The 72089-nt window shown below is 43.4% G+C and overlaps 1 protein-coding gene across 1 annotated transcript; it reads left to right on the top strand.

Moving 5' to 3' along the window:
- Positions 1-15767: 15767 nt before the first annotated feature.
- Positions 15768-63162, top strand: LOC113935019 (methylthioadenosine phosphorylase). Its single transcript, XM_027616732.1, has 8 exons — positions 15768-16025; positions 30970-31056; positions 32765-32823; positions 36033-36200; positions 50114-50216; positions 54468-54707; positions 59142-59264; positions 61650-63162. Exons 1-8 carry the CDS (start codon positions 15993-15995, stop codon positions 61686-61688), a joined length of 852 nt encoding a protein of 283 aa, XP_027472533.1. The 5' UTR covers positions 15768-15992; the 3' UTR covers positions 61689-63162.
- Positions 63163-72089: the final 8927 nt, after the last annotated feature.

Genomic DNA, 72089 nt, shown 5'->3' with positions numbered 1-72089 from the left:
TCTCATTAAATTATATAATTGCCCTTGGACTGATTTATCTTTATTCTACTTTCTTTAGAAGAAAAAAGCAAATGCTTGGCAGTCATTTAAAGGAGTTATCATAAAATCATACTTCAGAATTTGAACTAAAGTAGTAGCAGTTCAAGGCTTCCAAGGAACTCACTAATCTATGAAGTTATATGTGTGTGTGTGTAAACATAATATATGCAATATATTCTAATCTGTTAGGTTATATAAATACATATGTAACACGTAGCTATATATAATATTTTAATCATATTGTTCCATATGTAATGTATATGTAATGCAGAAGTATATAGTTTCAAACAATGCATTAAATCTTGGAGTGTTCTTTTCGTGGAAAACTCTCAAGTAATGTGGCTTTTTATTATAATTAATTTAATTTGAAAAAGTTCATAAAACTGTAAAGAAAAAATAAAATCACTTATAAGGGGGACATTCCTGTAATCCTTATTGGCGCTATCCAGGAAAAAAGAAGCCCTATTAAATTTTTGGTATATTTCTTTTTTTTCTTGAGAAGATATAAGTAGATATGAAGATATATATACATATATATATATATATATATATATATATATGGAGAGAGAGAGAGGGAGAGAGGAAGAAGGAGAGGTGGGGCAGGGGAGAATTAGCAAAATTGAAGTCACACAGCATTAGCAGCTTTGCTCTCCGCTTCTTGCACTCAACAATACACCGTGTATAGTAAACAACTTTCAAAGGTTTTTATTGATATCATTTTAGCGACTTTAGTATAACATTCTATACCATGTATTTACCAAGTCCTCTAATATTGGACATTTTCTAAGATTATAAACCAGACGGTAATGATGTTCTGCTGCCAGCCACTTCATCCCACCCAGCAGCAGGCTTCAACCTAACTGAGTAGTAATGCCCCTTTTGATCAGATTCGGAACCCAGGCCAACCAGGTGGTCCGTAATCAGACAATAGGGTGGTGGGTCTTTGGCCAGGGCCCCACCCCGGTTGAACCAGCCAGGGTCAGCGGAGATGGTGTGTTCACAAGGTAGACAATGGAGCTGGGCAGCAACTGTGGTGGTATTCAAAGGCGGGTAAGATGGTTTTAGGTGGTACTGACACACATGAGTAGTCATTGGTTTTGGTTTTGTTTTGGAGTATTTTTTTAAGATTTATTTATTTATTTGAGGGAGAGCATGAGTGGGGGGAGGGGCGGTGGGAGAGGGAGAGGCAGGCTCCCCACTGAGCAGGGAGCCCGATGCGGGGCTCGATCCCAGGACCCTGAGATCATGACTTGAACCAAAATCAAGTTGGCTGCACAACCGAGTGAGCCAGCCAAGCGCCCCTGTTTGTTTTTAATGAGCAATATAGTACTATCAACATCAATCCTCTTTGCATGAATACTTAAGTCAGTTTTAGTGATGATTTATGCCTTTCATTCCTTCATTGAACAAATACTTCTTGAGCATCTCCCAGATCCTAGGCTCTGTTTCTAAGCACTGGGGATGCCACTTTGAACAAGACAGGTATGATTTTTTCCCCTCGGGAGGCTTATATTCTAGCCAGAGAAACAAATAATAAAAAAGTAAACATAAATATTTGAGTTCAGGTAGTGATGAGTCATACAGAGGAAATAAAGGAAAGTAAGGGAAGGGAAGACAAGGAGGCCTGGATATTTCTTCTCACATTTCCTTCTATGAAATGAGGAAATGAGCGGTATGAAGGTAGAGGGGAGCAGCATTCTCTGCAAAATGAACACGCGTACAGAGACCTGGAAGAGCAAGTTTAGTGCATTCCAGAGAGCAAAGCCAGCCTGCTTGACTTCAGCAGACCAGGCAAGGGGAGCCATAACGAGGTCAGGAAGGTGAGTCAGGAGCTAGGTCGCAGAGGGCCTGGTGAGACCTGGTAAGGATTTACCATGCTCAGAGTGTAATAGCAAGCACAGGAGAGGTGTAAGTGGGCTTACTGAACTATATTTATATTTTGAAAACGTAATCTGCAGCTTCGTGGAGAACCAATTGGAAAAAAGCAGGAGCAAAAATAGGAAGACAAGTTAGGAACTTAATTAATGCCACAGCCAGATGTCATAGTCACTTGGAGCAAAATTATAGGAGGTGGATGTGGTGAGAATTGTCAGATTCAAGGTATGTTTTGCAGGTACTGCTGACAAGACTTGGCTGAAGAGAAGTTAAGTTTAAGAAAATAAAGGATGACACCTAGACATTGTTTTTAAAGATTTATTTCTTTATTTCAGAGAGAGAGAGTGTGTGGAGAGGGACAGAGGAGAGAGAGAGAATCTCAAGCAGACTTCCCACTGAGCATGGAGCCTGCCATGGGGCTCGAGCTCACCACCCTGAGATCATGACCCGAGCAGAAACCAGGAGTCGGAAGCTCCACTGACTGAACCACCCAGGTGTCCCAGGGTGACACCTAGACATTTGACTGTGCACCTCAGGCAATGGTGATGCCATTTACTGAAAAAGAGAATCCGTGTCAAGGGCAGATTGGAGAAGAAAAAATTGAATAATTTTGGTTTTAACAGGTTTTGCTTTTCAAGCATACAAGTGGAACTATCCAGTAGGTAGTGAGATATTCAAGCCTGAAGCTTAGAGGGAAGGAGGGAAAGGGATTCTCACGAGCCCAACGATGCTACTTCAAGCCAGGTGCCTGGATGAGCTCAGCCAGGGAGTGAGGACAGCCTGTGAGGAGGGCAAGAGCTGGGGCTGGTGGCTGGACCCGTCCGAAGTTGACGGCTCTGGAGGCTGGGAAGCAGAAAAAAAGGTGGGACAGGAGGATGGCAAAACAGAAGACAGAACAGGAGGGGGCGGTGCAAGGAGGTGGTGGACTTGGTAAAGGGGAAAGGAAGCAGTGCTCCTCCACTTGCTATTATTTCCTTAGCAATAAGCTGAGGGCCACGGCTGGGAGGGAGTGCCAGAGGTTTGAAAAGAGAGAAGGTATGCAGCATTCGTCTGACCACGTGGGCAGGAAACGGAACAGAGAATTCTAGCAGAGTCATCCTACAGTTCCGAGAACCCACTTGAGCTTTGTGGCAATGCATGCAGAGCAAATGTCTTTTTCGCCCGTCCCATCCATTTGGCTGCTTGGATGCAGACGTGGGGAAGACAGAGTTGCATATGGCTAGGGTTTGCATTTTGTCAGGGAAGTAAGTGGAGGTGGTCTCCAGGCAAAAGAGTTGAGGGTGCATCCAAGGACGTTGTGGTGACAGTCTGTGGCATCTAAGCTGGGTAAGGAAGTAAGTCAAGAGGGGAGAGTTGGAGCGGGGAGAGGTCATGGGGTGGATCCCTGAATTACTGGAATGGTGTTACTTTTGGGTGAGGAAGAGATGCTGTGGATATCACAAAGTGGGGTGATGGAAAACCAGATTTTGGAGGCTGCTGATAATAACAAGATTTAGGATGTAACTGTGGGAGCAGGTGAGTGTGGGAGGGAGGTGAGTGGAGGGGAGGTGTTGGAGTGAGGTTAAGGAACGGGAATTGATCGCCTACGTAAGGGGTTCTGAATCCTGCCTGCGCATTCAGATCAACCTGTGAATTAAAAAAGAAGAAAAACCCAAAAAAGCAAAACAAAAACAACAACAACAACAAAAAACCCTAATGCCTGAATCCTATCTTGACCAATTAAATCCATATTTCTGGGGCTTGGGGAGGACCTGAGCACAGGTAATCTTTAAAAACATCCTCAGGTGATTCAAATACGCAAGTAAATTTGAAGACCAACCATCTATATGGACGCTAAAGTCACCGAAAACGATGTCTGAAGCAGTAATGGACGGAAACGCGGTGAGCCGGTTGCTAAAATGCGCCAGGCATGAAGCAGAATGACTGGGTGGGGAGGAAATGAAAACCATCTAATATCACCTCCAGAGAGCCGGAGTCTCTGAAAGAGAAGCGGTGATGAGAAACAAGAAGAATACCTATTTCCCATTCCCACCTCCAGGACCTGGAAATATGGGGCATGGAAGCAAACACAGCCACGATTTGAAAGGGCTGCAGGTGGGCAGGATGCAGGGGGATGATCCAGGTCTTAGAGCAAGAAGGCAAAGGTATCCAAAGAAGAGTGTGGAAAGAAGGGTTCGAAGGGAAGACAGATGTTGCTATTCAAGCTCTGAGCTCCAAAGGCCACATTGGAAAGGACAGAAGTTTGGGAAGGAACGGGAGAGTGGCTCAGTTAAAGGACTGTCCAGAAATGTATGGATGAGAGTCCCTGTGTTGATCTGAGAGGTTTGCACTTGTGGTGACTAAGGCCAGTGAGGGTGTGAGATATGATCATTAGTCCCATGGCCTCTTAGGGAAAGGGGGAAATTAATTCTAAGTACAGCTTCCTTCCTGGGATAAGGTGCTTAGGTAGTAGGTGATGATGAAGCAGGTGGAGGAAGCGGGTGGGTGGGCTAATGGGAGGGGAGCCTGTGCATCTCTAAAGCCCTTTCCTGTTGGACTGGGGACAGTGTCAGAGGGTAGGAGAATAGTCCTGCAAAGAGTAAAGTATGGGCTTCCCTTAAAATCTTGGACACAAACTTAAGTGCTTTGAATCTCAGGACTTGAACTATATTGCCATTATCTGTTTATGTGCCTGTCTATAAGTAGGCTTTCAGTTGCCTCAGCAAAATCTTTTTATTTATCTTTTTACCCCTAGCACCCCAGCATAGTGCCTGGTACAGAGGAGGTACTTAATAAATGTTTGATGTACTGAAATGAAACGCTTAAAAAACCAAAAGCCAAAGACAAGGTCTTTCTGTGTCTACAGTGAAGTAACCGAGTGAGACACAATATTTTGCTAGAATTTCTAGACCGTAACGTTACCAGGCTGGACCTATTGCTAAGTATACTTACATATCTAACCACAAACAGCACTTTTATTTTTTACTCATTAAAAGAATTAAATTAAAATAGTTTATGCCAGGAATTGGCGCCATAATATATGTGTTTAAGTACTACATTAAGAAATCAATATTTCTAGCTTGCACTAAGTACATTAAGCATCCCTGAATTCAGGAGCATGAACAGTGTGTGCACTTAAGATTAATTTCATGAAAAGAAAAGATAAATTAGATCAGCCAAGCCAAGGAGACAGTGAGACCTCAACATGGTCTTCAGTACTAAACTCTTTGCTCTATTCTGGACATAGATTTCTCCCTTTGTTTGGAGTTTGTTGTTTGGAATCAGGACAATCCGGCACAAAATGAAAGCAAAGAGGCTCTCTACTAAAGAATCAGCTATCTGTTCTCAGCCTCTTGTAGAATCCTGCTGTAGTTCTCCCTTATTTATAATACCTTATCTCAAAAACACAAATAACACCTGTTTAATATGGTAGCTTGCTAGTACGTTATTTTTCTAAAAATCTTTCTTATGCTGCATATCAAAATAAGCCCCAAAGTTAAGAATATATGTGTGAGGATAAAAAAGAAGAAAAATAAAGAACAAGATAATTCTGGGGCGCCTGGGGGGTTCAGTTGGTTAAGCATCTGACTTTGGCTCAGGTCATGATCTCAGGGTCCTGGGATCGAGCCCTGAGTCGGGCTCCCTGCTCAGCAGGGTGTCTGCTTCTCCCTCTTTCTCTGGCCCTCCCCACCGCTTTTATTCTCTCTCTCATTCTCTCTCTCAAGTGAATAAATAAAATCTTTTAAAAAAAATACAAGATAATTCTATCTTGATGCAACCCAGATGCAATAAAAAAGATTCAAAGGAAAATATTCAAATATACAGAAATATATATAAAATCACAAATACGTAAATCACAAAACAATAATTGAAAGGAAAAATATTTTCATCAAATGTGAAGAATGATTAATACCCATATTCAAGTATATAAGAAAAATAATCTTAATAATTAAGTATTCAGAGGATACAAGCAATGACTTCACACAGGAGATACAAATTATAAAGAAAATTAACAAAAAATAACAATCAAAATATTAGCTTAATTCTATCAAATGAGCCAAACTGGATTAATAATAATCCATACGCTAGTGAAGATGTGATACAATAGACTAGTCTCCACTACAACTTGATTCAGGGAGAGTTAATAGAGCTAGTTCTCTGCCCTCTGCTCTCTAGAACAATCAGCTCCACTCTCCATGCTGGCGTAAAGATGATATTCATGTGTTCTCATTTACTTGGCAAACACTGCATTCGATTACAGGTGAATGCTCCATGCTGGAGAAAGAACAGCAATTAAATCATAGAAAATCATGTTTCCTGTGTGGATAAATGCAGAGGAGCAGGCTAGAAAAAAGGTCTGATAACAATTGGGTATTTTTTTCATTTATCATGAATAAAATCCTAGGAAATTCTGCCTTGAACATTCTTGCCAATGTCATAGCATTCTCTCTCTCTCTCTTCTTAAGATTTTATTTATTTATTTGAGAGAGAGTGAGAGAGAGCATGAGCCGGGGGGGAAGGGGAGAGGGAGAGGGAGAGGGAGAAGCAGATTCCCCGCCAAGCAGAGCCCGATGCGGGTCTCAATCCCAGGACCCTGGGATCATGACCTGAGCCAAAGGCAGATGCTTAACCGACTGAGCCACCCAGCCGCCCATAGCATTCTCTTTTTACTTTCACTCAATAACCAAAGATAAATCTGAGTGCCATCCTGCATAAGTACAGTTTAGATTCCTTCTTAGTGGCGTAATCCACTGACTTCTCTTGCAGGATGTGGTGAATTTTCAGCAGACCCAAAATATGGATTCATCACTCCAAACTAGCCCTTTTCTCTAGCTCATTCCTATGAATCAATATTTTTTTTTTACTTTTAATGTATTAAGGTTTAAATATTTCAGGGATTTTTCCTACCAGTCCTAGGCAATGATAAAAGAGATCTGAGACAGAAGAAGAAGGAAAAAATGAAGACATAAAGATTAATTTTCAGCTAAAATAAGCCTCATACCTTTGGGTTAGAAATTGCTTTTATTCTCTGGGAGTGCTCGCAACTCTTCAGACTTGGCGGATTTTTTTCCCCTGAGATTCTCATCTCGGTGACCTGGATAGTGTACAAAATGTCCAGCAAGCTGTTCAGTAAGTGGGAGGAAATCATTGATTTATCCTCCCTGTTTTACCAACTACCAAGCAAATCCATTTAGAGGTGAGACTCCAGAAATGCCTTCTGAATGAGTGACCAGCAGTTAGACAGTGTGGCCTCTGGGACAAGATGATGTTGGCAGCCAGAGTCGAAGCTTTGCTGATGTTCTCAACTTTGCATAAGTCATTTCAACTGTCAGTCTTGCTTTCTCTTAGTGGCCAGATGAGGACGAGAACAGTGATTAAAATCTACTCCTAGACGTATTTATAAACCATTTTAAGATTCTCCTATGGGTTTTTTTTCCTACAAAGGGTGAAACACTTAATTACATTAACTATCTTTAATGCTATACTGAGGGGGAAACTTTTATGTATATGTATATTTAAAGAGGCATTGCTATACTGAGGGAGAAAATGTATATATAATATACATGACATATATTATTTGATGCCGGTTGAGACTTCCCTTAAAAAAAAGTGTCTTAAATTTATTTTTTTAAAAAGTCTGTTTAGAAAGGGCATAAAGATTCATTGAGGTGGAAGATGTTTTGTAAGTAAAGTATGATTTGGTGTAAAATTTATAACTTAATTTGAACAAAGGTATAGGAAGGATTTCATAACTCTCAGTTTTAACAACCTAAACTACATTTTCTTTAGTCAGTGTGTTTGGGTTTCCTTAAAGTGATCATGAAATGAAATGAATGAGCATCTGCTACCTGGCATGGGAATGAAAATTTACTTCCTTCAAGCTACGGGAGTTTTGCTAGGGTTTAATTTCTATGTAAAGTGGAAGGTTAGAATGTATTTGCCTCTAGCTGGTCCTGTCTGGCTGTAAGATCCTTAGTATCTCTTTTCTAGGAATTATTCCTAGGGCATTCTCACAGAAAATTTTGGGGGAAAAATACAGTCTCATTTCCTTCTTTCCAAAGACCTGCTTGTTTGAGCCTCCCCCCAAATCAGAATTCATTGCTGCTGCTTCTCGGTGGGAAGCTGCTTACTCTGGGCACCCCCCACCCCAGTACACTCATGTGCTTCTGCTCTGAATTAGTTATTTATTTGCAGACTGATTTCTTCCGCCAGGTTATAAGCTCCTTGAGGGCCAAAATTGGTGTCTTATTCATTCAAGCGTACTCTTCCTCCAAGTACTTACAATCGCAAGAGACTCCCTAAAAGCAGAGTAGAATTGTCGACAACTTCCCACAGAGCCGGCTTCCTACATTTGTTCAGCGAATATTAGATGTAACTCAGAGGTTGCAACTTGGTTTCAGAGATAAGCATAGCTCGGTAGCACAGTGTGCTTTTTCTCTCCAGCCCCTGATGCCCAGACCAGCCTGCGTCCTGGAGTGATGGTTGGTTTTCCGTCTTATGCATCTGTTTCCTCAGCACCTCAAGCAGTGCCTGGTAGATCATTATCACCTTTAACGCACATAGTTCTTACTGCATTCCTAGCGCTTTACAAGTGTTAACTTGAACTTTCACCCCAATCCGCTATTATCCTCCTCATTCTACAGATGAGGAAATTGAAGCAGAGAATGTGACAACATTCAATACCAAAATAGTGTAGGGTCAGAGGCCACACTTCCAGACCATATTTCCTCCCACAGGGAGCAGTGTTATTCTTTGGAAACAAAATGAAATCTAAGGGTCATTTCCTGGTAGTTGACCATTCTTCAGGATTTCTAATCCCTTTCGACGTGTCTTTCAGTTACTAATCAAATAGAAGAGCTCAGAGCCTGTTTTGCCAAGAAGGCCAAACTTTATTAAAATCGTGGTGTTCGAAGTATCTAAACCCACCTCACTTTCTGAATCCGTTTTCCCTCAACTCAGCCTTGGTGAAAAACAGAGTGCAGCCTGACCCAGTGATAACCCCATTAGGGAGTTTCTTTCGTGCAAACAGCAATTTAAGCAAATATGCCCTTCTGTTTTTCCTAGTGCCCTTTGTTATTGTAGTAAAATCCAAATTGGGCTCCATGTGGGAAATCAAAGAGCCGAAGACAGGGGGACTTTTCATTACATGCAGAAATGCAACAGAATGCTTTTTATTCCCATCCAAGCAATTATCGTTTCTCTGCATATCTAAGGAATGGAAGATCTAAAAAGCAGCCAAGTGCTAGAGCGGCGTCTGCTCCTTCACCGTATGGAAGTCTCCCGTCCTGTGTGCAGAGTCCAGGTAAGTGCTGTCCCTCTCCAAGCCAGCTGGTCTGCAATTGCCCTTGCAGTTCAAGTACTTCAACTACAGACGTTGTTCCTACTTTCAACCTGATTATTAAAAGCCAACTAAAGTAGTTAAATGTTTAAAAAAAGGTGAAGACCCGATAAAATGTAAAAGCCTCTGAGTACTCTGTTGGCACTTAAATAATGTAGCCAGGGACGACGCAGGAAGTCATTTTGTGTTATTAATCAGTAATCTGGAAGCATTGTGTAGTGGTTTAAGTGTCTTTCCCTTGGCTAACATCTGTGAATTGATCATTGAAAAATCTGATAAAGGAACATTCTAAAAGTACACAGTGAAATCCAAATGATTACCATCAATTACAACTCACCTTTTGTAAGACTCAAACTTGACATTTTAAAAACGTTTTCGTTATCGCCTTGCTTCAAAATGAACAATGTGCCTATGGTTAAAATTCTACCTTTCTTTCATCAAGACATTTGAGACCTAGAAGATTTCATCCTCTACTTCATACTGATTTTACTTCTATAGTTTTTAAAATAAAGAATTCCTGCCCCTCTCGGCACAGACTCAGCTTGAGATTCTTTCTCCCTCCCCCTCTGCTCCTCTCCCTGCTCTCTCTCTCTGTGTCAAATACATACATACATATATAAAATCTTAAAAAAAATTTCATGCCCTCTAAAAGCTTTATTTTTTCCTCAAAATCTTGTTCTGTAATCCTGACCGTGAAAAGTACTGCCATCTGCTGGCCATCGGTATATAACGCAGTATGAACAGTTTGGGGTCCTTGAAGAAAAGACTGTGAAAAAGCACGTGCATTGTTAGAAGCAACCCAAGTAGAGTCCACTTGTCACTTTAGAACTGACCTTTAAATTATAGCACCCCTGTGTGTATGTGTGTCTTTCTCATAGAAAGTCAATGTGACAAACGTTAGACAATACTGACTTGAAAGATTAAAAAAAAAAAAACTGTTTTGCTGCCCCCTGCTGTGAAGAGCCAGCATTTCTGAGCTTTCATTCTTGTTAAAACTAAAAGCGTAATTAATGTGTTTGTTCTTCTATTTATTTATTCACATAGTCGTTCACTCGGTTATTCGTTCAATGAATGACTATAAGCCGTACTCTGCACCTGTGCACCATGCTGTGTGCAAGACGACTGGGACACAAACCTGACCAATGAAACAAGGAAAGAAAAACGAAGAATTTCAAGGCAAATGACATGAAAATCTGTTTTAAAGTGTCCCTAGATCTAGTCCATAAATTCAATGGTATCAAACCTGTGATGCCTGTCTTAATAATAGTCTGAGGAAGAGAGGGAAAGGGAAGGGTAGGGGGTGGGAGAGGGCAGGCACAGTGCGGTGAGCATGGTGTGACCCAGTCACGGCAACACCTAGGGAACAACCAGTTGCTTCTTTTTTTACTTTAAGTCCATTAAAACCATAAAACTTTTCAATAAAAAGCTGGATGAGGGACGCCTGGGTGGCTCAGTCAGTTAAGCGTCTGTCTTCGGCTCAGGTCATGATCCCAGAGTCCTGGGATCGAGCCCCTCATAGGGCTCCTTGCTCATAGGGGAGCCTGCTTCTCCCTCTCCCACTCCCCCTGCTTGTGTTCCCTCTCTCGCCGTGTCTCTCTCTGTTAAATAAATAAATAAAATCCTTTAAAAAATACAAATAATTTTTTTTTAAAAAGCTGGATGAATTTAACAAGAGCCTGTTCCTTTTGGAGCAAGATTTGCGTCTAATGTTTTAATTTAATTCTGGCCGTTACGGTCAGATGGTCTAGAATAAAATATTGCATCTGGTATAAGATCTGTGGGGAGGCCTATGGAATTCTCAGCAACACCATGTTTCCTTTCACTCACCTGCGCTCCGTTTGGCCAAAAATAGATATTTTCAGTTTGATCAGAAGCTACGTCATCAGTGATGGCCGATACATCATAACCTACTCTTCAATTCGGCCACTTGGAACATATGGTGATACCATAGAGGTGCCGTATCTCTGTGAAATATTATCCTTTGGCTTGAAACTTGGCGCCTCCCTCCCCCTTACCTCCTCCCTCCCCACTTTACCTAGCTACTTCCGGGTTGTCTTTCAGGATCCCCGCATCACCTCCTCTGGATAGTTTGTCCTGATTCTTCCTGAGCTACCAGTCTGATTAAGAACTCCTGTCTTGCATTTTCCCTCAGCACTTTATAAGTACATTTTCTACTGCACTCTGTAAAATGATTGTTTAATCATTAATAAGCTCCTCTACAGCCTCACCCTCCTTCTGGATGGCCCTTTCCAACTCTTTGCCTTTATTGAAACCTAGTCAACCATTTCCCTCCACGACTCTCTCCAGGGCAGGCCAAATGTTCTAGTGTTCCCCATATATCATGGGACTGCTGGTTCCTCACTGCCAACTCCAGATTGGCTTGCTTCCTGATGTCTATAAAACTAGGACTATTGTGAGGTCTCTGACCAGCGTTGGGGCTCTCCCTTGCCAGCCCTTCCCAGCAACTGGATCCTGGCTCCCCGCCTTCCCCTTTCCCCAAGTTCTGCCACGGTCCCAGTAGATGTAGAATGATCTCAGACAATGCACACAAAAAGCGCCTTCTGTCCTATCTGATGACTTGATTCAGTTGTTCACTTTTTGGATCTTGCCATAACCTAGGGCTATAATTCTAAAAACTTGAGCTTCAATATCTCCCTTCAGGACCTGCCCTCCTTCCATTTCTCACACCCCTTCATTCTACCACCACTGAGCTGAGACTTCTTTGAGCCCTCCAGTGCCTTCACCATCACCCAGCTCCTTCTTGGCCTCTGCTCTGTGTAAGGCTGGACTCCCAGTGTTGATAATATAAACTCACCCCCCAATACCCTCCATTCCTTGAGACCATCAAGTCAGACAATAGGGGCCTACCAGGGGAAATTATATGCCCCTGTAGATTGGTACCATTTTAGATTTATGGTCCCTAATCTGACATGGTCCCACAACCATGCCAAAAGTATGCCATCTCTCTTCAAAGCCATTCTGTAACCCTATCTTTTACTTTGTTGAGAATATTAGGACACCAGGAGGGATCTCCTGTAGGTTCACAACACCTTCTCTTAAATTTATCTAGAGCCCCCATCCTACCTCCTTTTCCCAGACCCGTATCCCCTTCTTCTGATACAGGACCATGCTCCCCATCAGTACTTCTGATCCCATCCCTCTGGGATACTCCGGGACCCTGCCTCATTAGGCATCTCTCTCATTCCTATCTTCCATTTTTCCTTCTTCTCCTTCTGTGTGAACTTCTTCCCCTCTGCTTACAAACATATTCAAAACTCCCTCATCATGAAAGGAAAGGGGAAGAAAACCAACATTGACTTCTTATCCTCTTATGTTTCAATATCTCTCCTTTTTCATACAAACTTCATGAAGGGAGGTATCTGTTGTCTCCTTTCCTCACTTCTAGACCATTCCTTACTCTCTTCAATATGGTCAGTTTCCGCTCTTGGTGGAATAATCAATGGGAGGGTTTTGTCTTTATGTTTAATATTCTACAGTCAGATGGTTGAGAGCTTTGTATGTATAAGGAAGTGTTTATTTGGTTTTAAAGTTAATATTCAATTTATTAGGGCCACACAATCAAAAACAAGTCTTAAGTATTTCTTAAACATTTATGTTCTATTTACGAATTGTTATTCTATTTCTATATTGGGTACAATGAGAAATATCATCTTTGCTTTTTCACTGATGATTGTATTAACTATTATTGGTTAACATTTCCATGATGAACAGAATAATTTTCCTCAGTTCTCTTTTACAATTATATTCAATTAAATATTTTAAATTTTTCAAAAATTTTACGTATTTTATTTCATGTCGAAGCATTTCACATTCCTGACAGGACACATTTATAACACCTATAAGCAAAGCATTTCCAAGAACTCAAATATTTTTAAATGGAATTATTTATATACTTATAGAATTACCTATATTACTCAGAAATACAGCAAATCAATTTTTTTGTTTGGGGGGGGTTACCCACAGCTTACTGTCGTCAGACCAGAAGGGAATGCAAAGATTTCAATAAGCAGCAGCTTACAATCAGATATTTCCCAACTTTGTCTGTGCATCCCATCAGAGAAATTATTACTTTTGCACCATGAATACTTTCAAGGACCATTGAGCTCTCTCTAATTTATAACCAGCAATCACAAAGGCTCATAATGGCATTTTGTAAGTTTGTCCAAGGAAGAAAGTTGATCATGGCTAATCCTACTTGAGATTGTTTCTTGGGAAATTTGGTTATCTGACAAATGTTGTCAAAAATAGTATAGTCACGGGGCGCCTGGGTGGCTCAGTCGGTTAAGCGTCTGACTTTGGCTCAGGTCATGATCTCAGGGTCCTCATCGAGCCCTGTGTCAGGCTCTGCACTCAGTGCAGGGGTCTGCTTGAGATTTTCTCTCTCCCTCTCTCTCTGCCCCTCCCTGTGCTTGTGCTCTCTATGTATGTATGTCACTTTATAGAAAAATTAAGAAACATCAGAGAACTTTCAGGTTTTTCAAGTAGGTATGAAATAAAATTTCACCATTTTAAGAAGACACACTAAGGAATTTGTTCAAAGTTGAAAATCCTATATGATTGATGTATATACCTATATATGTATATATGTAATATATAGACTCTTGAGATACCTGTTGTCCTGTTGAGAATTCCCCATACCGATCAAAAAGAGAGACCACTATTACAAATTTTGTCTTCCATTGATTCTAGGGCTTGTTAAGAAAAAATTATCTAAAACTTGGAAATCAGCCAAAGACACATTAAGGCATTATCCAACAAGTCTCCCCTAGGGTCCTCTGCTTCTTGGGTGAGTGGAATCCCCTTGGGAGGTGGGTGAATTTGCCTTGAACTACATGTCACACACACACACACACACACACACACACACACACACACACAAACAGTGCCTAACAACCAGCGGGGGGTTGGGTGCCTGTTTTCTTACAAGAGGTTAGAAAATTGCTTAAATTTTGTCTAGAATTGCCAATTTCCTCCTATTAATGGCTTGTGAATTACATCCCTCAAAAAAACAGACCAGATTTGGGACAATTTTCCCTTCACAGACATCACATGTTCAAGAGCAAATGATTGAGCCCAGACCTGCAAGTTACCGTAGAAAAGTCCAGAAGTCCAGTTTAACCCTTTCCAAGTTTCAAATACCTCCTTCTCTGAGGGTCTTCTAACACTTCCAGGATCTAACCTGTTTATAGGGCCTAACTTTTGGCAGAGACCCAATACTGAGTAGAAACTGGACTTGCTGGTCACATCAAAGCACATAAGTTGGTCAAGGTCTCCTAATTACCAAGCAGCCATAAATCCCAGGGTATCAGGGTCCCCCCCAATAGTTACCTTCTGATCAGTGGGCTTCCTGCTCCTCCGTAGAGCAATCAGCAGACAGACTCCTGAAATACCACATTTGAGGGACTCCCAGCCTTCTGCCCTTTCAAAAGAACACCCCAGTCTTCTACTTTCTATTCGTTAGCCATTTCATTTTATAACTTAAAAGAAACAGAACAAACTTTACATTGTAAGAAAAGTTAAGACCTAGAGCAAAAAAATAAGAGGCTGAGAGTCTTTACTATTTCAGTAAACGGGTTATAGGGGCGGCCCCCCCCCCCACGGTGGTATTTTAAATGAAATTGTATTTATGTCTTGTTTCAGTGTTTTGCTGCTGTAGGGAAAGAGTACATTCTTCCTCCCATCCCCGGGGTAATGTGCAGTATTTTTGTGTCTCAGAACATGACTGCCACCGAGCATTTAGTTTTGGAGAGTTTAATCCATCAAGGGAGGTTAAACTGGATTATCCTAGCAGGGGAGGGATGGGGACTTTGAGAAGGGATTATCCAAGTGGAGAGCTGGTGCCATGCTTGGGGGGCGGGGGGTGAGAATGACCAGTGTTGAACGATGAACCCATGGGTCTGGATTGTGAATCTAGGTGTACTGGACATTGGCCGGGGTGGGAGAGGTTGAAGATGGCCTTGGCCGCTTCAAGCCCAACTGGGGGCTGGCAGTGTCTCACCCCCTTAAAAGCCTCCTCACAAATTTAAGATGAATAAATCTATAGCTTGCACATCAGAAAGGTTATCCCGTAGCAGGTTACTCTGTTTATTTCCTTTTTGTCATCCCCGAGTCTGGGGTAACCCAATCCCTGCTCCGTCCCCCAGGAATAAGGGCCTGGAGCAAAAACCCCTGGTCGCGGCGGTAGGAAGGGCAAAGCGCTGCCGCGGGGCGTTAGCATCTGGAAGGAATGTCGGCGAACAGCCAGTTCCCTCTGGAGGAAAAGTCTCCCTCCCGCGAGAACTTCTGGAACGCGGACCGACCTGATTTTACCGAGGAGGCCGAGAATGCTGCTACTAGTGGGCAGAGCACGGCGTGGCGCTCTTCCTCGTAGGGATCTTGCAAAAGTTAACGGAGCTGGTGAAAGTAAAAAGCACAGAGTGTGGGCCAATACAAGGGCTCAACCAACGGTCTCCGTTAATTAGCCCAGTCGTGAGCCCGTTACTTAGCACTGGGGTGGAGAGAGAAACCACGGAGAACCGGAAAGGTCTGCAAAAGGGGCGGGACGCGGGAACCTCGAATTGAGGAAGGGGGTGGCGGGGGCGATCCCACGCTAGCAGCCAATCCAGCTGTCCCGGGGAGGAAGAGGAGGAGCCAGGGCCGCCCCCGGGACTCCGCACCGCTTAGTCCCGCGCTGCCGTTCCAGCCGCCTCGGCTGCTGGGCCCCTCGAAGCCGCCACCGCAGCCGCCACTCCGCGCAGACATGGCCTCGGGTGCCACCCCCACGGCAGTGAAGGTGAGAGGAGCCGTCCCGGCGGCTGCAGTCCGCCCTGCTGTGTGCGCTCGCTTCCGCCCTGGGGGACCGCGCCCCAGGGCCACGCGCCCGGCTTGTGCGCCCCGCCTCGGTGGGCAGGGGCTGGGGCCCAGCCCCGGGGTCACTCGCCCAGGGGCGGGGGTTGGGGGAGAGGGAACGCTTGCAATCTCGCCTCATCGCCACCGCCACCGCCACCGCCACCGCCACCGCCACCACCGTGGGCTCAGCCGTACCCGTGCCGCGCCGGGAATGGACAAGCCCCTTTGGAGAAGAGCGGGGGGCGGAGGCTGCGCCCGCCCCCCAGCCGTCCCCGGCACCATTCCTTTCCGGGGGCCAGCGGGGATGCCGGCAGGGTGGGCGTCTGCAGCTGCTGAGACCAACTCCTCGTAGCCTGCCGGACTCAGGCTTCCGCTCCGACTCGGCTCGCTGAGCCCACGTGAACTGGGTGCTTGCGTTTTTGCAGGCTTCCGGCTTTTTTCTTATTCTTCCCAACGTAGGGCTTTTCTGGCCTGAAGTTTTCCCTGCAGCGCAATGCTTGGGGGAATTCTGAGACTTTTTGACCTCACCGACAGGGAGCGCAGGGCCGCTCCCGGTTTGGAGGCCTCTGGGTTTAAACTGCTTTTGTTTGCAACCTTGGAAGTTAGAGATCCGTTTCCTTGTGCCCTCAGACCTCACAGTTCTCCGTACAAGGGATCATTGTTCGGTGGGAGCTTTGGCCGGAAGAGGGCACGAGTTCTGAAGGGTGCCCCGAGCTCCCCTGGGGCTTTTAAATCCTTATATCCTGGTTGGTGTCTTGGGAGAGAGAGTGGGTAGAATTACAGTGCAATGGAAAAATGGATGCTAGAACTCAAGATCTCTTCTAGGTTGTTCATGATTGGCTAAGAACTCGGTTAATTTGTTTGACTTTAGAAATTCTTGGTCGTTGGGATAGGAAGGTCTGGAATCTTTCTTCGAGTATCTCCTGATTCCCGCCTTTGTGTTCGGTTCTGGGAGAAGGCAGATCTCTGCGGTGTGTATTCAGCCAGAATGAGTAGTTTATCAGGCTCTTGTTGCTCTTAATGAGACACTTAGAAGGAGAAGGGGTAGGGTGGAGAGAGTCGCGTTCATATTTGGGGACATGAAATTCGTTTTTCCGTTTTGAAAAGAATCTTGGATTTAACAAATACTTGTAGAACGCCTCTCCCTTATCAGTAACAGAGAACAAGGCAGAACGCTTTCGTGAAGCTTATGTGCAGAGTAGGTGAGCCTTAGGTGTCCATCTCTAAGGCGGGATTTTCCTGCAGGGTTTGCTGGGATGGTTACAATTACCTGTCTGGCACACTTGAAACTTATTAAATGTTAGTGCTTACAGGGGAGGGGGAGCTGAAATTAATTTTGCATGTCTTTTCTCCAGCAGTTATTGTCATGGGTCTTATTAGGCTGTGGCTTTCAGTGGGTAAGCAGGAAGTGATCACCTCTCCCTTGCAGGAATACCCTTCAAGTGACATTAAAAGCAGAGAGGGATGATTTTTTTTTTTAATTTAAATTCAGTTTAACACATACTGTGTTATTAGTTTCAGGGGTAGAATTCCGTGAGTCACCATTTGCATACAACACCCAGTGCTGCTCATATCACGCACCCTCCTTAATGCCCGTCACCCACTTACCCCGTCCCCCAACCGCTTCCCCTCCAGTGACCCTCCGTTTGTTCCCTAGAGTTATGAGTCTCTCACAGAGAGGGATGATGTTGAACACATCCCCACAGGCTCGTTTGTCCCACTCCAGCCACGCAGCTTCCCAGGCAGATCAACGCAGTGCATTTAACTGCAGAATGGGCGCTGATTAGGGCCCTGATGTAAATATTGAATGACGTATATTTTTGGGCTTGGCGAGTTGCTGCATGTAAAATTAAGAGGGACAAATAGTGCTAGGCCTGCCTGCTGATTGCTTAGAAAGCAGCTTAGAAAGGTGACAGCTTTGCTCTGAGCATCCACGATGGCAACACCAAATCCCCCAGCCTGCTGACACAACATCCTGTACAGGAGACAGCAGGTGCTAGTGTGCAGAGCAAACCAGGCTCATAAAACCATACCCTTTCCCCGGATCATAGACTGAAGCGCTGGAACGTTCTGAAGACCATATAGCCACACAAACCCCCTTTTGTGGACCTAAAGCCGAGGCCCGGAGAGGTCGACTAAGGTGTCCAGAACTACACAGCTGGACCTAGATAGTGATAGAATTGGGCATAGAGCCTGGCCTTCCACCAGCCAGATGCTGTGAGGCAGTTCTGAAATCTGACATGTGGTCTTTGGGCCCCGTTTTTATTTTATTTTATTTTATTTATTTATTTATTTATTTTGGGGGGGTTTATATTGTACTTTATTTTTTTTTAAATTTTTTTTATTGTTATGTTAACCATTAGTTTTTGGTGCAGTGTTCCATGATTCATTGTTTGTTCATAACACCCAGTGCTCCATGCAGAACGTGCCCTCTTTAATACCCATCACCAGGCTAACCCATCCCCCTACCCCCCTCCCCTCTAGAACCCTCAGTTTGTTTTTCAGAGTCCATCATCTCTCATGGTTCGTCTCCCTCTCTGACATACTCCCCTTTTCTTCCTCTCCTGTTATCTTCTTCTTTTTCTTTTTTCTTAAAATGTGTTGTGTTATTTGTTTCAGAAGTACAGAACTGTGATTCAGCAGTCTTGCACAATTCACAGCGCTCACCGTAGCACATACCCTCCCCACTGTCTATCACCCAGCCACCCCATCCCTCCCACCCCCAACCACTCCAGTAACACTCAGTTTGTTTCCTGAGATTAAGAATTCCTCATATCAGTGAGGTCATATGATATATGTCTTTCTCTGATTGACTTATTTCACTCAGCATAACACCCTCCAGTTCCATCCACGTCGTTGCAAATGGCAAGATCTCATTCCTTTTGATGGCTGCATAATATTCCATTGTGTATATATACCACATCTTCTTTATCCATTCATCTGTCGATGGGCATCTTGGCTCTTTCCACAGTTTGGCTATGGTGGACATTGCTGCTATAAACATTGGGGTACACGTACCCCTTCGGGTCCCTACATTTGTATCTTTGTGGTAAATACCCAGTAGTGCAATTGCTGGATCGAACGGTAGCTCTAATTTCAACTGTTTGAGGAACCTCCATACTGTTTTCCAGAGGGGTTGCACCAGCTTGCATTCCCACCAACAGTGTAGGAGGGTTCCCCTTTCTCCACATCCCCGCCAACATCTGTCGTTCCCTGACTTGTTAATTTTAGCCATTCTGACGGGTGTGAGGTGGTATCTCATTGAGGTTTTGATTTGGATTTCCCTGATGCCGAGCGATGTTGAGCACTTTTTCATGTGTCTGTTGGCCATTTGGATGTCTTCTTCGGAGAAATGTCTGTTCATGTCTTCTGCCCATTTCTTGATTGGATTATTTGTTCTTTGGGTGTTGAGTTTGATAAGTTCTTTATAGATTTTGGATACTAGCCCTTTATCTGATATGTCATTTGCAAATATTTTCTCCCATTCTGTCGGTTGTCTTTTGGTTTTGTGGACTGTTTCTTTTGCTGTGCAAAAGCTTTTTATCTTGATGAAATCCCAATAGTTCATTTTTGCCCTGGCTTCCCGTGCCTTTGGCGATGTTTCTAGGAAGAAGTTGCTGCGGCTAAGGTCGAAAAGGTTGCTACCTGTGTTCTCCTTTAGGATTTGGATGGACTCCTGTCTCACGTTTAGGTCTTTCAACCATTTGGAGTCTATTTTTGTGTGTGGTGTAAGGAAATGGTCCAGTTTCATTCTTCTGCATGTGGCTGTCCAATTTTCCCAACACCATTTGTTGAAGAGACTGTCTCTTTTCCATTGGACATTCTTTCCTGCTTTGTCAAAGAGGAGTTGACCATAGAGTTGAGGGTCCATTTCTGGGCTCTCGATTCTGTTCCATTGATCGATGTGTCTGTTTTTGTGCCAGTACCATACTGTCTTGATGATGACAGCTTTGTAATAGAGCTGGAAGTCCGGAATTGTGATGCCGCCAGCTTTGCTTTTCTTTTTCAGTATTCCTCTGGCTATTCTGGGTCTCTTCTGGTTCCATACAAATTTTAGGATTATTTGTTCCATTTCTTTGAAAAAAGTGGATGGTATTTTGATGGGGATTGCATGGAATGTGTAGATTGCTCTAGGTAGCACTGACATCTTCACAATGTTGATTCTCCCAATCCATGAGCATGGAACGTTTTTCCATTTCTTTGTGTCTTCTTCAATTTCTTTCATGAGTATTTTATAGTTTTCTGAGTACAGATCCTTTGCCTCTTTGGTTAGATTTATTCCTAGGTATCTAATGGTTTTGGGTGCAATTGTAAATGGGATCGACTCCTTGATTTGTCTCTCTTCTGTCTTGTTGTTGGTGTATAGGAATGCCACTGATTTCTGTGCATTGATTTTATATCCTGCTACTTTACTGAATTCCTGTATGAGTTCTAGCAGTTTTGGGGTGGAGTCTTTTGGGTTTTCCACATACAGTATCATATCATCTGCAAAGAGTGAGAGTTTGACTTCCTCTTTGCCGATTTGGATGCCTTTGATTTCTTTTTGTTGTCTAATTGCTGTGGCTAGGACTTCTAATACTATGTTGAATAGCAGTGGTGAGAGTGGACATCCCTGCCGCGTTCCTGACCTTAGGGGAAAAGCTCTCAGCCTTTCCCCATTGAGAATGATATTCGCTGTAGGTTTTTCGTAGATGGCTTTTATGATATTGAGGTATGTACCCTCTATCCCTATACTCTGAAGAGTTTTGATCAAGAAAGGATGCTGTACTTTGTCAAATGCTTTTTCTGCATCTATTGAGAGGATCATATGATTCTTGTTCTTTCTTTTGTTAATGTATTGTATCACGTTGATTGATTTGCGGATGTTGAACCAGCCTTGCAGCCCAGGGATAAATCCCACTTGGTCGTGGTGAATAATCCTTTTAATGTACTGTTGGATCCTATTGGCTAGTATTTTGGTGAGAATTTTTGCATCCATGTTCATCAAGGATATTGGTCTGTAATTCTCTTTTTTGATGGGGTGGGCCCCGTTTTATGGTGTGAGTGGAGAGATCATGCAGCCCGCCCCCCATGCCCATTGGACGCTCTCCCATGGTATTATTAATGATGGCTGTTTTCTGGGAGGACCTTAGGGAGACAGCGTCCTCCAGCATCAGCTGTGGGCAGGTGGTATACGTGACCATGCGGAGGGCTGAACAGGTCTTTGGCGTCCCGACAGAACATTCTAAAGGGCTCTTTCAATGGGCTGTGGCTCCCCCAGGCAGCTGCCCAGCCATTGCTCTGGGGGATTAAAAATAAGCCTTATCAGTCATGGTTGTTATGACAAGGAGGGCATATGGTCCCATCATAAGTGGGTAGTGGGCTATCAGCAAAATGGTATTAAGAGAGACAGACAAGTCATGGAGTCTAGGCTGGGATGACTGAGCCTTCTAAACCCTCCTTTTGGCGCCTGAGTGTGGCTGGCAGATGCCTTCAGACTGAGAGTTCTTGAGTCACCCTCAGAAACCAGGGGACAACCGACCCACGGGTCCCTATTGGAAGCCAGAGGACCATGAGCCTTCATTTTTTTGCTTAGGGCCCGGGGGCATTTTGAGCCGGACAGTTCCTCCTTTTGTAGGACTATCCTGAGCATTGCAGGACCTGTAGTGCATCCTGGACCCCTCCCCACAAAATGCCAGTAGCCCTCCCCCGAGTCATCATGGAGCCAGAAATGTCCCCATGGGTTTCCAGACACTCCCAGGAGAGCCGGTACACACCCGGATGGGGAACCTGGGCCAGATCCCTGAGACAGAGACTGCCCGATGAGGAGATATAAGAGCAGCCTGGCTTGTGTCCCGGCTGGCAGAGAAAGACCAGGAGATAAGGGGCCTTCTGTCATTGCCTGGAGAGGAGATTTATTTTTATTTTGTTTTTGCTGGAGGTGGGAAGACAAAAACAGTGACAGATATTAATGCGTTATGTCACCTGATTCTCATAATTCTACAGAGTAAGGAAGAATCTTACCTTTTAGGTACAGATGAGCAAACGGGATAATAAATTTTTGTGTGCAGTGGACCCTCATCCTCCACTGTGACTGATCACCGTATTCTAGTCTGTGCCTTGGAAGCATCTAAGGCCATAGTTCTCAAACTGGGATGCATCCGCACCCACCTGGGGATTTGTTAGAAATGCACATTATCAGGCCCCATGCCAGTCCTGCTGAATCAGAAGCATGGGAGAGGGTGGGGGGAAACCCTGCAGTCTGGGTTTTGAAGAGCCTCAGTATATTCAGATGCCCGCGAACGTGTGACAACTGCTGACCCAGAGGGCTTTGAAGAGGCGCTGGCATCTGCATTTTTAACAAGGCCTTCAGGTGATCCTTGGTGTAAGAGTTTCCTGTGGCTACTCTGACAGTCACCTCAGACCACACGTCTTAAAACCCTGCCCAGTTCTAGAGGTTAGAAACACAGAATGAGTCCTGCTGGACTGAAACCTGGGTGTTAGGGCAGCTTCTCTTGGAGGATCCAAGGGAGAGTCCGTTCCCTTGCTTTTCTAGCTTCTACAAGTCACCAGCATTCTTTGGCATCATCTCGCCTTCTTCCTCATGTGACCGTCTTATAAGGAACCTTATGGTTACATTTTAGGACCTACTCAGATAATCCAGGATGATCTCCCTATCTCAAGGTCTTTGACTTACTCAGGTAAGGTAACATGCACAGGTTCTGGGAAGCAGGAAGCAGACAGGACCTCTTTCGGGAGCATTATTTAGCCTGTGACACTCAACTAGCCCAGACTGTGGAAGTTCATGGTCTAGGCCCTAGAGTGAAGGTCTCGATGCTGGCTGCACGTTTGAACTACCTGAGGAGCTTTAAGAAAACAAACCTTGCCCTGCCCACTTAATCGAGTCTCTAGAACCTTGGACCTGAGCTTTGGTATGGAAAGCTCCCCGAGGGACTCTCCGATCCAGGGTTAGAGGAAGATTCCTGCTGCTGTCCCGCACGTGGAGAGCTCTACAGAATACAGTAAGTGTTGAGGAAAAGCCTTCTCAAAAAAATTGGCAATTTCAGGAGGCGAACTAGGTCTTCAAGAAGGGTGTCTGCCTGGGGCGCCTGGGTGGCTCAGTAGGTTAAGCATCTGCCTTCAGCTCAGGTCATGATCCCAGGTCCTGGGATCGAGCCCCGCATCGGGCTCCCTGCTCAGCGGGAAGCCTGCTTCTCCTTCTCCCTCTGCCTGCTGCTCTGTCTACCTGTGTTCTCTCTCTCTCTCTCTGTCAAATAAATAAACAAAATCTTAAAAAAAAAAAAAGGGTGTCTGCCCATTAGAATAACATCCTTTTTTTTAAAATTTTTTATTGTTATGTTACCATACATTACATCGTTAGTTTTTTTTAAATTTTTTATTATGTTAATCACCATACATTACATCATTAGTTTTGATGTAGTGTTCCGTGATTCATTGTTTACGTATAACACCCAGTGCTCCACGCAGAACGTGCCCTCCTTAATACCCATCACCAGGCTAACCCATCCCCCCACCCCCTCCCCTCTAGAACCCTCAGTTTGTTTCTCAGAGTCCATCGTCTCTCATGGTTCGTCTCCCCCTCTGATTCCCCCCCCTTCATTCTTCCCCTCCTGCTATCTTCTTTTTTTTTCTTTTTTTTCTTAGATTATTTATTTATTTATTTATTTGAGAGAGAGGGAATGAGAGATAGAGAGCACGAGAGGGAAGAGGGTCAGAGGTAGAAGCAGACTCCCCACTGAGCAGGGAGCCCGATGCGGGACTCGATCCCGGGACTCCAGGATCATGACCTGAGCCGAAGGCAGTCGCTTAACCAACTGAGCCACCCAGGCGCCCTCTTTTTTTTTTTCTTAACATATAATGTATTGTTTGTTTCAGAGGTACAGGTTTGTGATTCAACAGTCCTGCACAATTCACAGCGCTCACCATAGCACTTACCCTCCCTAATGTCTATCACCCAGCCACCCCATCCACCCCACCCCACCCCCACTCCTGACTTTGCACGGGGAGGCCAGTTAAGTAAAAACGGTGGCTGTCCCGAGCCCTAAGGTTATCTCTGACCAAAATGTCACATTCCTGTATTAGTGTGCTAGTGCCATCCTAACAAAGCACCACACACTGGGTGGCTTAAGCAACAGAAATGTATTTCTTCAGAGCCTGGAGGCAGGAAGGCCAAGATCAAGGGGTCAGCAGGGTTGGTTGCTTTTGAGGCCTCTCTCCTTGGCTCGTGGATGGCCAGCTTCTTCCTGCGCTTCACACGGTCTTCCCTTTTGGTGTGTTTGTGTTCCTAATCTTGCTTTATGGGGCCACCAGTCATAGTGGATTAGGGCCCTCCCTGTGACTTCATTTAACCTTAATTATCTCATCAAAGATCCTCTTTCCAAAAATTATTACATTCCGAGGTATTGGGTGTTGGGGCTTCAACATAGGATTGGGGGGGGATGGTGACCAATGCAGCCCATAACCGTCTCCTGCAAGGGCGGCTTCCAGAGAGGAGCGTCTTGTCCGAGATCAGGCCACCAGCGATCTCTGTGGACCATATTGCAGGTTTTGAACGGACCACCCAGACTGATACATTTGGACACTCTCTCCCCACACAGCTGGGCTTCTGGGATTTTACAAGGCCCTGGGGGGCTTGAAGGCAGGTTGGCTCAATAAAAGGAGAACTTTTGTCTGTTGCTCTTGCCAAATACGTCCGTGGCAACCAGAGCTGAAGGCCTGACGTGCTCAGATCAGGGATCGCCGCCAGTTTGAGCTCTGGTCCTCTCCCCTCACTGGGAGGCTGAAGCACTCAGAGGTGGCCCACCTCCCTGGCATGAGCTAGCCTCAACTGCTTGGGCTTCTGTGTTTTGAGAGTGCCAACATGGAGTGCTAGGTCCTTTGAGGTAGCGTATCTAGGCCTCAAAGTGATGGTGAGTGGTTCTTGAAACCAAGTGGGATATGGGCAATCTCCTGGGTCCAGGTGCTAGGGGAAGTAGACACAGGGTAGGGGTTCATAGGAGCCCTTTCAGCATTGCTGGAAAACACCAGTCTGGCCAGGTTAAGCTAACATTTAGATAAAGTGCTTCTGCACTCTCAGGAAGTCAAACCGTCTTCTCTTTTTAAGGAAATTGACTCAGTGGTCTGTCAGTGGGAATGTGTGGGATGAACCAGTAGCTGTTAAAAGTTGGCAATGACCGTGATTGACCAAGGGGTTCTCTGTTTCAGAACTTTATCTCCTGTAAAGAAGTCCTGGCTGGGCAGGATTGGCCCAGGAATTCCATCCCAGTCCTCAAATACATTTCTATGCAGTCTAGGCTTACCTGATGCTTCTGGCCCAGGAGGCCTGGTAAGGTCTGGTCGTTATGTCCCAAGTGTGGAGGAGGTCACTGATGGAGAGGCCCCTCCCTCTTGAGGTGTTTGCTTAGATCCCCAAAGTCATTGTTTCTATGCTTGCTCTGTGACCTTGGCCCAGAACTTCTCTGAGCATCAGTTTCCTCAGTACATGGAGAGAGGAGGACTCTCCTGGTGGGATGTGATGTAATAAAGGACTCCAGGGGATATTGGGAGACAGTTCATCATAGCCGTTGAATGTGAAAGACCTGGGTTCCTATTCTGGCTTTCCTTCTTATGATTTGTTCTTGGACGAGTTTCTTAATTTGATGCTTTTCTTTTGTCTGTGGGAAAATGGGTATAATACTGTAGGGCGTATCTTATGGGGTGGTTGTGAAGATCAAATGGGGGAAGGTGGCTGGAGCATTTAGCACAGTGCCTGGGACATCTGAGTACTCAGACACAGTGACTTTATTACCAAGGCAGGTACTGAATTTAAATTCAACTATTGACTTTAGAGGCACCAGGTGACGCAGAATTAGGCCCTGGTGCTTGGGAGTTCCATCCTAGTTGTACTTTGCTGTGGAGCCAGCAGGTGGCGACATTGCTCCATCCTGGCACTGATGCTGGAAAATGGTTAGAGGTCCATTTCCCAATTTGGCAGTATGCAGTTGCTACACTCGTCCTGGACACCTTGCAAGATACGACTTTCTGTAGTCATATCTGTAGGAGCCGATTGGGTGAGTGGACATGCTCGCCTACAGATAATTCTGGTGCCAGAGACCCCAGGCCAGCCTTTCTGGGGAGCAGTAGAAGCTCTTGCTCTCATGCCCAGTACATGTTCCTTTCGGAGGGCTGAGTTACCAGCTACCTAATGCAGTCATGCAGCCGGGGTGCTGTGGACTGAAGCTTGAGGCTGCTGACCGTGGGCTCAAGGGCAATGAACTTCGGCAGGACCCCTGGTTGGCATTTCTTAATCACTGCCGCGATGCTGGGCTCACTTGCCCCAAACCAAGAGGTGGTTTCACAACAAAGACAGTTTTGTCGTGTATGTGCAAGTCTGAGAGTCTCGTGCTGAATCCAGAATATGAGATGCGATGGCCCAGGGGACATCCAGAAACAGCCAAGTCAAAGTGGTGATAAGCCTTGAAAACTTCTGCCCTCCCTTTTTTTAAAGAGCAACCGAATCCCCCAAGATTAGTCAGCAGTTTGGTTTTGTGACCTAGAGTGATGACACAGGCTGGGCAGTTTATTAGCCCCTCCCCCTGCCCCCGCCCCACGGTCTGGGGTGCCTCAGAGATACATGAAATGAAGGATAAAATGGAGAAGCCAGCTGGAGGAAGGGTTAAGATTATATAAAACTGATTTACAATTTTTTTTCTACTGGGTGGGCATGATTTGGGCCTACTGACTTAAACGAACACTTCTCTTGATTTAAAAACTGTAATATTGGTTAGTCTTAGGATGATCTGTGGTGGCAAGGTAGGAGCAAGACGTGGGGTGGGCCCAGAAGGTAGCCTGCTGTGGTTTCAACAACGTACCACAAGGTGGCACCAACTTCAAAAACTGGTTTAACGCACCTAGCAGTGCTTCAGTAAAACCTCACTAAATTGCCCCTCCTGCTTTGTTTTTTTTTGTCTCCAGAAAACTGAGGGCCGGAGAGATGGCCCATTCACAATAATATAAAATCAACTTGTGTAAACGGATCTGAAAATTATTTAGGTGTTCAGTGACTTTCTTAACCTGGAATTTTTTCTCAAGGAGCTAAGTAGAAATTTTACTCAAGTGACAGTAGACTTAAAGCGTTTCGTGGAGAAAAAAAATGCTCAGGTCACTTTCCATTTCGTTTCTAATAGAGAGTCCTCTCTCTAACCTATTACTGATAATTTAAGTATTATTTTTCCTTTAGGAATTATCAGCCCAGAGAAGCCTTAATGATTTCCGTCGTTTAATTTTTAGTTAACAGTTCAGTTAATATTTAGCTGTTTTTGTAACTGTTCTTGTTTGTGTTTCTTAGTCATCAAATTAGATTCACTCTGGAGTTGCAGGACCAGGTTCCTGTAACTCAGATTAGCCCCCAAAGACAAGGGCTGATAAGTTCATCTCTGGAAAATGCAATACAGTACTTGAACTTAAAAAAAATTTAGAGCTGCCTCTGCATTACCTATTTACATTTACATATATAGGAAGCATAGTTTGATTTTATAAATATACATCGGACTAACTTTCCGTGCTTTTCCAGACTCTTCTATCCATGGTCTCTTACAACTCTGTGATTTTAGTGGCATAGAAAAGTAAATCTTTCTCGTTTCTTTACCAAATGGTATAATGAGGAGGAAACATTACTAGCTGGGTATACAGAGTATTTTCTGTCCTAGAGGTCTTTTGAACATTCCTTATTCCATAAACCATGTAGTAGAGAAAATAAAATTGGTTAGAAAGTATTGTCTACAACCACATGCCTATATTTTAGGTTTGGTTTTTCTAACTTAAGCTAGCTAAAGTATCTTTCTGTGCTAATTTATTATTCTCATAGTCAGCAATAAATGTCATACAGTAAAAAACATAACCCCTGCTCTGGTTGTTTCTGCAATATGGAAGGCCCTCAAATATTTATTGAATGGGTGATTGCTTTTCAGTAATGTGCAGTTTTTAAAAACGGCCGGGGCTGGGAGGAGTAGGGGACCCCAAGGCCGTCTGGTCCCAGGAGTTCAGCTAGACAGCTGTCAGACCATTCTGAACACCTGTGAACTCAACTGGAGATTGAAGAAGAGAACAGCTGCAGCTCTGCAAATAGAAAAGCGACCACTTTCTGGAAGGTAGGAGGTGTGGAGAAGTGAATCCGAGGCGATATATGGGAAGATAAACCACGGGATGAGGGAGCCTCCACCAGCCGGCCACTGGCAAGTGATGTAACTTGCCATATGGAGTGCAAAACCAGAACTTTTTGAAGTCCATTCTGGTGGGGGGACATCCCCGCCTGAAAGGTGCCCAGGTGGTGAAGCGGGGCGGAATCCTAGGTGGGGCAGTGTGGTCTCGGGATCCCCGGGGCTCACAGGAAGACCGGGGGCTCCTGAGTGCAGCAGAGCTCCCAGGCCTCAGAGCAGGGAAGCCGGCTGCGATGAGCGAGGCCAGGAGTGGGCTCTCCGCTTAGGGTCGCCATAAATGGAACCGCAGCGCAGTCGGGCCACCACTCTGCAAGCAGCAGAACCGGTGAGACCCCCCTCCCTGCAGTGTAGGGACAGAGGGAACATACCTCAATGTCACCAAAGCCATCTATGAAAAACCCACAGCGAACATCATCCTCAATGGGGAAAAACTTAGAGCTTTCCCCTAAGGTCAGGAACACAGCAGGGATGCCCATTCTCACCACTGTTGTTCAACATAGCACTGGAAGTCCTAGTCTCAGCAGTCAGACAACAAAAAGAAATAAAGGGCATCCGAACTGGCAAAGAAGAAGCCAAACTCTCACTCTTTGCGGACAATATGATACTCTGTGTAGAAAGCCCAAAAGACTCCACCCCAAAATCGCTAGAACTCATACAGGAATTCAGCCAAGTGGCAGGATATAAAATCAGTGCACAGAAGTCAGTTCCATTTCTGCATACTAACAATGAGGCCGAAGAAAGAGAAATTAAGGAGTCGATCCCATTTACTATCGCACCCAAAACCATAAGATACCTAGGAATAAACCTAAGAGGTCATGGATCTGTATTCTGAAAACCATAGAACACTTATGAAAGAAATTGAGGAAGACACAAAGAAATGGAAAAACGTTCCATGCTCATGGAATGGAAGAACAAATATTGTTAAAATGTCTAGGCTACCCAAACCATTGCAGTCAATGCAATCCCTATCAAATACCGTCAGCATTTTTCACAGAGCTGGAACAAATAATCCTAAAATTTGTTTGGAACCAGAAAAGACCCCGAATAGCCAGAGGAATGTTGAAAAAGAAAAGCAAAGCTGGTGGCATCACAATTCCGGACTTCAAGCTCTGTTACAAAGCTGTAATCATCAAGACAGCATGGTACTGGCACAAAAACAGACACATAGATCAATGGAATAGAATAGAGAGCCCAGAAATGGACCCTCAACTCTATGGTCAACTAATCTTCGACAAAGCAAGAAAGAATGTTCAATGGAAAAAAGACAGTCTCTTCAACAAATGGTGTTGGGAAAACTGGACAGCCACATGCAGAAGAATGAAACTGGACCATTTCCTTACACCACACACAAAAATAGACTCAAAATGGATGAAAGACCTAAATGTGAGACAGGAATCCATCAAAATCCTAGAGGAGAACACAGGCAGCAACCTTTCCACCTTGGCTGCAGCAGCTTCTTGCTAGACACGTCACCGGAGGCAAAGGAAACAAAAGCAAAAATGAATTCTTGGGACTTCATCAAGATAAAAAGCTTTTGCATAGTGAAGGAAACAGTCAACAAAACCAAAGACAACCGACAGAATAGGAGAAGATATTTGCAAATGACATATCAGATAAAGGGCTAGTACCCAAAATCTATAAACATCTTACCAAACTCAACACCCAGAGAACAAATAATCTAATCAAGAAATGGGCAGAAGACATGAACAGACATTTCTGCAAAGAAGACATCCAAATAGCCAAGAGACGCATGAAAAAGTGCTCAACATTGCTCGGCATCAGGGAAATAATCAAAATTTCATCAGATACCACCTGATGAGATACCACCCACACCAGTCAGAATGGCTAAAATTAATAGCTTAGGAAACAGCAGATGTTGGTGAGGATGCGGAGAAAGGGGAACCCTCTTACGCTGTTGGTGGGAATGCAGGCTGGTGCAGCCACTCTGTAAAACAGTATGGAGTTCCTCAAAAAGTTAAAAATAGAACTACCCTACAACCCAGCAATTGCACTACTAAGTTTTTATCCAAAGGATACAAACATAGTGATCCGAAGAGGTACCTGCACCCCAATGTTTATAGCAGCAATGTCCACAATAGCCAAACTATAGAAAGAGCCCAGATGTCCACTGACAGATGAATGGATAAAGATGTGGTATATATATACAATGGAATATTACTCCGCCATCAAAAAAAAAAAAACCATGAAATCTTACCATTTACAATAACGTGAATGGACCTAGAGGGTATGATGCTAAGCAAGATAAGTCAGTCAGAGAAAGACAAATACCATATGATTTCACTCATATGTGGAATTTAAGAAACAAAACAGGTGAACATAGGGGAAGGGAAGGAAAAAATAATATAAGATGAAACTAGAGAGGGAGACAAACCATAAGAGACTCTGAATTCTAGGAAACAATCTGAGGGCTGCTGGAGGGGAGGTGGGGGGATGGGGTAACTGGGGGATGGGCATTAAGGAGGGCATGTGATGTACTGAGCACTGGGTGTTATATGCAACTGATGAATCTCTAAATTCTACCTCTGAAACTAATTTAAAAAAAAAAGCGACCGGGGCTTAGCAGAAATGGAGAAGAGTGTATGTATATGAATAAATGAATTTGCTTGAAATAATGATTTTGTTTCTAATGAAAAATGACCAAATATGTTGTCTTTTTATTGTCTCCTTTAGATTGGAATAATTGGTGGAACAGGCCTGGATGATCCAGAAATCTTAGAAGGAAGAACTGAAAAATATGTGGATACTCCATTTGGCAAGGTTAATATCCATCCATTTAGTGGAGACATACCAGCTTTTTCCTTTCTTCTTGCTGGTTTGGTTTTTATGTTAAAATATATATATATGTATATACATATGTGTATATTTTGGGTGGGTGGGGGGAACGCCTGGGTGGCTCAGTCAGTTAAGCATCTGCCTTCGGCTCAGGTCATGATCTCAGGGTCCTGGGATCGAGTCCACATCACTTCTCCCTCTGCCTGCCGTTCCCCCTGCTTGTGCATGCACGCATGCGTGCTCTCCTCTCTCTCTCTCTCTCTCTCTCAAAAATAAATTCTTATATATATGTGTGTGTGTGTGTATATATATGTATATATATGTATATATATACACATATGTGTGTGTGTGTGTATATACGTATACATATATATATATTTTTTATTGCTTTTGTCTTGGCAGCACAGGGCTGTCTGCCCCGCGCTGAGAGGGCCCAGTTGGGTTCTACCAGCTGAGACAGTGTCCCTAAGAATGCCTTGGACCTCACAGGATTGAGAACATGCACACATAACTTCTCAGCTTTTATCTCTAGAAGCCAGATACTCATTTCAGAGATAGCAGTGGTACATCTTCACACCACTGAATTCAAATTAGCTTCTAATTTGGGGCCTATAGGTCTTCCACATTAATTATGCAGATAGGTGGCAAACAGGAACATATAATGCAAAGTGGCCTTTTCTTAGTAAGCCCTGACCCAAGGTTTGGGGGGGATTTCCTGAGGATCCAGAAAGCAAAACATAACTGAACTAGAAATAAAACACTCCTCTTTTTCTGTTAAAAGGGCGCTACCGGGACGCCCAGGTGGCTCAGTCATTAAGTGTCTTCCTTCGGCTCAGGTCATGATCCCAGGGTCCTGGGATCGAGCCCCGTATCGGGCTCCCTGCTCGGCAGGAAGCCTGCTTCCCCCTCTCCCTCTGCCCCTGCTTGTGTTCCCTTTCTCGCTGTCTCTCTCTGTTGAAAATAAACAAAATCTTTAAAAAAAAAGAGGTGGGGGAGCTACTTCTTCCAGCTCCTGTGTCATCCAGCTAGGATGAGATGTCTACCTTCTCCCAATCCCATAGTGCTATTTCCAAACACAACGGTTCTTCTGGTCCTCCTTGGAGGATCCATCCGGCAGTTCCCGCCCAACCCTCCTGTCCAGCCAAGTCCTTAGACTGACCTCATGTTCTCTAAGTGCTGCTCTCAGCTTGGCTCATCTCATGGCCTCATGTTTTCTGAACGCTCTCTGGCTCTGAGGATCTTCCCCTCCGTTTACCTCAGGTCCTCCCGTGGCCGTCTTAGACTTGATGAACATGGCAAGCAGTTCTGGGGCTGAGTTCTTAAATTCTGTGACATTTGCCTCCTCATTGCATTTCACTCTCACACCTCTTGGACCTGCCAAATTCTTGACACATCTGTATTTGACCAGAGTGACATGGGAGTCCCCTGGGGTGCTTGCTACAAATAGATCTTACTAAGCGGTACCTGCCCACGCTCCTGAGGCAGGCCTCCCGCTGCCATGAACCCTGTCCTGCAGAGGCCTCAGCGTTGACTGAGGGATTACGTTGGTCAAATCTGGACCCTCTTCAAGTGCATCTTCCAAGTTTTCCGTGAATCCTTTTGTGGTTGAACAATTGAAATGGCAGTTTTTGAATTGTTTGTATGTTGAATGTTTTCAAGTCATTGCGTTGTGACCATTTTTCATTACATTCAGCCTTCTGATGCCTTAATTTTGGGGAAGATCAAGAATGTCGATTGCGTCCTCCTTGCAAGGTAAGATATTTTAAGCTTTTTGAACGTTGCCACTGCAGGAGGGTTTAAACTTAAATCCTGGAGAGAGTAATGGTGTGGGCGTGAGTTTTTAGTTGGTAGAGCCAGGGCATCTCAGGCACCTTTATTTACCACTTACAGTTTTAGGATAAATTATGGAGATTTTGGAGGTCAGAGAGCTCACCCCACTCCCCTTAGGCTGGGAAAGCGGTTAGAATAATCAGTAGGCAATAGAATGAGTCTAAAATTGAAGCTTCTGGTTTCACTTCTAACTGTGAGAGGAGAGGTGCTTTCCCTTATTTATTGTTTTTCCTCTAATTAATAAGATGAATGGCTTCATTCGCGACCCCGTGTGTGGTGATAGTTATAGGTTTGCAGGGAGTGGGTTCCCTTTGGTATCCACACTCTGTCTCTTGACAAGAACCATCCCACTGTTACAGAGGAGGCAAATCATTGTTACCACACAGTTGGAAATTAGTCAGACCACATGTATTAGTTTTCTCATGCTGTGAACAAATTACCGCAGGTTGAGCCGCTTCAAACACAGTTTCCCACAGTTTCTTAGCATTGGGAGTGTGGGCACAGCTTAGCTGGCTCTTCTGTTCAGGGTTACACAAGGTCACGCAAGATCACACAAGGTTTACTCAGGGACTTGTTCTCATCTGGCTCCCCAGGTTCTCACATGCGTTGGCGGAATTCGGTTCCTCACAGTTGTAGGCCTGAGGCCTTCAGCTCCTGTAGGCTCGTCCACGGTCCCTGTCACGTGGTACCCTCCGAGGGCAGAGTTTCCATGATAGTGGCTTGCTTCCTCGAGGCCAGCAGGAGGGGCTCTCCGGGGCGGGCTGGTGAGGTGGCACCTGATTGTGGGAGTGACCCCCGGCATCTCTGGTGGAGCCCATTGGCCAGAAGCAAATCTCAGGTCCACCTACAGTGGAGGGAGGAGGGAATCACACCGCACATGAAAATGGGGGATCAGCCTAGAGTCTGTCTGCCACACTACGTTTTTGAAACAGAAGTGACTTTGCTGAATCCAGTAAAACTAAGTTTGAGTTGTAGATGGACACATGGGGTGGATTTCAGGCAACCCTCTTTGTTGGTCCGTGTCATTGCTGGAGGATTGATTCATTTTTTTCCAGGCTCTAAGAGAAAGCAGCTGGTGGTGTGGTCTTCCGGTGAGGCTTTTATTATACTTCTGCCCATTGAACTGAATTGTGTTGGACTACGGTTTGTCCCTCGAATGCAGGTGTTTCTTAATGACTTTGGGTTTTTGAATTTCTTTTGAAAAGTTTTATTAGTGTTTTGGAGACCAGCCTTAGGAAAATGCATATACTGTCTGTACATTCATGGACCCCCACCTTCTGAGAGGTCATCTGTGCACTCAGGGTAAAAACCCTGATTTGCTATGCCTGTCTGAAATTATGTGCAAAGCACAGTTCTGTTGGTGAACAGAAAAGACACTAAAGTTTTTCTTCTAATAGTAACACGGGATGATACAAGGGATATTTAATAACAACCCTGTGGCGCAGGTAATATTATTAACCATTTTCCAGGTGGAAAAAATTGGACTGAGAGCGCTGAGTGGCTATGAGGAGGTCACATCACTAGGAAATGGCAAAGCTAGGATTTGAACCCAGGCACTTTCACTCCAAAGCCCAAACTTAATCGTCATTGTAGAAAGTGAGATTTTTGTGTGTTTACCCTACTTCCTTGAAAGCCTGTTTCTGCATTATCACACGTAAAGGACGCTGGACTTGACACTTGGCCTTTCCGTGGTAGACCATTATACCATTATATTGGTAGTTTTTCAAGCAGCCCAGAATGATTTTAAGTCATTATGAAATCCCACTTATTTAAGTCCATCATCTAACATGTGAATTTTTCGAAGTAATTTTAGAAATTGGGTTGCCTTGACTGGCTGTTTACTGGCTGGTGCTCCTAGTCGTGTTCTGCATCCCAGCGAGGAGCACACACGAGGGCCTCACCCCCTCGGGGCTGATTCCAGTGGGAAAGAGAGACACGGGAAAGGAACCGTAGTTTGAGCTACCAACAGAGGTTAGAAAGAAAAGGGGACAGCGATGTGACTGTGACTCAGTGGTCGTGGAAAGCACTTCTCTGCGGAGGTGACTTTGGAGTGGAGAGCTCAGTTGGCTGGAGACCTGAGCAGGAATGGGCAGAGATGGGCAGCGAGAAGGCCAGCGAGGCTGACTTGGGATAAGAGCTGAGGTGGCATTAGGACCCTGGTGCCCGAGTGACATGAGGGCCGTGGTTAGGTGTTTGGATTTTATTTGAAGCGTGGTAGGAAGTTGGTGGTGGTTGTATTAGTTTGCTGGAACTGGCACAGACTGGGTGGACACAGAAATTTGTTTGCTCACAGCTCTGGAGGCTAGAATTCCAAGATCAGGGTGTCATCGGGATTGGTTCCTTCTGAGGGCTTGTGGGGGAAGGACCTATTCCTGGCCTCTTTTTTTCTTTTTGGCTTGTGGATGGCCATCTTCCCCTGTGCCTTCACACGTTCTTCCCAGTGTGCAAGTCTGTGTCCAGATTTCCTCCTCTTGTAAGGACACTGGATTAGGGTCCACCCTAATGACCTCGTTTTCACTCCATTACCATATTAAAGACCCTCTCTGCAAATATGGTTGCATTCTGGTGTACTGGGGATTAGACTTCAAAATATGAACTCTGGGGTAATGGGGGGAGGGCACAATTCAGTCACTAACAGTGGTCATGAGTGAGGTGACTGGTTCTTGCACAAAACCTGCCAGTGTCATAACAGCTGGGAACTCTTAATTATTTTGAAAGTTTCACTAACTTACTTGGGGGATCAGACAAAGGAATGGAGAGAGTCAACTGGAAACTTGAGTTTCTCCTTCTATTTTGTATCTCTCTTCACGGGCACTTCTTATTTTCCGTGTTGTGGCTCGTGTGAAATCATCTGCCTCAGATTCTGATGTGTCCGTGCGCCACAGGGTAGACAAGTACATCTTCCTTACTGGCTCCTGATAGAAAAATACATACCATGTAAAGGTGGCCTGCACTTTAAGACCCAGTGGTTTGTATCTACAGTAGGCTACTTATCCTCTGGCCGCTGCCTGTAAAAGTGCTCTGATGGAAAGGGCTGGAAGGCACTGCTATATGTAAGTTCTCTCTCCTCACAGCGTCCGAGCACCCTGCTCACACACCCCCCCCACCACTGTATCCACTCCTTCCCACAGGCATGGGAGACAGCATACCATCATGCCTTCAAAAGTCAACTACCAGGCGAACGTCTGGGCTCTGAAGGAGGAGGGCTGTACACACGTCATCGTGACCACAGCTTGTGGCTCGTTGAGGGAAGAGATTCAGCCCGGCGATATCGTCATTATTGATCAGTTCATCGACAGGTGAGCAGGTCCTCTAAGATGCTTTAGGCTCGGGTGAGATCATTCCCAGCTCACGTGGAGGTTGTGTGGGGGCCTGGGAGAGGAGTGGAGGGCAGGCCCACAGATCTGCTCGAAACTTTGCGTTGTGGGAAGTTTTTAAACAGGGGCAAACCAGAGTAAGAATCCACTGTCCACTGACCAGTTCCCAGCTCTGCCATCTCGCAGTTCGCTGTGGTCTGTAACGTGAATAGATAAGCGCTCTCGTGGGCACAAGCGAGTTGCTTCAGGTTTCCTTAACATTCTAGACACTGCTCCCTTTTTCCCTAGTGCCTCGCGGACTTTTTTGAAGTTGGTTTTTTCAAAGAAGATTCCAGAGGGGGTCCACGCATGACACGTATGAACTAACAGTGTTTCGTCCACCTCCTTTTTCCCTTTTTCTTGTTGTCCTGTAGTGTCCCCGGTCCGGATGTTACTGACTGCCTCCTTAAGTGTCGGTGTCCTCCCCTGTCCCCTGTGTTTGCTGTAAACCAGTCGGTAGCTCTGGAGGCCTGCTGAGAACCAGGTTCACATTCTTGGCAGGAACCCTCCCTTCTTGCATCATATTGGCAGGCGTGTAATGTCCAGTTGTCTTTACATGGTGTTAAGATTGACCAGTTGGTTCAGGAGCTGGGGACTTTTTTGTTATTTAATTGTACAAGTAATATTTAATGTTCCTTTGCCAAAAAAAAAAAAAAAAGTCAGCAGTAATAGACGGCCAAGATCCTGGGCTTTTTCTGAATTTAGAAATAGTTGAAGAGGGGCACCTGGGTTGGTCGCATTGGTTAAGCATCCGACTCTTGATTTTAGCTCAGTTCATGATCTCAGGATGGTGAGAGCAAGCCCTGCATCAGACTCCACCCTCAGCCGGGAGTCTGCTTGAGATTCTGTCTCTCCTTCTCCCTCTGCCCTTTCCCCCACTCTCTCTTTCTAAAATAAACAAATAAATAAGATCTTTAAAAAAAAAAAAAAAAAACTAAAGAAATAGTTGAAGAAATCACAAGGGAAAGTGGGTGGTCTGCGGGGCATCCCTTCCCACTGCCCCCTGTGCCCCTACAATTCCTGGTGAAAGGAACCACCTCCCAGGTTTCCAGATAGAGACAGGTGGCCACACTCAGTGCCTTGAATCAGTGCTGGGGAGAAGTGGCACAGAGTTTAAGCCATTTGGTGGCTCCTGTTGAAGTCCCCAGACTGTCACCTCTGTCCATCCCGCCCTCTCCATCTGCTGTCACTGAGTTTACTCCACCCAAGCACCTTCTCACCTCTTCCATGGGAGGAAAGTTTGTTTAGTCCAGTTCTCTGTGTTTTCTGTCTGTCAGGGGTCTCTTCTAATTTAGAGTCCATCAGAAGCATTCTTGATTGTTTCCCAGTGGAGTGAAACTGTTAGGTGGGACTGTGTGAAACTGACCATTTTCTAGGTCAGAAATGCTTGAATATCAGCAGTTTCATGTGGCTCGGCCGAATAAATAACGGGGGTAGACTAAAATCATTACATGCCCTTCACCCATCATTTTTCCTATTATTTTTTCAGCACCTGACACTACGTATGTATTGTTCATCTTTCTCTCTAGAATATAGGCCCTGTGAGGGCAAAGACCTTATTTGCCACTTTATCCCTAACAACACACAACAGTGCATGGCGTGTAGTTGCTCAGTCTTTTTAGAGCTATTGAATGAACATGATCATTCGATGGAAGAGGGAGGCTGGCATTCTTAACCAAGATTTCTGTGGTTGTCAAAGTCCATGAGTTTGGAGGTAATGACTTAAGAAAATGGTTGTAATATGCTTGTTCAATAAGGCAGGGTATGTGGGGCGCCTGGCTGGCTCAGTCAGTAGAGCAGGGGACTGTTGATCTCAGGGCTGTGAGTTCAAGCCCCACATTGGGCATGGGGCCTACTGAAAAAAATAAAGCAGAGTACAAAACTCCCTATTCAGACTGATCCAGATTTATAAAGTATCGTAGATGATCCTGGATAGAAAAGTCTGAACTGGGTATTAAGCCTCGGACTAATTTGTTACTTAAATGATGTAACTGTATGCTCATATTTGCCAAATCTTTTCCTCATATATAGTAAATGTAGGTGTTTCACATACTGGCTCTTTCAAGAAAGCAGTTGGGGCAGAAAGGGAGAATAGAAAAGAAAACAGGTGTTTACATCATATCTAGTTTCATTCTGTCTTAGCAGTCCTTAGTCGTGTAACCTTAAGATCTTTTGGTATCTGTGTTCTTTTATGTGCTGTGTGGATAACCTGACTCCTTACTCTTTTTTTTTCTTTTTTAAGATTTTACTTATTTATTTGACAGAGAGAGGCACAGCGAGAGAGGGAACACAAGCAGGGGGAGTGGGAGAGGGAGAAGCAGGCCTCCCGCCGAGCAAGGAGCCCGATGTGGGGCTCGATCCCAGGACCCCGGGATCATGACCTGAGCCGAAGGCAGAAGCTTAACTGACTGAGCCACCCAGGCACCCCTGACTCCTTAACTCTTGCCTTGGGAGTTCAAAGTCTCTATCAAATGCCTTTTATGGGATCTAGCACCTGCTACCTGCCTAGTACATGGGTGCCATTATTGTGAATGTGGCCTGTTGGCTGCAGGGGTCTGCAGTTAACACTATGTGATAACAACAGAAGAAAAGTTCTCTGAAAAGGAGGATCCCAAAGGGAATATCATTTAGAAGCAATCTCAAATTTTATATTGATGTGACATATTACAATGGCAACATTTTGGATTTATTGGGCTAGATAAGATATTAAAGCTAATTTTACCTCTTTTCCTTTTTTAATATAACTGTTAGAAAATTTAAAATGACATTAGGTGGCTTGTGTTCTATTGCTTTTGGACAGTGTTTCTGAATGACACTGCCGTTGGCTCAGTCAGTTCACCAAGCTTGGGTGCATACGTGATTTACCATATGTTTGTCTCAGAAGAGAAGAGAATGAGCCCTTTTCGCCTTATGAGTAATGGCCTTCATTGTACTAATAACACATTCTCATAAGTGAATCTTGGTGTGTTCAGGGAGGCACCTGCTGGGTCCTCTCGGTGCCGACCTCAGGCCCAGAATGCTGAGCTAGAGGCTGTGCTGCCCATAGCCTGAGCTTCCCGCAGCCAAACACCCAGCCTCAGCTTGGGGAACGAAACTGCAGCGTTCTGCAAAGCCACCCAGTGGATTATAGCCACGGGGACAGGAGCCCTGGATCAGGAGGTTTTGTTTTGGCTCTCTTTAGCCTCAGGCACGTCTGTGGCCCACGGCCCTCTCTCTTCAAAGTCCAAGTTTGAGCTCCACCATCGCTGAGGCTTCTTCTCCCTACCCAGTCACCTCTCCAGGCACTGATCCGGAAACACACATTTGCTAATTGCTGCCACTTTGCTGGCACATTATCTTAGGAAAAAATATCCTCGTCCTCAAGGGGTCTTCAGAGGTTGAGAGGGATCTTTTTAATCTCCCTAACATAAATTTGTGATAAAGAATCAGGATGGAGGGGCGCCTGGGTGGCTCGGTCGGTTAAGCTCCTGCCTTCGGCTCAGGTCATGATCCCGGGGTCCTGGGATCAAGGCCCGCATCGGGCTCCCTGCACAGCGGGGAGTCTGCTTCTCCCTCTCCCTCTGCAGCTCCCCTTGCTTGTGCTGTCTCTCACTCTCTCTCAAATAAATAAAATCTTCAAAAAAAAAAAAAAAAATCGGGATGGAGTAGTGTGGCTGTTCTTACTTAATAGACGACAGAACTAAAGCACGTTACTTTCTCTGCCCTCGGTGCCCAGCGTAGGGAAAAACACCACCAACCTGGTCCACTGGCCTGGCTCTACATACCTGAGAGGCCATTTACGTTGAAGAGTGACAGGTGGCTTTGACGTTAGGGTTGTTTTTAAAAACGTTAGATTTCTACTCTAAAAATGGAATACGCCTTTAAAGGAGTCTGGTGGGTTGGAAGCTCTTTTAAGAAAATAAGCTCATTGTCTTCTGAAAATAATTTTTTTTTTCTCTCTGCTATGTTCCTGCCTGTGAAAAGTTGAAGGCCTGGGCCTGAGAGAAGGGGAATCTTGGGTGTGGCTGACCCGGAGAGAGCAGGACAACAGACAGGTGGGGAAGGGAAGGGCTCCAGGTATTTTTGGGGTGTGGGCAGTTGGGCTTCTCTTCCTCAGACATGCAAGGAGATGCCTTAGCTAATATTCAAAGTGAAAGTAATCCTCTTGTGTTTGTGATTAGGGTAGCTGTGGAAATGCAAAATGGATCTCGATCTAGAATTTAAATACCAGAAATGCGTTGTTGGTTTTGTCATTTTCCTATTCTCAGTGTAGAGGGATAGGTTACTTGACTCTGCCCTTGCCCTGGGTCCGGGGCTCCATGGGCGATGTTCCTCACAAAGTTAAGTTAAAAACAGCAGCTGATAACCGAGAGCTTGGAGGAGGCTCGTCCACAGTCGGTGTCTTCGGTGCCTCATACCTCCTGATGAATGGGGTTTGACGAATCCATTTCGTCTACCTCGATGGAGGTCCTTGTTGTCAGAGCCACGAGTCGTTTGACAGTCCAGGATCAAACCTGGTTGAGAATGGGACTTGTTTCACTTCTGGATGGTCATTCCACAGTCCATCTGGACTCGGGAAAGAATCTGACCTTCCGTCTGTCCCAAGAGACCATTGTGAGGCTATTTATACTTTAAAAGGCTCTCTCAAGGGAGATGCTCCAAGATCCATAATTTGGGGGTTCTTCTGTGGTACAAACCTTTGTATGTGTAGCGTGTACCTGTCACCGCAAACTGCTCTCCGTGCCGTGCACGGTACACGTGGGTAGAGAATTGCAGCAGATCCACACATGACCTCTCTCCTCTTCACCATCAGCCCCGATCATTACCGTGGAAAGGAACTGAATTCACCATATATCTATACGCTGTTGGGAAAGATGCCCACATTCTATTAAATTGTTTTTGTAAAAAGATGCAGATTAGGGGCGCCTGGGTGGCTCCGTCGTTAAGCGTCTGCCTTCGGCTCGGGTCATGATCCCAGGGTCCTGGGATCGAGCCCCGCGTCGGGCTCCCTGCTCGGCGGGGAGCCTGCTTCCCCCTCTCCCACTCCCCCTGCTCGTGTTCCCTCTCTCTCTCTCTGTCAAATAAATAAATAAAATCTTTAAAAAGATGCAGATTAGTAGGACCCATTCAACTGCTAGGGCTATCAGAACTATCTCAAGCTGTGCCCAGCAAGCATATCCTTTAAAGACAAGGATAGGATTCTTGCTTCCTAATAGGGGTCTTTATCAGGAATGTTTTACATTGATAAGGACTTTGGGTTTTGTTTTTTTTTTAATTTGTTTTTTTGACAATGAGAAAAATACAACCAAAAAATTAAGATGGAAAACAGCAGGGTGTGATTCCCAGCGGCAGATGTTTTCTGCGAAATGCTGTTACCACGTTGGCCTGGTATGCCTGAGGCCCCCGGTTAGGTTCTGCTTGAAGAGTGCCGTGGGAGAAGCCCCGGCTTGGAAGTGCGAACCTCCAGAGTTGTTTCCTGGCTCTGCCCCCAAATTCTTCTGTCACTTAGTGTCCTCATTGCAAGATGAGGGTGCTGTGTTCTGATGTCTGAGTTGTGATGCCCTCCCTCCTCGGAGAGTCCTGCGTTCACTACATTAGGGAAAGTTTTGGCGAGCTTGGCTGCAATACTTGTTGGCTTATTCATCAGGAAAGTCCCACAGTACACAAAGTGGTAAGGGATTATGTCAGTTTATTTCCCCTTCCCAAAGCCCTGGGCTTCCCCTCTCGGCCTCAATCATGAGGTAAGATTGTTGGTCCCCGCCCCTGCTGAGGACCTGCCTGGAGGTTGAGGTGTGCTCTGATGCCCATTAATCACTAGCCTTTGAACCTCTGGGGCAGGGCATGGATTTTTATCCATACTCTTGGGGGGTTATGGTAAACAGTTGCACAGGAAGCCCTCCCTTGGCTCTTTTCCCATTCTTAGCAACTCTTTGAAACCCTTACTGTCCTCATGGCTTCCTGAGGCATAAACTGACCATGTTCTTTCCCCCTCCCTCTCACCAGTCACTTATGCCTGCCCTCGGTCATCTTCCTGCCCACACCTGTCCTGGGAGCCGGGGTAGCTACTGCCATGGTCCCAGCATTTCCCACATTCTGCTCCGCAACCTAGCTCTCTTATTACTGCCTCGCCTTCTGTCCCTTCTCTTAATAAAATTGTTGATAAGCTCCCAATTTTTGAGGTACTACTAAGTGCCACAAATCACTTAATCCTATTCACCTCGTTCAAGGGTAGTTTTCCCAGGTTATAGTTGAGGAAACTTAAAACTCAAAAATATTGGTCATTTGCTAGTAAGTGGGACCTGTGGAGTTTGAATTCCATTAGCGTCCGGCGTCTGTGACCTTACCCGCCCTTCCTCACACGCACACTTCCAGCTCTCCCCTCCCCCTTCACATTCACTCTGGCCACTAGATCCAGGACAGGGTCCCAAAGATACCTCACGCTTTATAATTCAAGATTTAATTATCCTCTGTGTGGCTCAGTGGGTTAAGCGTCTGCCTTCGGCTCAGGTCATGATCCCGGGGTCCTGGGACCGAGCCCCGCATCGGGCTCCCTGCTCCGCGGGAAGCCTGCTTCTCCCTCTCCCACTCCCCCTGCTTGTGTTCCCTCTCTGGCTGTCTCTGTCAAATAAATAAGTAAAATCTTTAAAAATAAATAAATAAAAATATAATAGAAACAAAGACATGATCAGAAAAGTGCTGGAGGGGCACCTGGGTGGCTCAGTCTGTTGAGCGTCCAGACTCTTGATCTCAGCTCAGGTCTTGATCTCAGGGTTGTGAGTTCAAGCCCTGCACTGAGCTCCATGCCCATTGTGGAGCCTACTTTAAAAAAAAAAGAAAGTGCCGGAAATGGAGCTTCTACTCCTTTCTGGGCGGGGCTGCCGCAGAACCTCATTGTTCGTTGGAGTTGTTAGTGGGCAGTGATTATTAGTACCAGCTCAGAGTTCACAGCACAGTCCAGGGGGAAGGAATTTCCTAACAAGCTCTATGTGTAGAAGACTTCAGCTCTTCCGGTAATATGATGTCATTTTTTCCTAGTTCCTTTTATCATCGATGCTAATGATCTTTGACATGTACCTAAAAATACCTTGTCACCTCTGTGGTGGTTTCTTCCATTGCCTTTGTACTTAGTATCCCTGCCCACTTCCCTCTCAGTGAAATATTAGTGTTTATTATCTGGTTACATCTATTCTTCTGAACATGAAGTTGTTTTTTCTGGATAATTTTGAAGTGAAAGAAAATATGAAGCTCTTCCCACATGTCAGATGCTGTTAAGTCCTGGATGATTCACATTCACATACCTATTGCTGGTAGAGATAGTTACAACTCTTTTTATTTTTTATTTTTATTTTCTTTTAAAGATGTATTTAGTTTTAGAGAGAGAGAGCAGAGGGAGCAAATCTTCAAGCAGAGTTTGTGCTAAGCGCGAAGCCCGATGCCGGGCTCGATCTCACCACCCATGAGATCATGACCTGAGCCAAAATCAAGAGTCAGACGCTTAACTGACCAAGCCACCCAGATGCCCCTCGAACTCTTTTTAAAAGGCAGTCTGACTCAGTAAGTTTTAAAATATGCATGCCTGTCCAACAAGCCTTCCCTTTTGTGGTTTGCAGTCCTAAGAATAAAAGCACCAAATGGTGTATTTTTCTAGACACATGGAACCAGGATGTGTGTATATTGTTTCTTAAGAGCAGCCTAAGGCGGTGGTTGAACAGCTGTGGAATGTGGTGAAGTTGTAAACGGGATTTGTTAAAGTTACATACATTGACCTGGAGCCATGTCCCTGCTACTTTACGGTGAAACAAAGCTGCTTCTGTGGGCCTAACTATGTTCCTGGTGCTGCTAATTATCACAGCATTAGGAAACATCATGTACATACCTTTTACGTCCCCCTTGTACAGCTGAGAAAACTGAGGCCCATTGAGATTGTTACTCAGCCCCTATGTCAGAGCCAGGATTTTGTTACCGTGCTGTTGCTTTGCGTGCTCTGTTTAGCAAGACCTCATGAAAAGTAGAAAATAAGAGAAAACTGTACATGTTTATTAAACAGTGTTGCCTCCTTGCTGGGATATAAACATCATACGTTTTTCTCCTTTCTTGTGGCACCATAAGCACTCATGAGATCAGAGCAATGGAGGGATCTTAATGACATGTATCCAAATTTGGAAGCTCTCAGTTCCTTCTGGTTAAGAGAACAGATTCATTCCATGTCATAATGGGTTGCCATTCATGTCATTCATGTCAAAATTTCCTCTACTTTTCCTGACTGTCATTTTAATTTTTGAAAGTAATAATTAAGTGTCATTTAATTTTGAAAGTATAAGTGGGGCAGGGCGGGGCGAGGGGTGGATGGAAAGGGATGCAGAGAATCTTAAACAGACTCTACTCTCACCTCAAAACCCAGATGTGAGGCTCAGATCTGAGGGCCCTGAGATCATGACCTGAGCTGAAATCCAAGAGTCAGATGCTTAACCAACTGAGCCACCCAGGCGCCCCTCCCCACTGCAGTTTTAAATTCTCTGCCTCCCCCCTCAGCGCCCTACCTTTCTCCTCCAGGTGAGAACCCTTTGTACCCTAACTCCATGACCCACATCTTCTAGGATTTGACCCTTCACTTATTCACATGCTCGCAACAGGGGTGCTTGGGTGGTGTAGTTGGCTGAGCATCTGACTCTTGGTTTTGGCTCGGGTCATGATCTCAGGGTTGTGAGATCGAGCCCGGTGTCGGGCTCTGTGCTCAGTACGGAGTCTACTTGAGATTCTCTCTTTCCTTCTCCCTCTGCCCCTTCCACTTGTGCGCTCTCTCTCTCTCTCTCTAAAATAAATAAATCTTTAAATAAATAAATAAGCATGCTCACATCATGCTGTCCATAAATTGTGCACCCACGCATGTATATACACCTAGACATTTAGAGGGCTCATTCTTAATCCTCTTGATCTTAAAGTTAGGCTTATTTCCTAGAATATAAATATCCTTTTGATCTAACCAGTTGGTGACCTGACCTTTTTTGTTTTGTTTTATTTTGTTTTTTGCCATCTTCTGTTTGTATACTTTTAAAATTTTTAACTTAAATTGTCTTTGGTGTTCTAGTGTGTGCTAAAACTAAAATGCTGTCCAACATAACCTGTGTTTTAGAGCTTTTAAAGAGTAATACATATTTGTAATGAGATGAAATGAAAATAGTATAGGAGGGTTTATGGTAAAAAGTGAAACCCTCCTAAGTTTCTGGTTACTTGAAGGGAAATTTGGTAAAATCTGTCCATTAAACTTGAAGATGTGAAACCTTTGCAACAGTTCCTTTTCTTGGTTTTTTGAGGAACATGTACAAGGTAGCTCATGCAGAGATACCGGTGGTTGTACCATTTTTAATTACCCATTTTTTGTATAATAATTTAAATATACTGATATATCCATGGCCTTCTATTCAGAACTTGAAACAAGTAAATTTCTATGTGCTGACACAGAAAAGTCTTCAAGATCTATCGTCATTAACTAAATCAAGCATATTGTGAGACAGTCCATATTACATACCATTTATATATTTTTTAACACACCCAAAAAATATGTTTGTGTGACTCTATAGGAATTCTAGAAAAAGAGCAGTTTATCTTTTTCTTCTCTCCTAGCTCACAACATGAGCTAACCATCTCTCTTAGCTTTCCACACGTGTAGTCAGATACCACCGTGTTCTTCCTAACGGACATAACCCTCTGCCATTGCTGGCAGTGTGGTTTATTTAAGCTGCCTGCTAGGTGGGAAATTGGTTGTTTTCAGCTTTCTGTTTGTATTAACTGTGGTTCGGTTAACATTGGTATGCCCAGTTACCTTTATATTTGTGTGAATACGAATTTGTGGTGGCTGTGATGACTTGCTGCAGAGAACACTTCCACTTGCCCTCAGAGCTCAGGTTTTAATGAAAAGAGGGATTGGGGCACCTGGGTGGCTCAGTCACATGGGGGTCCGACTCTTGATTTTGGCTCAGGTCATGATCTCAGGGTCGTGGGATCGAGCCCTACATCAGACTCCGAGTTCAGTGGGGAGCCTGCTTGAGGATTCTCTCTTTCCCTCTCCCTGCTCACATTCTCTCTCTCTCTCTCTCGGTCCCTCCCCGCCCTTCTCTTTGGGGTAAATAAATAAATCTTTAAAAAAAAGAAGAAAGAAAAGAGAGATTGGGAGGATTTTTTGTTTTATTTAGGTTTCTTGGAGACTCAGTTTGAGTTTGTCCATGCGCATTACTGTTTAGATATCTTTTAAGTGACGTGGGTAGAGTCATTTCCCCAAAACCATGCTACTTATGAGCAGCCGTCGGGCCTGCTCTGCTGGTAGATGAATTGACTCATGTTCCTGCATGCTGTGGCTTGTTGGGGACATGTGCTTCCTCAGAGATGTGCAGTTGCATTTGCTTCTGCTGTAGGACAAGTGTTCTCCTTGTTGCTTGCAACTCCGCTTTTCCTCAGAGGCAAATTATTAACAAATGGCTGTCTGAGAGCTGATTCAAGAGTCTACCAGTCAGTCTACCAGCCGATTCAACAACCTGTCCATCAGCCTTTTTCTGGTCTTTTCTTTGTCCTGTGTGTGCAAGTGCCCGGTGTTCTCTCCGTAGCGGTCTTGAACTTACTTCTCTCTTTCCGGTGCACAACACAGTTTTGCCTCCTTCACTCTCCCATGGGCAGTTTTTTGTTCGGATGCACACTTCACTTCTCTTAGTATGTGTCCCTGTTTGATAGCCTCAGGCGGTTTTTTGTGTACCTTCGACTTGAGGGTCCATACACGTCAGGCTCTGAGGTGGGCACATGAGAAGTACAGAAGCAGATTTTCCATAAATAGTAGCTGCTCGTGCTGAGCACTTGCTTCCCATTGTCTCATTCCGTCTTCACGTCGACCTTAGAAAGTAGGTATTATTTATTCCCCATTTTAAATATAAGAAAATGGATACAAACTGAGCTGCAGAGAGATCAGATTGACTTTTCTCTGAGGCACAGTTATGGAGTGAGCGGTAAAGCCAGCCAAGTCAGTCTGTCCCAGAGTCTGTTTTCCACTGGGGTCCCAAGCTAATGGGGAGGTGAAATTTGCAGTCCCCTTGCCTAGCTGGGAGGGTTTGCTAATGAAGCAAGAGTTGGGGCCAACCTTCAGGATCATTTCTTTATTACTGTGGGAGCCATAACTGGGTTGACTATATCCTAACCCACATAAGCACGTGCATTAGTGTCCTGTAGGTGCTGTAACAAATTACAGTTGACCCTTATACAACATGGGGTTAGGGGTGCTGACCCCTGTTCAGTTGAAAATCCATGTATAACTTTTGACCTCCCCAAAACTTAACTAATAGCCTACTGTTGACCAGAAGCCTTACTGATAACATAGTCGATTAACACATATTTTATCTTGTTATATGCGTTATGTCCTATGTTCTTATGATAAAGTATGCTACAGAAAAGAAGGTGTTATTAAGAAAATCATAAGTGGGGCACCTGGGTGGCTCAGTCGTTAAGTGTCTGCCTTCGGCTCAGGTCATGATCCCAGGGTCCTGGGATCGAGCCCCGCGTCGGGCTCCCTGCTCAGCGGGAAGCCTGCTTCTCCCTTGCCCACTCCCCCTGCTTGTGTTCCCTCTCTTGCTGTCTCTCTCTGTCAAATAAATAAATAAAATCTTAAAAAAAAATCATAAGAGAAAAATACATTTACATACTATACTGTATTTACGGGAAAAAATGTGCTCCATCTCCCCCCCCCCCCATTGTAAATCCTATGGCTCTTGGTCAGAATTTCATTCTGCATTAGTCATGCCTTATCATTTTATGCTGGACAGGAGTATTGCTGTTTATAGTGATTTTAGCCCTGAAACCATTAAAATGTTGGTATTAGAGTCTTCATTTCTTCCTCAGTGCTCCGCCCTTCACTTGCCCCTACAGGACTGAGTGCACTGAGGCCCCGCCTCAGCCATAGCTTCTCCTTGGTGCCGGGTCCTTGTTTGTCGCTAGCTCCCGACCTTGCTTCTGAGCTGCCAGCAGCTGTCTGGACATCTTGGTTGGCTTCATCCTCCCGATGCCTGTACAAATGGGTGGATGAACTACATTTTATGATTGGAAATAGAGAATCGAACAGATATGGCAGTTTGCTCTAAGCCCTGTAGTTAGTAGTTAAAGAGAAAAATGTAAAATGTTCCACTTGACAGAGGGGATGAACTGTAGTAGTAAGTATTGAGTGTATGTGACATAACATAAAGCATAACACATGTTTTGTCTTAAGGTAGACGTTCAGAACAAAGAGAAGCGATTAGGCAAAGAAGGGGTAGAAAGAGAAGAGAGAGGGATGGAGTTAGGTAAGGTGGGGGTGTTGCATGGACATTTATGGAGGTATAGCTGCTGGAGGTTTTTGTGACCCTGGTTTCGTATACTTCATCATGGTGGTAAATGACTCATGGAAGGCTGAGACTAAGCCAGAGCTGGAGTACGTGGCCCCATTTTATTGGTTAGTTTTACAAACAGAGGAAAGCCTCTGTTTCTGTGGGCTAGGACGGCCATTTGACCTGTTCTTCAACCCCATCTGGAATTGCTTGGGGGTTAACTTGGCCTTCCCCCAAAACACATATGACAGAGGGCTGGGAGGAGTCCAGGCTAGGTTTTCATCCCTGCAGGGCACTGAGACCTCATTATGAAGCCAGGTGGCTTTGGTGCCAGATAAGTGTCACTGTTTAGTATGTGACAGGATGGAAGGAACAGGTGAATTTTGGTAGGTGGGCGTGCCAGCTGTATAAATCCAACCAGTGTATCTCTCCATGGTGTTCCCTTCCCTCCCGCTCCCGAAAGCAGACATGAAGTGGCCCACCTTCCCCTGCTTTCCCTTGGGCTGTCCCTCACCGGCCCTCCCCACCATAGGAAAGATGAAGACTCTCTTTCCTGTATTACTCATGAGTTCAAGTTGAGAACAATATAAAGGACACAGAAAGTACTTTATTCTGAAAACTTTGGGTGAAAAATTGCAGGGTGACTTGGCTCTGGGTTAATTTTAGCCTTTCTTTTGTGGATTCAAAAATGTTCTACCAGGAGCTGAACTAAGGTTTCAGAACTAATTACGGTGGGTAGAGGAACAAGCTAGATGAGGGGGCAGTGAGAGTCCCGCAAGTGGGGCAGGACAAAGGGCTGCTTTCTTCGGTGGACCAAAGGCATGAAAAAATACGGTCAGGGGTGGAGGGCGGGAATTAGCCTCATTTAGAGACAGGCCAATCAAATGTAAGGTTAGGACCTTGTTTGGAGCTTGAAGCTAAAAAAGCATTAGTTAAAAAATAAAAGATAAGTAAAAAAAAATAGGACATTTTTGAGGACATCAGGGAAATTTGCATCTGGTCTGTGTATTAGTTGGTATGGAGGAATTGATATTTATCAAATGTCATCATGACATTACAGTGAAAAATCCACATATTTTGGTCCATCTGAAGTTGGGGTGAAACGACGAAGTCTGAGATTTGCAACCATGGAAAAACTAACAGATGAAGCAAGTTTGACAAAGTTTGAATTGTTGAATCTAGATAATGGACATATATGGGGTTCACTGTACAACCCCTCTATGTCTACAATGATTGAGAATTCTGTAGTGAGCTCTTAAGGGTTTTACCCAGCCTCCTGAGCCCAAAGTTGAGTTGTACCTACAATCTGCTGTGGTTGTTCTGTCAGTCACCAGACCACACACACCAGCCCAGAGCCAGATACTGTCCTGAAGCAGCTTTTCCAACAGTTGCCTTCAGCTTATCCAGAGCTATCGATTCTGGAGTGAGAACCAAGGTGTTGACCTAGATACCATGGATTCATCAGCCCCCAGAGGATGGAGTGAGGGCTTTTTTAAAAACAAACAAACAAACAAACCTTTTCACTTTATTTTGTAGGACCACCAAAAGGCCTCAGACCTTCTATGATGGAAGTCATTCCAGTACCAGAGGAGTATGCCATATTCCCATGGCTGAGCCGTTCTGCCCCAAAACAAGAGAGGTTCGTAGTCTTTCTGGAAGGTGCGCCAAAATAAGTCGTAAGGGCTTGGGGTGGCATTTAGAATTCGATTAATTGGCTAAGCAGGTAGGCCCTCTTTCCCTCTCCAGTGTGCTTCTTCTGCAAGGTTTCTAGAAGACTTTCCCTTTGTTAGTACTGCCTCCACTACTCTCAGTCATCGATAAGCTGAGTCACTCAGAGTTGCAACCTACCTTTTTTATAGGTTTTGATTTTGCTGTCAGAATACCTTTTAAATCATTTAGCATATTAATCCACAGTGTACAGTCTGGAAAAAGATTACTTGGGATCAAATCTCTGCTCTCGTGCTTAATAGTTGTGTCTTGTTGGACAAGTTACCTAATGCCCTTGGGCCTCAGTTTCCTCATTTGGAAAATGAAGGTAATGGTATATGTATCTCACAGCACTGTGTGAAGGATAAATGAGTGAGTCATTATTTATAAAGTGCTTTGAGCTATGCCTATTAGTTATGAGATATCCAACAACTGCTTTTATGAATTCAGTTTTTGATCATCTGTAAATTGTCAGATTGGCATCATTGGCCTTTGAGGCGAGTTTGGCTATTACTGTCCAGCCTCCTCTCCAGGATTACAGTAAAATCTTAGAACTAAGTGGGTAGCCCTTTAGTGGAAGTACATAAGCATTTTACTCATTCAGATATTAACGCCTACATATGGAAAGTAGATTTATTGCAGCTTTTATGTTCAGCCCTGTGTAATTGTATAAAAGTAGTTTCCTTATAGTTTACAGCAAGGGCTCCTTAACCTCACGGTGGTCTTAAAAGTCTAGAATGTGAAGCCAGGAGTCAGGGGGAGCCATTTCAGATATACCACTGCTTGTTGATTCTGATTTGTGTGAAAATACACTTTTTATTTGTTTAAAAAAATGGCAGGTTAAGTGTGTATTTGGGTATTTGGGATATGTATGTTTCCAAGTAGTTATCAGCAGAATATATCAAAACGTTGCTCCTAGTCTTCTCTCTGAAATGCAGATCTGTCCACGTAATAAATTTGCTTTCCAGGGGTAATTAGGTATGTATAAGATTCTTGTCCATTTCAAAATAGGGAGAGCTTGGGAAGAAATAGACCAGGGAGAGAATAGGCCTGAGGTTATGTCTCACAGAAAACACTGAATTCAGGTACTAGCAGCAGAGGTAGGGTAGGGGAAATAAATACTAATGAACTAATGATGTAAACAGAATAGATGCAAATGTGGTGGCTTGGCGATCAGCAGTTGGAGACTGTTTGCCGTAACAGAGTTTAGCCTCCCTTGAGCCAACATTAACTCAGCTATTCTTGGCCTAGCCAAGCCAGTGAACCCCTCCCTGCCCCATGTAAGACTAAAAGAATGCTAGGAAAGGCGGTTTAAGAAAATGGGAAATGGGGCGCCTGGGTGGCTCAGTCATTAAGCATCTGCCTTCAGCTCGGGTCATGATCTCAGGATCCTGGGATCGAGCCCCTCATCGGCTCCCTGCTCAGCGGGGAGCCTGCTTCTTGCTCTGCCTCTCCTGCTCCCCCTGCTTGTGCTCTCTCTCTCTCTCCCTCCCTCTGTGTCAAATAAATAAATAATTAAAAAAAAAAAAAGGAAAGTGGGAAAAATAAGCCTTCAGAATATAACTTTATTCCTACATACTCTGAAAGAGATTTGTAAATATTGTCCAGAAATGTAGAGTAGATGGTGCTGCCCCTTGGCAATTATCAGTTTAACTTAAAACATTCACATGACCTTTCATGTACGGATGTGGAAGGATTGTCAAGGTGAATTGTCAAGTGGCAAACAAGATTTCTGCCACTTGTGTTACATATAAAGAGGTAAATATGACAATATTTATCTGCAGATAGAGTGTTTTTAAAAAATTGACCCAAAGAGGGGCGCCCGGGTGGCTCAGTCAGTTAAGCATCTGCCTTTGGCTCAGGTCATGATCCCAGGATCCTGGGATCGAGCCCCGCATCAGGCTCCCTGCTCAGGGGAGAGCCTTCTTCTCCCTCTCCCTCTGCCTGCTGCTCCCCCTGCTTGTGCTCTCTCTCTCACTATCTCTCTCTCTGTGTCAAATAAATAAAAATAAATAAAATCTTTAGAAAATTGACCCAAAGAAACTGGTGATCTCCCTTGGGGAGGTGAACTGGTTCGCTAGAACATGGGTAGAGAAAACATTTGTCACATATGTGGGGTTAATATTTTGTCCCATGTCACTTCTACCCCCAAAATATTTTCACCTCTAGTCATTTTAGGAGGTAATCGGAAGCACTGTCTTTCAAAGTCTAGGCACATAAAATATATTTAGCTTGGTGATCTAATATTGCTAATACATTTGAAGGATGGTGGTAGATTCAGGAGTTCCATTATCATTGCTCAGAACATGCAAATGAAAGCATCTTTGCCTCAGACCCAGAGATCTCTCAGCCTGTGGTTTGTATTGCTGGTACATGATGTTGGAGTTGTCCGTTCTTGTGGTTGTAGGGGTGCAAAGTGCTGGTTCAAGTGACTGAGACCCCAGGGTCTGTCTCTGTGGCTGGTCCACATCCATAATCCTTCACTTCCTCCTCCTCACCATCATGGCACCCCCCTCCCAGGGTGACATGAGAATTTAACATGCCGCAGTCCAGTGTACAAGGTAGTTATGATATTCCTCCAGTCATTTCTGGAAATACTGAAGTTTGGCCAAGATATACAGCTTGGTTATTCAGGACTTTAAAAGACATTTAATGAAGATGGGACTGGGCTGGCTATATTTTAATTTGGGGGTGGGGGAGGTAGAGATGAAGGAAGAGTGATTTAGGCCCTCGAATGTTTAACCTGTACTTGAGGGGAAAGTTTTTATTAAGCATAATCTTATTTTCAACATATATATTATAAACAAACATGATATAATATCAACTATTCATTGTGACTTGTCACGCTTCTAAATTTGGTGTTGCCAAGGCTCTTATTAAAATTCTTTCTCCCATTGCTATAGCATAATGAAAATTATTTTTAAAGAAACAGGTTAATTTGCTTATGTGGTTCCAGCATGTGCAGGCTAGACTTTGGCCTGAATTGGAGCCTTTATTGACACTGAGTCACACCATTTTATATATAAAGCACCCCAGGAGTCTGTGCCAGTTATTTGGCAAACAAGGGTAGAAGGTGCCAGTGTTAGTAATTGTTAGAAGACTGATTTAGCTTGTATCCAATGTTTAAAATGTGTCCGACACAATTCTGTGCTGTATTATTCCTTAGCTCATTTAATCCTCACAGTACTTCTGCAATACAATCTCATTATTCCCATTTTACAGATGAGAAAATGAAAACATACAAAGATTAAGTGAAGTTTTGGCAGTGCTTAAGTGGGTTAACAGTTAATTTTTTTTTATTAAAAAGGAATGTTGAGACACAGGCTAGAAATTAATAACTTGAGGATTAGATGTGTATTATTAGTCACTGGAAAAAGTGATCAAACTTTTAAATAATGTTTTTAAAACCCATGCGTGGCCTTGCCATTAAAGTAAGATGCCATGATAAGTTTATCCCTAGAGAGAAAAAACCAGCACATCCCCGTTCTGGTTTTGTTTTTGGGAGAGACAACAGGCAAAAGAGATTATGTTATGAAGAAATCACTTTCTTTTTTTTGGAGGTGGGGAGAGGGAGAGAGAATCTTAAGCAGGCTCCACACCCAGTTCGGAGCCAGCCACAGGGCTCGATCTCATAACCCTGAGATCATGACCTGAGCCGAAATTACGAGTTAGATGCTTAACCAGCTGAGCCACCCAGGTACCCCAGAAATCATTTTCTAACCAAAAAAAGCTTCTCTAACAGTCTTCAGATTTTGTGTGAAAGAGCTTGGAAACCGTTCTCAGCATGTCTTTGAGGAGATGTGAATAGGATTGGGGCACCTTAGCTCACCCTGGTGAAGGGCTCAGACTCAAGTCCATGTTCACAACTCAGCTTAGTCTTCTTCAAGCTGTTAAGAAATAAGTGAAATTAATATAAACAAATGCCTGGTGTAGAGAAAAAGCTCACTGTTCGCTCTGGTAGCTGTAAGCTGTGTGCAAGGGGCCGGGGGAACAGGGTTATGTGAGGAGGTTTGGATCTAGATCTTCCGGGCTCTGTCTGAGGGCCTGCAGGTACTAGCCATTTGTAGTAAAAATCTTGAAGTAATTAACTTGTCAAACATCAGGGAAAAAAAAAAAAAACACAAAATAGTAAGCTGTTAACTTATGTTTGTATTTTCTGAGTGTGTGGTTCTTTGTTTTCTAGGTCCTCATAGAGACTGCTAAAAAGTTAGGACTCCGGTGCCACTCAAAAGGCACAATGGTCACAATCGAGGGACCTCGTTTTAGCTCCCGGGCAGAAAGCTTTATGTTCCGCACTTGGGGGGCGGATGTTATCAACATGACCACGGTTCCAGAGGTGGTTCTCGCTAAGGAGGCTGGGATTTGCTATGCAAGTATCGCCATGGCAACAGATTATGACTGCTGGAAGGAGCATGAGGAAGCGGTAGGTGGAATTCTCTTCCCAACATGTAAGGCCCCGTGGGAGCCTTTGAGAGAGTGTCTTCACCATTTGTTCTACTGTATTCCTTCCAGAAAGGGCCTTTCTGCCAGGTTTTAAAGTCAGTTCTGTATGTGGTCAGGTATTTTCTTTATAGTTCTTGTTGGAAGATACGAAGATCTCCACAGAGAAGAAAAAGACACTTTTATCCACGGATAAACAGTACATTGTGGACATGTAGGTGTGGTGGGAATCATATTGAGACTTGGGCCTTATTTTAAGGATGAAAGTGTGTTTTGGTTCTCATTTTCTTATCCTGTGCTATGGGTTATTATGTGTTTTCAAAGGGAAAGATCTGTTACCTCTGCCTGGTAAGAGGCCTCTACATTCATACCTGTCCTTGAACCTACCGTGACTGCAGGCTGTTGGTGTAGGAATATGACAGCCGACAGACGAGCCTGTGAGGAGCGCGAACATTCTGAGGCTTTTGGGGGGGGGTTAGGGGGGAAGTGCAGAAATTAAGTCAACCAGTGTAAGAAAGCTCAGGGTTATAAAGAGATAGTGTGGTGAGAAGCACATATCCAGTTGGCTCAACCCAAGATTTGAAGTCTGGGAGGCCTTTCCAGTGGAAGGGTGGTGGGAAAAACAGGCACGCTTGGGGGGAAGTGGAGGGAGGGAGGGAGGCAGCACCGTGTAGACTATGTAAGTATTTCAGAGGGGAGGTCAGTGAGGGGTTCTGGGCAGGAAGGATAGGGAGGTCCAGCTGGTATGGGAAGACACTGGACAAATTCAGTCAGGCTTCCGCCGTAAATATGCTCACTGTGGAAAACTTCGAACATAGGCAAAAGGAGAGAAGCTAGTATAATGAACCCCCAGTTACCCATCATGTAGCTTTACCAGCCACAGCCAGTCTTGTGTCCTATGTATGCTCCTACTCACTTCCCTCTCCCCTGCCCTCATTATCTTGAAGTAAATATTTTTCCAGAAGGCCTTTTTTTGAAAAAAATAAAATAATAGGCGCCTGGGTGGCTCAGTTGTTAAGCATATGCCTTCGGCTCAGGTCATGATCCCACGGTCCTGGGATTGAGCCCTGCATCGGGCTCCCTGCTCAGCAGGAAGCCTGCTTCTCCCTCTCCCTCTCCCCCTGCTTGTGTTCCCTCTCTCGCTGTCTCTCTCTCTGTCAAATAAATAAATAAAATATATTTAATAAAAAATAAATAAAATAAAATAATAACAAAATAACTACAATACCAGTATTGTACCAAAAAATATTAATTCCTTAATGTAACCAAATATCCAGACTGTTTACATTTTCCTTCTTGTCTCATATAACCGTTCAAATCAGGGTCCCTTATAATCCACATATTGCATTTAAATGATCTGCCTCTTAAATCTCTTTTAATCTAATATTCCCCCGTCTTTTCACTCCTGGCATTTCACTTGAAGAAACTGGATCCTTTGTCTTATCCTGTCTCATTTTAAAATAGAGAAAGGGTAGGGGGGCACCTGGGTGACTCAGTTGGTTGAGCGTCTGACTCTTAATTTCGGCTCAGGTCATGATCTCAGGATCGTGGGATCAAGCCCCATGTCAGGCTCACCGTTCAGCATGGAGTCTGCTAGAGATTCTCTCTCTCCCTCGCCCTCTGCCCTGACCTCTGCTCGTGTGCACACTCTCTCTCTTTCTCTCTCTCAAATAAATAAAAATCTTTAAAATAGAGAAAGGGACAAAATTACAGTCAAGGGGATTTAAAGTGAACAAGTGCAGGGGTGGCTGTTGTGAGCACATTTATGGGAGGTGACCTCTTCTCCAAGATGACCCTTCCCACCATCTCAGAGCTGCTTGTTGTGCTGTCCATTTTCATGTAAAACAGTAAGGTACCCTTGCTGTCAGTCCATGTGTGTATATGGAGTTTGGGTTGTACTTGAACACAGGTTCTTTGTTTTGTGTGAGTACCTTGTCCCGACTCCTCAGTGTAATAAACCATTGCTAACTACTAGGATATTTTGTGTGCAAGAAACTTCCAGATCCTGACACAGCATAATCTCTGACTTGGCAGCTCTGGTCACCTAAGGGACAGCAGCCTCCAGTTAGGCTCCAGTTAGCCTCCAGTTAGCCTCCAGTTAGCGGGAGGCTCTGGTCACCTAAGGAACAGCTCAGCCTCATGGTTGTGAGAAGCAGCCTCCAGTTAGCAGGAGGCTCCAGTCTCTACCGCTCCCTGAGAGCAGGTTGCTTCCTGCCTGTGGCTTTCTGCTCAGTCTAGTAACATCTGTCTCCCCTGCAGAGCATGTGGTGCTTTCCTTTACTACATGAGGTTTGGAAAGCAGGCATTTAGAGCCCCTTGAGTTCAAAGCAGAGACGCTAAGCTGTGTGTAAATGGTAAGGCATGAAGGCAGATGATGCTAAATGCCACAAGAAAAGCACAGGCGAAAATCGCATCCTCAGCCAGCCGTGTGTGTCACCGTGCTTTAAACCAGATGTGCAGTGTGGCACGGTACAAAGATTTTCGAGTTGCCTACACCCACCTTCAGGTTCCTGTTACTCCACTTACTTGTAACACTGGGCAAGTTCATTGATCCATTTACTCTTCTGTGGGATGGAGCCAGAGGTGAGGGGTGGTGGTTGTTTACTTACAGTTCTGAGCTTGCGGGATTTCTGGGAGAATGAAACCAAATTAGATACGTAGAGCAGCCCCTATAGAGTTGGCTCCTGAGAAGGCGGTCATCACGTGCCAGCTATAATGCAGGGGGCTGGCGCAGAAATGTTTGGAAGAAAACTGGACATTTGAACTGGGCATTCAACAGAGGGTTAGATTTTACTGTGAGGAGGTTAGTAGAACAGGCATTTTGGGTGGAGCCCAACAGCAGGAACAAAGACGAGAAAAGAGCAATCAGAGTCTGTATAGAAATATCAGTCAAAGGAAGGTTAAGTGTCTGCCTTCAGCTCGGGTCATGATCTCAGGGTCCCCGGATCGAGTCCCACATCGGGCTTCCTGCTCAGCGGGGAGTCTGCTTCTTCCTCTCCTTCTACCCCTTCCCCCCCCACTCGTGCTCTTTCTTGCTCTCAAATAAAATCTTTAAAAAAAAGAAAAGAAATATCAGTCAAAGGAAAAGTGTAAGGAAAAAAAGTAAATATAAGGTAAATTTCTTGGATGCTTCATGAGCCTGCATTGGAAGACTGCTTAAAGCATGCCTCTGCGTGTACCTGCGAGCACCCAGCTGGTCACTGCAGGGTGTTCCCACAGTAATGGGACTCCCATCTGCTACAGTGCTCGTCAGTTTTTTCTAAACACACCTCAGTGTTTGTGGGACGGATCTGGACTTTATATAAACTCCAGGAAATAGAAAGAAAGTTGTAATCTTTATGTCCCTGAACCTCAGATACCCTCTAAGTATAGGTGAGGTGTGACAAGTACTCCACCTCTGATCATCCATTTTACATTCACAACTTTTTTTTCAACATCCTTATGGAGCAATTTCAGTCATATACAAAAGTCGACAACAGTATGAGCTTTTGTAAATCAACATCCAGCTTCAACTATAAACATATCAGCTTAGGACCAATTATATTTCATCTGGACTCTGTGATCGATGATTTTATCCATAAACATCTAACCTAACCCCATTATCACTGTCACATTCCAACAGTAATTCCTTAATATATTGAAGCACAGTTCATGTTTCTAACTATCTCAAACATCACAATTTTTTACTTCCAAGTGTTCTGAAAAGAAACTAGGTCATCTGTCTTGTAGAGTTTCCTATAGGAAATTTTCTGGATCACTGAAATCATCTCCTTGGGGGTAGTTTTGACAGATTTCTCTGTCCTCTGTATTTTCTGTAAACTGACAGCTGGTTCCAGAGAGTTGATCCAATTCAGATGTCAAAACCACTGTTTAGTTTTCCTGTCAGGAAGCTCATTAAAGTGGATTGTTTGTTCGGTTTGGGATTTTTTTGTTTTTGTTCTGTGATGTTAGCCGCCCATCCATTAATTCATTGGGAGCTGTAGAAATGATGGTACTATGATTCCAGCATTTCTCTATTAGCTCGAAGACTTCTCTGAAGACCAATGTGCTTATCTTGTGATTGGTTAGCCAGTGTGGAAACAATTTTAAGACTGGAATCCATTTTACTGTGGATGTGAGGAGAATTAGCCACATCTTTCCAGACCATGCTAACACATTATACATCTGAGATAGTTTCCCAGACATTATATTGAAAACAGCAGTGCTTTTCAGAGATGTCATTGGGTTTCTCCAAGGCACAACCCCCCTACCCCCACCCCGGGAACAAGCCTGCCTTGAAAAATGCAGAGCTGGTGCTCAGGGGATTGAAATTGGAGTAAACCGACTTTACAGATCAGGTAGGAGCTCAGGAAAATGTTCTGCGGAGAGCAGTGGGATTGTAAATGGCTTGTAACATCGTGTGCTGTTGTTTTTCTAGGTTTCGGTGGACCGGGTCTTAAAGACCCTGAAAGAAAATGCCAATAAAGCCAAAAGTTTACTCCTCACTACCATACCTCAGATAGGGTCCATGGAATGGTCAGAAACCCTCCATAACCTGAAGGTAGGTACCCTCAGCCATCTGCAAGCAGACGCTTCCACAGACCATCAGCTGCCTTTTTCTCTTTCTTGCATTTCGTCCTTGGTCCAGCTCGTCGTGTATTTTATACTAGTCTAGAAGTTCTCTACAAGTTTTCATGCTCTTTACTACCATACTAACCATTGTGAAATTGAGTAGTTATATATTTTGGCAAGTAATGTAAGACTGTTGAAAGTTCAGGTGGTGAGAGTTTTAGTATCTCGTCTGCCAGGCTCTTAACATTGTCATGCTTTGCAGGGTATCCCTAAGTCATACTTCAGAAGGTTGATAGTGCTTGTTCTGTGCATGGCTTACATTGCTGACAAAGCGGTTTGCTCTTTGGCAGACCCAGGCAGAGTGTTGGCAGCCTTTAAAGCCAGAACTCTAATAGCAATACCAAAACAGTGCCAAGGAATGTCGACTTAGTGTTGATGTTGTATCAGACAAAGACAGTGATTAATGATAAACATGGGATGGGCTGTAGACTGGTAGCTTTTCAACTCTAGTATTAATTCCCAGAATATAATTTAAACTGAGTGCTAATAAGCTCAGAGACACATGATTTTTATTTGGACATTTTGTGACTCTCTTGATTAACCACACTGGATAAGGAGTTGCCTCAAATCGATTGGATATTACATTCCCCTAGTATCCAGAGAAGGTGGCTAGCATGTCCTAAGGTCTAGCTCATACCTATACTCTTGGGTCTTATGACAAGTAGTTGAGAGAGGATTTGAAAAGTTGATAAAAGCCCTCCCTTACCTGACCTGCTACCACTGAGGAGCTCTGGAATGAAAGCCACAATTTTAGTGTGATGAAGACACTGTGTGGTGGTCAGTGATTGATAGCTGCTGGGCATTGAGGAGCTGTGATTTTAGTGGATACCATGTGCATGGTGGAAGTGCTCCAACCCAGCCGGTTTCCAGCTATCATTACAAAACCCCTGAGAGACACACAGGGCCTGTTCTTGCAGGTAACAGGTTGTCTCTCAGCCCTGTGCACTGGCAAAGTCAGGAATATTGGAACTTGTATTCCATTTTTTCCTCACCAGACTTTAAGCCCATAAGGGACAGGAAACACATGTGTTGGTTTCAGCCTCTATACCTAGGAGCTAAATGTTCCTTAATGAGTAAATGATAGCCCCTCTTTCCCCCATGAAGTGTTGCATCATAATTGAAATATAGGCAAGCCTTTATTATAATTGTGAAGAAAGGGGAAACAAATTAATTTCTAAGAATTGAGGAAAGTCAGTTTAAAGTGGAAACTGTTATATTTCCTTGAATGTAGGGCAACAGGAATGGCAGGACATTAGCTTCTCTAAATAAGCACGCTATTGATTATGGGAAATATGACTCCTACTTCTGCTGCTGCAGAGGCTAATGTCACCTGCAACATGTGATGGGTTGTTCTTTGGTTTTGGGTTTTTTTTTGTTGTTTTTGGGGTTTTCTTTAGGTTTTCCAACTGACCCCATTTTGACCATAGTCTTGAATTTGAAGATAATTTCTCAAGCAATAAATGTATATTTCAGCTTCATTTTTAAGTAAAAAAAATGCTAGGATGGTAGAAATCCATGTTCTCCTTTCCTTCTGTGAAGTTTCTGCAAGTATGTAAAAATAGCGTGCTTCTGTATGTATGCATTTTTAAAGAGGGTTAATATGTGTAGCTTTCCTCAGATTCTCAAAAAGATACATGATCTAAAGAAAGAAAATGAGGAATTGCTGCTCTAGATGATACTGAGAATCATGGCCTCCATTCTATCACATTAAGGAACACCCTACTAATAATCCCTTATTCTGGGGTAGTGTGTTCAGTCCCCTCTACACTGAAATGTGTGTCTTCCATTCTCTCATTCATTCCAGAAACACTTAGCATGCACTGTGTGGCCAGCTGTGGTTTACAAAGATAGATAAGACTTGCAGTGATGAATAAGATCCTATTAGGTTTAGAGATACTAACGTACTAAGATTTCAAGGATTTTTTTTTTCAGTGGGTTAAGGTGAATGACAGAGGTTGATTTACCTTAATCCAGGCTGGAGGCTGGTGTATAAAATGTATCCTAGTGGATGTGCAAGGGCTGGAGGTCCGGGAGAATCTGAACAGCCTTCTTGAGATAAGCACAAAGAAAGGAGAGAGAGGAACTAAGAGTTAGGGGCTATGTCACAAGTCCCACATCTGGTTGGTTGGTTTTAAGGTTTGGTGAACAGGAGAATTCTTGGGGAGTTTATTGAAAGAATGTATACCGTGAGTCCTCAGTCTCTGAAATCAAAATCTGGTTTTTTATAATAAGTACTCCTGGTGATTATCCTGATCTTCAGAATCACTACCTACAGCAAGTGCTTGGTTAACTGTGCCTGTTTTCTTCCTTTTAGAATATGGCCCAGTTTTCTGTTTTATTACCAAGACATTAAACGAGCATGGCTGCCTAGGAGACAAGAAGACTTTCTAATTTCAGCCATTTGAGAAATTTCAGCTTAACTTGGAAAAAATATGGAAAAGACATGCAGCTCTCATGCCCTCGCCTGTTAAGGAGAAGAACATGATAAGACAAGAAGACATGCACGTATCAGAGATGCCTTCTAGAAGGCTTAGACTGCTTCAGAAAATGACCAGTGAATATGTGGAAAAATTCTGACACTTTAAGAAAAAAAAGATTAGACCCCATCTACCGTTCCCCCAGTAAATTTGTAATAATAAAGGGTGGGAGGTAACATCCAGTTGCCTAATGTTACCAAGGAAATATGAGGAAGAAATGGGAATTCTTAGGCTGTTGATTGGTGTGACTAAATTTGTACAGTCTTTTTGGAGGGCAGTTTGCTAAAATGTATCAAAAGGCTTAAAAATACTTAGACCCTTTGTGCTGGTTACTCCTAGGAATTTATCTTTAAAAAATTATCAGAGATACAAAGAATTATGTATACGGAAGGATGTCTAATATACCATTAGTTATAATAGTAAATATTCAGAACAATCTGAATATCCAACAGTTGGAGGTAAATTACGGCCTACCTCTAATTGGATTGTGGAGCAGCTGAGGATCATGTTTTCACATAACATTTAATGTCCTAAAGAAATGGCTGCTCTATAATATGAAAGGAAAAAAGAATATGTGCACACATTTTCCATTGCTAATTTTGTTTTAAAGTTCTACATTAATGTACAAAAAGACCAGAAATGGATATGTAATCTTTTGTTACTGTATTTGGGGTTGGGTCACTGAATCATTTTAATTTTCTATTTTTCTGTGTCTTCACATTTTTTTACAATGAATATAATCAAGTAATAAAGTTGTCTTAAAAATAAAAAGATCCAGTTCTTGAAAACATAACTGATGTGAAGCACAAACTTTAAGATGGTAATTCTAAGAGGAGTTCTGTTTGGGTTCCGTCTTCATTGTATTAAAAAAGAGGATCATTAATAACTGTACAGTGAGAACAATACTTAGGCCTGCAACAACTTGAGAATAACTGGGTGTTTAATCCTCAGAGAGTCCGAAACTCTGTAAGAGACTACAGACACACCTGTTAGTGTGTCAGGTATTTTTAAAATTAATATTTGACCTTTGTTTCTACTTTTTATGAGTTGATGAATTATTTTACATGAGTTAATGGTTTGGAATTTTTCATAAAACAGAAGCTTGCTTCTTTCTCTGCTTTTTGTTGTTCATTTTATAGGAATGTGTTTTGTTTTCTCTCGCAGGGAGATCCTTTTTTTCCCTCAGAGATACTACTATTCACTGTGGTCTGTTACTGGGTCCTTTAGTCATGTAGCTTGTCTTTAGAGAATCTGTAAAGTCTGTGTTTGTGTCTAGGAGACTGTCTTCAAGATAATAAGCTGCTAATTGTAAACAACAAAATAAACCGGTTACCGCCCCCCCAGCATTAATATTGAGCTGTTTGGGTTATGTGGGATCATGACTCTTGAATTCCCCAGTGCAGGGATCCAACCCTGGCTGCACGTTAGAGATACACAGATGATATAATGAATCCGAACCCAGAGCTCCCTGTCTCTGTAAGCCCTGATCCACTACTCCATAATACTATATATACCTTCTTTCCTTCGTTCTTAGTACATGTCTGAGGATGTCAAGGCAAAAACGTGGGCATTTTTCTTCCTGCCTTCAAAAAGTACAGTTCTCCCCCGGTGGCATTCAGGGGTGTCTCTTGATTCAGTAGCCTTTTCTAGCAACCTCATTTTCAGATTTCTCACGTGGAATATACTTCTCTTCTATTGTTGTTACCCGTCAGCCACTCCTTATACAAAGCCAATATATTCTTCCGGATACCTCATTCTTGAGGACTTTGCTGACCATTTCTTCCTGGATTGCTTTTTACTTACATCATCTTTCACTTTTTTTTTTAAGCTATAAAATTAAGTAAACACGGTGATCAGTTTGAGTATTTCAGAGTTAACCCAGTGGATTATGGGCATAATGGAAAAGTTGTAGCTTAGTGACTTAGCCCTTTGGAAGAGTGCCAAGTTACTGATAAGTGCATTTGCGTCTACTTAGAAAACGTTATTGGTAATGCATTGTTTTTCATAATTTTGTGGATGAACCAGAATAGTTCATATGTAGAGTGTTAACCAAAAAAAAAATGGAGAAGGCTGGAATACCAGGGTTATATTTGAGACCTGAAATGTTTTGCACATTAGCCCCAGTGCATCCTGGAGTTGTTTATAATAGGCAAAAGCTTAGGAACGGCTAAAATCCTCAATGGTGGCATCTAAATAAGGTACATAATACAAATAAATGATGCATTATCTTTATGTGCCAGTACGGAATCATGTCTGGTTAAAGTGGAAATCAGAAAAATACATGAAGTAAAATAACGCAGTTCAGGTGTGTGGATAGCATATTTATGCTTTCTGTTCATAGGAAGTTTCTGGTAAGAAGCTTAGTAATAGGGGCACCTGAGTGGCTCAGTTGGTTAAGTTGGTTAAGCATCTGCCTTCAGCTCAGGTCATGATCCCAGGGTGCTGGGATCAAGCCCAGTGTTGGGCTCCCTGCTCAGCGGGGACTCTGCTTCTCCCTCTTCCTCCACCCCTCCCCTCCTCGTTCTCTCTCTCTCAAATCTTTAAAAAAAAAAGTTTAGTAATAATCTCTGAGGTATGAATCAAGAGACCTACTGTCTACTTCATGCCTTTCTGCACTGTTTGAGATTTTTACCATAATCATCTACTCTCTTTAAGGAGTGGACACTAGAGGAGACCTGGCTTTGTAGCAGTTCATGTAAAATAAGAAAATAATCTTTCTTGATACTGAATTTGTTAAATCATGTCTGGAACACTGTGTCCTGTTCTGGGCACAACACTTTGAGGAGAACATTGACCATCTAAAGAGCACCAGTTTAGAAGGGTGTGAGCACTGGGAAGACCATGCCACATAAGTAATGGTTAAAGAAATTGAGTATCTTTAACCATTGAAGGAAAAACAGAACTTTAAATATTTAAAGGGCTGTCATTCAGTTAAGGACTTCCCCATCTCCCTCACTATTTGATAAACCTCCATAAAAACAGGAACTTTGTCCTTTTCACTTGAGATCCTCAGTTCCTTGTAATTAGCACAAGTTCGACGAATATTTGTGTAAATGAAAATCTAATTCTGTCTTTCCTGTGTGACTCTCACCTGTCAAAGACCTCACTTTAGTGGTTGCCCATCTCTCCATACTCAAATTTTCCCTCATTGGATCATTTCTCCCAGCACACAAATATGCTGGTACTTCTCCCATTAAAAAAAAAATTCTTGGCCACAATTAGTGTGCTGTTTGTCTTACTGCTTTTCCTTTTACTGGGATATAGCCCCCGAAGATCTCTTCTGTCTCCCAATTCCTTTTATTTCTTCAGCTCACTCCAATCCAGATTTTGCCAGTACCCCACTTCTAACACCACCACCACTATTCTCAAGGTCACCTCCTTACTAAATCTACTGGTCAGTTCTGAGACTTAATCTTTCTTTTCCTATCAGCAGCATTTGATACATTTAATCCCTCCCTCTTCCCCGATAAATATTCTTCACTTGGCTTCCAAGGACACCACACTCAGTTTTCCTTCTACCTCAATGGTTGCTACTCAGTCTCTTCTGGTTCCTGCTGTTCTCTCAGATCTTTTAATGTTACCTGCTCCAGGGGTCAACTCTTGGACTTTTCTATCTCCACTCATTCCTCAGTGACTGGTTCCAGTCCCCACCTCCACCCCTAAATCTCTCCCAGTACTCTCCCATCTCGGGCGTTGGAAGTTTCATCCTTCCAGTTCCTCAAACCGAAAACATGGAGTTATCCTTGACTCTTCAAAACCCACACACCAGGAAGATATTTATTCTACCATCCAAAATATATTCAGGAACTGGGGTACCTGGGTGGCTCAGTCAGTTAAATGTCTGCCTTCAGCTCAGGTCATGATACCAGCATCCTGGGATCCAGCCCCACATCAGGCTCCCTGCTCAGTGGGGAAGCCTGCTTCTCCCTCTCCTGCTCCCCCTGCTTGTGCTCTCTCTGTCAAATTAAAAACAAAAAAAGGTTGTTTCTGCTCTGGACTTAATAAAATCTATTTTAAAAAGGAAAGAGGGGCACCTGGGTGGCTCAGTCGGTTAAGCGACTGCTTAACCTGAGCCCAGGGTCCTGGGCTCAAGCCCCGCTTCGGGCTCCCTGCTCAGCGGGGAGTCTGCTTCTCCTTCTACCTCTCCCCCTGCTCATGTTCTCTCTGCCTCTCTCTCTCAAATGAATAAATAAAATCTTTAAAAAAAATGAGCAATCAACAAAAAGTTGTTGGTTTTACCTCACTCAGTAAACTGAACACACACAGAAATCAAATAGCTGGTCACATCAATAGGATCTTGAGGAAAAGATTTTTGAAAAAAGTACAACCACCAGAATACCCAAGTGTTGTAGAATTCAGCATATTATTGAAAAAGATGTGTGCTTGAATTCATAGGTATTTTGTTGCAGAGCACATTTTTTTCCAGAATAAAAACAAAAGCATTTGATGATTTCATTTAGGGAAAATTAACAGGAAATTGTCAGTGTTTGCAAACGATGCCCTCAGCTTTATAGATGATTCAGGTTTAAAAAGTCTACACATCGGAATGTGATGATGTGTTCATTAACTGCTCTTTTTGACCTCACTTTAGTTTACAAATTCTCTCCCCGTAAGAATCAAGATTACAAGGTTAAAGCAGTAAGGAATAGGAAAGTCAATTCCAAATGTATACAAAAATACAAAGAATAGTAATGAACCTTTATTACCCAGCTTCAAGAATAATCATCTCATAGCCAATGCGTTTCTTCTATATTCCCACCCACTACACTCTTCCCATGTTATTTGAAGCACTTCACATACATCATATAATTTCATCCATGAGTATTTCTATGGTACTTCTAAAGGATAAATATTTTTAAGGGAGCCACAATACCATTCGCACACATTTGAAAATTAAAATTTCCTTCATGGCATCAACTATGCAGTGAATATTCAAAAGTTCAAATATCTTGGGGCACCAGGGTGGCTCAGTCAGTTAAGCGTCTGACTCCTGATTTCGGCTCAGGTCATGATCTCGGGGTCATGAGATCGAGCCCTCGACAGGCTCTGTACTGAGTGTGGAGCCTGCTTGAGATTCTCTCCATCTCCCTCTGCCCCTATCCCCCTCTCAAATAAATAAATAAATTTTAAAAATATGTCTCAATATACCGAGTATTTCATAAAATTTAAGTCATTCATGGCAAATAAGTTTAGTAAACAAGAAATAGAAATTCCTTAGATTTTAGGAACAGATCAGATATATACTATGAAATACATATTGGATAAATGGTTAGAAACAAAGCCATAGGAAGAGAAAACAATGAGATTATATCTGAAATACCAGGCAGATTAAAAAAAAAAACTAGATAGTACTGAAGAAAATTTAAAATATAGTCAATACAATTAAAAACTCAAAAGAGTAATTCAGAACATTAGACAGAGTTGGAAAGAAAATTGGTTAGCTGGATTATGAACTAAAACTCAGAATGTACAGAGAAATCGAGATGGAAAACATGGCAGACACCTTGAAATGTAAAACACAGCAGAAATCCCAACATAAATCTTACTGGAGAGAACACATGTTCCAGAAAGAGGAAATAAAGAAGATGGGTGGCATTTCTCTGACTCTCAGCGTAACAGCATAAGGAACTCTGTGGACAAGCTCACCAGCAAAACCAGTGAAAATTATTTTGAAACAACCAGATAAAATCTCTGGGTATGGTTGAAGAACATTTAGTAACAAAATAAACACACATTCAAGAGAATTTACTAAAATGTGTTAGGAACCATGGCAGTCTGTGGTATTTGAACTGAAAGATCTGCTTTCCCCTTCCTCCCTCCCAATTCAGAAAGATGGAAAATTTACTCTACACTGGTGCAGCCAAGAACACAGAGTTTCATCTCCCCTAGTTCCCAGTTGGAGAGCTATCATCCCAGGAGGGGCAGGATGTCAGTATTTCTCATACTGCCCCCAACCTATCTGCTACTGAGGCTAAGTTATAGGCAAGTGTCAGTGAGGGGTGGAGTCTTTCTTCTTCTACCCAGCCCTTAAGAAACTCTACCCTGTAGGTGATGTTGCTAAGAATACTGGGACCCCAATCATCCTTCCCCCAGCCTGTAACATGAGGAGAGTCAAGCAAAAAAAGCTGAAGGTACTGCCCCCGCACCCCACAGCCAACCACCACCACTGAGCACTCAGCTCCTAAACTGAAAGTGTCATTCAGAGAGAAACTTGTCATTGTCCTCCCTTCCAGCCCCATAGCCATAACTCAGAGATTTTGCCTGGAGGGAGAGTAGGCAATAAACCAGAGAGCTCCATTTCTTTTCCTAAAGGAACTGACTTCATTTGCAGCAGAGTATGGAGAAGTTCAAGCCTAAGGGTGCTCCCCAAAACGGTGAAGGTAGTAGTGAAGGGCAATTGGGATGATATTGGTAGAATCATGTGATATATAAGCTAAACTGGGCCAGCTAGTGTGCATGAGAGAACCTGGAAAAACATAGCTGACAGAAGACTGTCTGGGATCAGAACAAATATCAATAACTGACTTCCAGAACTATCTCTTTGAAGGAATCTGAATTTCACTGAGTTAGTTTATGAGCATTTATATTGTTGTAAGCAATAAAGAAATCACCTAGCAATAGTTTAACAGCTGGATGATCAGGGAAAGGGACAACCGAAGAGAACCTTGAAAAAGAAAACACTGTTAACCCAGGGTGACTGTGTGCATAACCTAAGGATATGCTCTCTGAAGAACAATATCAGAAGCGTAATGGTGCAAGAGACAAAGAGACTCTAATAAAATAATTTGTTACTAAACAAATAAGCAAATAACAATAAGGAGCACCAAAGGGGAGGCACCAGTACCCAGATTTGCTACAATATATTATCTAAAGTGTCCGGATTCCAATAAAAATGATTAGTCATGCAAGGAAACAGGAAAGTATGACCCATACCCTGGAAAAAAGCAGACAACAGAAACTGCCTGTAGAGCAACCAGATGTCAAGTTTAACAGTTTTCAAAGTAGCCATTATAAACATGTTCAAAGAACTAAAGAGAACACAATTAAAGAGTTAAAATGGTATGATGAACATGTTGCAGCAAATAGAGGATATCAATAAAGAGATAGGAATTATTAAAAAAATAAATGGAAGATTCTAAAGTAGAAAAATAATGACTAAAGTGAAAAATTCACTAAAGAGGATCAGCAGCGGTAGATTTGATTTAGAAGAAATAATTAACAAATTTGAATAAAGTTTAATAGAGATTATACAACCTGAAGAGCAGAGATAAAAGAATGAAGAAAAATGAACAGAGTTTCAGAGCAAAATAAACCTAAAGCAAGAAGAAAGGAAACAGAGTAGAATGGAAATTAATAAAACAGAGAATAGAAAAAATATAGAAAATAAATTAAAAAGTTGATTCTCTGAAAAGAGCAACAAAATTGGCAAAACTTTAGCTTGATTAACCAAGACAAAAGAGATGGCACTCACATTGCTGGAATTAGAAATGAAAGATGAGACCCTTCTACTGTTCTCAAAGAAATAAAGAGGATCATAAAAGAATACTATGAGCAATTGTATGCCAACAAATTAGATACCCCAGATAAAACAGGCAAAGTCCTGGAAACACACAAATTTCCAAATTGACTTGAGAATAAAAAGACAATCTGAATAGGCCTATAACAAGAGATTAAATAATAGATACAGAAAAAACATCTGACAAAATTCAACATCCTTTCATGATAAAACTGTCAATAAACTAGGAATTTAAAGAAAATGACCTTAACAAAGGTCATATATGAGAAACCCATGATTAACATCATATTGAGCAGTGAAAAATGGAAAGCTGTTTCTAAAACTGAAAAATCAACAACAAGGCAAGGATGCCTCTTCTTTCTACTTCAATTCAACATAGTACTAGAAGTCTTAGCCACTGCAATTAGACAAGAAAATAAAATAAAAGGCATCCAAATTGGAAAGGAAGAAGTAAAATTATCTCTGTAGATGGCATAATCTTACATGTAGAAAACTCTAAAAAAAAATAACCCAACTATTAGAATTATTAATTCAGTAATGTGGAATGATACAAAGTCAATATAGAAAAATCAGGGGTGTTTCTATACACTAACAATGAACTATGTAGAAAGAAAAAGTCCCATTTGCAATAGCTTCAAAAAGAAGAAAATGCTTTGAAACAAACTTAGCTAATGAGGTGAAAGACTTGTATACTGAATACTTCAAAACACTGATAAATGAGGAGTGCCTGGCTGGCTCAGCCAGTAGAGCATGTGACTCTTGATCTCAGGCTCTTGAGTTCAAGCCCCACATTGGGCACAGAGCCTACTTTAAAAAAATTGATAAATGACATTAAAGAAGACATAAATCAATGGAAAGACATCCTGTATTCATGGATTGGAATAATTGATAGTGTTAAAATGTCCATGCTACCCAAAGTTATCTACTAATCCAAAGCATTCTCTATCAAAATCCTACTGGCTTTTACTCAGAAGGAGAAAAAAAATCCTAAAATTCAAATAGAACCACAAAGGAGACAGCCAAACAATCTTGAGAAAGAAGAACAAAGCTAAAGGCATCACAATCAAGTGGGACTACATCAAACTAAAAAGCTTCTGTACAGCAATGAAAACAATTAGCAGAGTGAAAAGGCAGCTTATGGAATGGGAGAAAATATGTGTGAACCATATATCTGGTAAGGGGTTAATATCCAAAATAGGTAAGGAACTCCTACAACTCAACAGCAAAAAAACAAACAAACAAACAAACAAAAAACCCCAAAACTTGATTTAAAAATGAGCTAAGGAGTTGAATAGACATTTCTCTAAAGAAGACATGTAAATGGCTATCAGCTTTATGAAAAAATGCTCCAACATCAATAATCACTAGGGAATGCAAATCAAAACCACAATGAAGTATCATGTTTGTCAGGATGGCTATTATAAACAAAACAAAACAAAAACAAAACCCCACAAGTGTGGTGAGGATATAGGGAATTTGGAACCCTTGTGCACTGTTGATAGGAATGCAAACTGGTGTAACCACTATGGTAAATAGAATGGAGATTAAAATTAAAAATAAAACTACTACACGATCCAGCAATCCCACTTCTGGATATTTCCAAAAGAACTGAAGGAGGATCTTAAAAAATATTAGCATTCCCATATTCATTGCAGCACCATGCACAATAGTCAAAATGTGGAAACAACATAAATGCTCATCAACAGATAAATGGATAAAGAAATTGTGGTATACACATACAATGGAAAATAAGCCTTTAAAAAGAATTATGCTGAGCAAAACAAGTCAATCAGAGAAAGACAAGTATCATATGATCTCACTGATATGAGGAATTCTTAATTTCAGGAAACAAACTGAGAGTTGCTGGAGTCATGGGGGGTGGGAGGGATGGGGCAGCTGGGTGATAGACATTGGGGAGGGTATGTGCTATGGTGAGCTGTGAATTGTGTAAGACTGTTGAATCACAGACCTGTACCTCTAAAACAAATAATGCATTATATGTTAAAAAGAAGAAGAAGATAGTAGGAAGGATAAAATGAAGCGGGGGGAAATTGGAGAGGGAGATGAACCATGAGAGACTATGGATTCTGAGAAACAAACTGAGGGTTCTAGAGGGGAGGGGGGCAGGGTGATGGGTTAGCCTGGTGATGGGTATTAAAGAGAGTATGTGCTGCATGGAGCACTGGGTGTTATACGCAAACAATGAATCATGACACACTACATCAAAAACTAATGATGTAATGTATGGTGATTAACATAACATAATAAAATTAAAAAAAAAGAAGGCAATTCTGCCATATGCAACAACATGGATGAACCTTGAAGACATTATGCTAAGTGGAATAAACCAGTCGCAGAAAGACAAATACTGTATGATTTATTTACATGAGTTATCTAAAATAGTCAAATTCATAAAATCAAAATGTGTAACTGTGGTTGCCAGGAACTGGAGAAAGGGGAAATGTGAATTATTAATAACAGCCATACAGTTTCAGTAATCTCAAGATGAATAAGTTCTAGAGATTTGCTCTACAACATTATACCTATAGTCAGTAATACTGTATTGTACACTTGAAAAATTGTTAAGAGGAGCGCCTGGGTGGCTCAGTCAGTTAAGCATCCGACTCTTGATTTTGGCTCAGGTCATGAGCTCAAGGTCGTGGGAAAAAGGGGGCTCTACACTCAGCAGGGAGTCTGCTTGATATTCTTGCTCACCCTCTCTCTCTGCCCCTCTCCCCCCCACACACACTGAATGCACGAG

This window comes from Zalophus californianus, chromosome 13 (genome assembly GCF_009762305.2).
Source record: "Zalophus californianus isolate mZalCal1 chromosome 13, mZalCal1.pri.v2, whole genome shotgun sequence".
In the NCBI taxonomy this organism is placed as follows: Eukaryota; Metazoa; Chordata; class Mammalia; order Carnivora; family Otariidae; genus Zalophus; species Zalophus californianus.
This window is presented reverse-complemented; position numbering and strand designations above follow the sequence as displayed.

Coding starts and splice junctions, on each gene's coding strand:
- LOC113935019 (XM_027616732.1), top strand. CDS start 15,993: ATGGCCTCGGGTGCCACCCCCACGGCAGTGAAG. Junction 31,057..32,764: donor TGGATACTCCATTTGGCAAG/GTTAATATCCAT, acceptor CATTACATTCAG/CCTTCTGATGCCTTAATTTT. Junction 54,708..59,141: donor GGAAGGAGCATGAGGAAGCG/GTAGGTGGAATT, acceptor TTGTTTTTCTAG/GTTTCGGTGGACCGGGTCTT.